The 72089-nt window shown below is 34.5% G+C and overlaps 1 protein-coding gene across 1 annotated transcript; it reads right to left on the minus strand.

Moving 5' to 3' along the window:
* Positions 1 to 30433: 30433 nt before the first annotated feature.
* On the minus strand, positions 30434 to 35351 carry LOC103493271 (AP2-like ethylene-responsive transcription factor AIL6). Its single transcript, XM_008453942.3, has 8 exons — positions 34814 to 35351; positions 34148 to 34724; positions 33765 to 33847; positions 32169 to 32177; positions 31993 to 32081; positions 31782 to 31855; positions 31568 to 31695; positions 30434 to 31495 (listed from the first exon to the last, which is right to left on the minus strand). Exons 1-8 carry the CDS (start codon positions 34950 to 34952, stop codon positions 31056 to 31058), a joined length of 1539 nt encoding a protein of 512 aa, XP_008452164.1. The 5' UTR covers positions 34953 to 35351; the 3' UTR covers positions 30434 to 31055.
* Positions 35352 to 72089: the final 36738 nt, after the last annotated feature.

Genomic DNA, 72089 nt, shown 5'->3' on the forward strand with positions numbered 1-72089 from the left:
ATTCCATTCCTTTCACACTAGTGGAAGGATCTCATTCTTCTACCTAATTCTCAACGTCCGCAAGAAAAGCTAAAGCAACTATAAATCTGAAAGGACTACTTCGACTGAAAGAAGATAAGGCACAACATCTTCCTCAAGATCGGTAACTAAAGCATGAATGAACAAAGGGATCTCAACTATTCCATAATCATCAGATGAAGCTCTATTTCTTTGTTTTGAAGGAAAGGCTTTCTTTTTTAAGTACTTCAGAAAAAAAGTCATCTGAAGTCATGAAACAAGGAGAATTTCTTTGTTGCACCCCTTTGAAGAATAAGGATAAGGACTTTCGCTTTCAAATTCTTTGATAATTCGTTGATCCTCTCCTTCTTAGTCGAGCTGCTTCGCACCTTTCATTTTGAGTCGAGTTATTACCAAATTCTTTGATCCTTTGAAGAATAAGGATAAGGAATCAACTCCTATGGAGCCTAGCCTTTTAGTCGAGCCTCTCCTTCTAGATTCATATGGATTTCTGACTCGTCCTATGTAGCCAAGTAAGTGGAATTTTTGAGCTGCACTCCTTAACATAATAAGGGATAAGGACTTTCACCTTCAACTCCTAACGGAGCCTCTCCTTTCAGATTCATATGGATTTCTGACTCATCTTACAGTTAATATGGAATTTCATGACTCCTCTAGACTTGTGGAATTCTCAAATTCTTTGATTTTGTTGCTTAACCCTTGTTCATTGATTCAGATTTATATGGATTTCTGACTCATCCTACGTAGCTTAATTAGGACAAAAAAATTACTGAAAGAAATATTGACTAACCATTTTCTCAATCTTAGAATAGGCATTCTCCACCTCAAATTAAGTGTGTTTTCCTGCTCCAGGAGCAAATCGACATACTATTCTAATACACAAACCTTCGAATCAACCAACGAGAGTATGAAATGCTTCATCAATACACGAGGCTCTGTAGGAGTTGTTTTCAACCTCTTTTTTTAGCCTTTATTCATTGACTCAGTCGAGACCTCCGAAGGAGTCATGAAATGGAATATGAACCAAAAACAAAGGTCCCCAACAAACAAGGAAACCTGTGACTTTCTTTATTGAAAGCTCATCTCCTACAAAACCTCTTCTGAATTGCTTCCAAGTATTAAGACCGGAGGACTAGTCTCTCTACATCGAAAGACTCTAAATCTGATTGGTCTCGCTTCTTTATATCTCTCATTTTCTAAAATCATTATGCATTGAAACTATTGGAAATGAATTAGATAAATCAGCCTTTCTTTCTATAAAGAGATATTAGCTCATTTCCAATCTCACTACTTCACAAATTCTTTGCTTCTTCTTTTTGTTCAAAAAGGGCTACGTAGGCGACTACTGAAACTGGGTCTCGCACTTATGTACTCTGGAAGGATATCCTCTTGACTTGTTTATCCATATTCACCAACCTTGACTCTTTAGCTTGTGTGTGAAATTCAAGGGTTCAACTCCTCCAAAACTTCCATCAAAGAAAGTAAAGGAGAGGATAGGCTTGGTGAGAAATAGTCAGTCGTAGAGAACCACATTGCTCACTTTTTCTTTCTATACGCATTCACCACATTTTTTTATAAAAAAATAAAAAAGAAATAGAGACAAGAAGAAGAAAAGATTCTTTCTTTTATCAAGCTTTTTTTCTTTCTTAAATAGTTAACACCGAAAAAATTCAATGAAGCTTTTCTATCATACTCACAATCGGGCTAGTAATTCAGGAGAAAATCAAAGGAATGAATAGGCGGTCTAGCCTCTCCTCTCTTTATTCAGAGGGCTTAGACCATATCTCCCGAACAATTTCAGTACATATGGCACAAGATAATTTCACATATCGAGGTCAAAATGGGATCGGGTGTTTTCACGTCTCACGGTAGTGTTCGCTTTGGTAGATGAATAAACAAGAAGGAAGAAGTAAGGTTCAAAGAATCTAAGATGAACAAGGGCTTGACTGAAAGGAGAGGGCTTTGATTCTCTCATTCATGATATAACCAAAATTCACTCGATTTGAAGCAGTGACCAAAAAAGAATTTGAGAAATGTCAGGGAAAATTCTTTCCTCCTCTTCTAGGGGAATCGAGCTCAGTCTATCGATCTGATTCTGAGAAATCGGAACCTACGACAAAAAAATGAATATGGAAGAATACTATGGAATGGGTGCCAACAGCCACAACAAAGACTTCTCCTGGGACAAAAACTTCTAAAAAAGGAAGGGAATTTATCCCATACTTTCTTTTTCTTCTTCCAGGGTCTCACCGAGCTTTCTAACCTTACGTGTTCCCCGAAAACCAATCTTGCAGCATAGGTCTTCGATTGTTTATCCTTCCTTTTCTGTGTTACCGGAACTCAAAATGGAACGAAATTATCTTGTTTTCTTTCTTAATTGAAAAGAAATGTCTTGAGCAATCAGAGAAGCGCTTTGATAAACATATTTGATCTTGACTGACTCAATTAAGGTATTAGTCTTTGTTATATCAGAAAGGAAAGATCGCATTTTTTGCACTTCATTCAAATAAGAGTTGTACCCATAAGGAATTCTTCTGTTTCTTAGTATGATCTCTATCATCATCTTTATTCCCTTTATCAATTATTCTATCCAACCTACGTATATGAATTTCTCTATCAACTCCATTATCGCTTTGTGGGCCTTACCTATGAGGTTCCAAGATTTGATCCTTAATTGACCTAGGAGTTGTTCCTGGGTATCCTAAAAAAAGGATTTTATCCATCCCATCGAAGTACTTGTTTATGGAACTGAAACCTTCATGTTCCTGATCCCACTCTACGGTTCCATCTAATTCCTTGGACTTGTTCATTCCACTAAATGTTATGGTAGCACTAAAGAAAGGAAAGAATGAGATACTTCTTTTTCTTGTTCCCATGAAACGAAGATCATTCCCTTGTCGAATGACATGGGTCAACCACTTTTGGTTTCGGCCAAAGACTTTTTCTTCTTAGTCGAGCTTTCTAGAAAAAAAAATGATGCGAGAACGTATTCTCTTATCTAAGCTTCTTCCCTATGTATTAGCTTTCCCCTGAGTAGATGGTTCAGCCACTCCTCGTGCCATGAAATAATTGAGAACATAGACAGGGTCAAAATGCATTTTGTTCTTTGTATTCAATAAGTATTTCATGACCAAATAATGAAAGGAGGAGAGGGACTGATTTGGGAAAAAGAACTTGAAGAACTTCGTTTTTTAGAAAGATTCATCATTTTCTATCAGGAAGGCTATGTCATTTACAACTCCGACATATTTTGGAAGCTTGAAGGCCCCGTCGCTTATGCAAAGTAATTTAAAAAGAAGAATCTTTCAAGATGGTTATGGTTCATGGTATCCATAGCCTTCCTTTTTTTCGACCAAATCTGTATTGCTTTTTGCTTTTCCCGGGAGACAAAGTTAAAATCAATGATCCTTTGCCCTATACTTTGAAATCCTCTTCCTTGTCGATCCAAAAAGCGAGGCTACTCGTGCTCATGATAGGCTGAGTTTAAAGTCATACGAAGGCATAGAATGAGTCAGAAATCCATATGAACTTGTCTAGAGAACTCATGAAATTCCTTATTAACCTCCGGACAAGTCAGAGATCCATATGAATCTGAAAGGAGAGGTTCAAAGAATTTGAAAGCGAATTCCTTATTCTTCCAATTAGAAAATGCCTTTAGATTAATAACTCGACTCAAAACAATAAGGATCAAAGAATTATCAAAGAATTTGAAATGTGAAATTCCTTCCTCTTCCAATTAAAAGGATCAAAGAATTTGAGAAATAACTCAACTCAAAACGAAAGGAGAGGCACAAAGAATTTGCGGAATCCTTATCAAAAAATTATCAAATTCCTTTTGAATTCCATATTAAAAGGTCTCAAAGCGGCTTAATAGGTATGAAGCTACTCGATTAAGTCAGATACAGACTCCGTAGAAGTTGAGTTGATAAGGACATATGAATTTCTTCTTGTCTTTGAGAAAGCTCGTTCACTCAGGTGGTCTTCCTTTTAGTAGGTTCAGACTTATTTTGCTTTGAGAAAGGAGTACGCACCGACCAACACTCTGAATGAATAAGAAATAGACAGCAAAGGTCAGAAATTCATTTATTCTCATTCCTCCAAGTTGAAGCTAGCAACATGTTGATTACACAACGAAGGTTTGTAAGAAAGAAAATGCCATCTAACCTACCAGCAAAGCAAGAAACAGGTACTTGATCAGGCTAAGGAGGAGCGCTTTGCTTTCGTGCAAAGCCCTCATAGCAAAATGAGGTTGTTTGAATTTGAAAGGAACAGCCCGGCCGGTGCACCAAAAAACAAAAATCAGTGTTCGGACCCCGTGGTTAAGATCAAAAAGGTCTACAATGAAGTCGCCTCAATCTTAAGCTACTTCAGACGTACTCAGTCCTTGTGAATTCCACTTTTTGTAGTAGGCGAAGGACTAGTCTATTTAGAAGAGCAGCTAAAAGGAAGGAAAGAGATACGAAAGACATGTCTTCAGCATTAAGGAAGAATTGCATTTTGATGTCGTAGGAGTCCCATAAACCAAAGGTTAAGAGCTTTTCAAATTCTTTCGACAATTCTTCTCATCCTAAAATTTTTTGAGTTCCATCTTTAACTTAGTGGATCAAAGAGGTCAGGAGGATCTATATACTCCGAAGGACCTATATACTCTGGAGGAGGTAGATTTTAGACATAGAAGGAAAAACAAAGGTCAAAATGTTCATATTCATATGTCCTTATCAATGAGACCACTAAAAGCCTAGGCTTTCCATTTTATGGGACTTGTTTTTTATTCCACTTATTTGATCCACAGGTTCAAAATCGAATCTTTCTTCTCTCAACTCCTATGAAGCCTCCGTAAGGAGTCATGACTCGTTTTCTCTGATTTTCTTAGAGAAATGCACTTCTCAAATTCATCTAGTGGAATTCGAAAAGATTTTGAGAATTCTTTGAGCCTTTGAAGAATAAGGATAAGGACTCAACTCCTACGAAGCCTCGCCTTTCAGTCAAGTCTATCCTTTTAGATCAATATGGATTTCTGACTCGTACGGAGTAGCGCAAGTTAGTGGAATTTCTCAAATTCTTTGAGTCTTTTAAGGATAAGGACTTTCGCTTTCAAATTCATCTTAAATTCTTTGATCTTTGAAAATGAATATGGATTTTTGACTCATCCTATGTAGTCGGGTTAGTAGAATTTCCTTCGCTACACTCCTTTTAAGGATAAGGAGTTTCGCTTCGCTCCTCTCCTTACAGTCGAGTTATTTCATAACCTCTAGACAGGTTCATATGGATTTCAAACTCCTTCGAAGCATCTAAACCCCTTATAATTGCCTTCTTCCTTTCTTTCAAACTATTGCTCTACGGGTGAACAAGGCGCAAAGAATTTGCGAAGAGCAAAAACGACTCGACTGTAAGGAGAGGAGTACAATGAGAAAAATTGAAGTTGGCGGAGCTCTTTTCTTTCACTCTGTCTTCCTTACAATCAATGAAAACCTTGAACTTCTTTTTTTTAGCGGTCTCTTTGATAAAGAAGGAATTCTCAAATCATTTGAGAAATGACAGTCCCTTCGCTTCTCTTTGTTCTTCAATATTCTTTTCACCCTTTATTCACTTTGTTGTGCTCCTTTTCATATTAAGAATAAGGAAAGAGTTTTGCTTTCAAATTCTTTGATCCTTATCCTTTTGAGTCGAGTTATTTCTAATCTTAAAGGTTCCTTTGAATTTGAAGAATAAGGAAGGAATTTTGCTTTCAAATTTTTTGAACCTCTCCTTTCGTTTTGAGACAAGTTATTCCATTAATGCACTCCTTAACTGTCGTTTTGCTTTGCGCCTCAACTCAAATTTTTTCATTGAACTCTCATATTACATTGAGCCTTTTTCATTTACTCAGCTTGAATCTTGGACTCCTTTTAGTCGAGCCTCCTCTCAAATTCTTTAAGTCTTTCTTTTTCTCAAATTCTTTGAGCTTTCTATGGTCTCACTGATAAGGACATATGAATTAATGGTTCTGAATTATCTCCTTTCAGTCAAGCCCTTGTTCAATGATTCAGTCAAGCCTCTGGACCACTCTATTAGAAGACATGAAATTCCATATGAACCTAGAAAGAGGATAGGCGAACCTTTTTCTTTCACCGCTCTGTAGGCCTCTGAGTCTGACTAGTAGGTTTTGGAAGTGTAGTAGGTTTAGTAAAGGAAAGCCTTTGTTCATCCTAAATTATTTTAGCCTTCAAACACGAATTGAATTTTGATTCTTCCTTTCCTTCCTCTCAAATTCATTGAGCCTCTTCCTAGGCTTAATTTATGGATATCCATTTCTTTCTCGTCTTATTTGAGTATGATTCCTTTTCATTTAGTAGGTTCATTCTTAGGATAGGTTTTTTTCATGAAAATGTACAATGTATCTTATTTGAAATATGAGACATAATATCTTTCTCGTTTTGACTGTCCAAATCAAGGGAAAAGAGGTTCTCCCCTTGCCTTTTTTATGAAAACCCCATGTTGAATTCCCTTGCTTCATTTTGAACACGAAAACAAGGGTCTATCTTATGTCTCTTTCATTCTCAGTTCAAAGGAATGAGCTCAAATATTCACTATTAGTCATTCATATTCAATTCAGTAAGTTAAAGACAATAAGGGTCCTAACCATATTTCAGCTCATGATCAATCCATATCTACCAATAGAAAAAAAATAGGAACTGAGAATCAGTACATCTTGTTGACCAACTCCTTATCAATTTCAATTCATTGAAATAGGAATAAAATGGATGAAATGAAATTTGAAGGTCGATTTAGATAGGCTCCTTCCCCACTATCCCACGCATCTCACCTACTCGCGTGGTTCACCAGTTCCACCAAAAACTCTCCTTTGTTAAAGGTGAGCATAGAGCGCTTAAGGCACCGAGTGAGAAAGGTCTCTTCTTTCATTTGGATTTATTCACTGATCTGAAACTTAGCACTTCTTTTCTTATTGATTCTCGGGGCTAGACCTTCTTTCATACAATCGAGACAAACCAAATTACCACTTCTCATATCAGAATAGGCCTCTCCTACTCGGCTTAGGGGCATTGGATGCGCTAGCAATCAACACATAGAGGGGTGCTTGCCTGAGTTTCTCAGCCTGGAATCTTCCACCTCGCGTTCATGTTATCTACATTCAACTATGCCCCAAAGATTAGGGCAAAGCACCCCCAGTGTGCTTCTTTCACGACATGCTCTGGTTCTGGGTGTCTTTCAGTGGTCTTCTAGCCTTAGAAGAAGTCATGTCCATCCACAAAGCCTAAAGATGAAATAAAAGGAAGACGTAGAAGGTAAAAGAGGGAGCGGACTATGAAGGCCTTTTAGTGGAATCATTTCCGAAAAAGAGGTCTGACCTGTCCTAAAAAGGTTTAAATGAGGGCTTGACTTAAAGGAGATAAGCGACTGAAAGTTTTCCTTTTAATAGGCCTAATTAAGCTATGTAGGACAAGTCAAAAATCCATATAAAATATGAAAGGTGCGAAGTAGCTCAACTAAAAAGGAGAGGAGAGGTTCAAAGCTCATTGAACTCAAGTGAGGATCAAAAGGCGGAGTAGGAGATTGATTCTTTGCTCCTTCAAAGGTGTGCAACTAATTTCATGGCCTTTGTTCCTCTCCTTTCAATTGAGCCTCTATCTGAATTTTTGGACCTTTGTTTTTAAACAGATTAATATTGATAGAAACAAGTCCTCCTAACACGTCCGAATTGGAATATGAAAAATCGAATGTTTCTTCTCTCAAATTCTTCTCGAATACTTTGATTCTTCTTCGTCGTGTTGCTTGGCACCTTAAAGGTTCATATGGATTTCTGACATCTTCGCAAATTCTTTGCTCCTTATAATTCGACTCCTTTGGAGGGTCAGAGAATTTGAGCAGAAAGAAGATGAAAGTAACAAAGGCTCAAAGAATGTTCATCTTCCTCTTCCTTTACCTTTCTCATCTTAAAAAGATATTATGTCCTTATAGGAAAAAGGGTGGGTTTGATCACTCCCCATAAATGAGAGGTTAGAAGCCCTTATTCATAGATTGACAACAACATTGATCAGTCATTTCACTTCGTGATGCTCCGTGGGGATCTTTTCACCTTATTATAGAGATGAAAGCCAGAAAATCAATGAAGAAGTCAATGCCCACTATGCAGGGAAGTTAGAAGTTCAAGGAAAAGGTTCGCTTTGTTGGAATTTGTGTCCTAAAACTCATACTTTGTTATTTGATTCAATAAAATTTATTTTGAATGCTATAATCGTAAAACCAATAATCTTTAAGGTTCGAAGGCTATTTACTAGTTTCTCATATATACTTGAACTTTATGTGGAGACATAAACATGGATTAAACTCAAGTTAATTGCCCCAATGGTCTATAGTGTATGAATAAGGTTGGGCACCTTATTCTGGATAAACACTATGGATGCGGCCCGCTCTATAATTAGTACAAACGATGTAATCCTGAATCGTTCATGTAGAGAATGGAAGTGGGAGGATCCTATGTAAATGGTTTGCATAATACTGGAACCACGAAGTAGTCACTTTTAGTTATAACACTGTAAACTATAAACTGGCTATTTCATTTATGATGGCCTACGTAACATGATCTTAATCCTGAGCTAACTATGAATTTCTGTTCATTCGGTAGTATCCTTAGATCTGCATAGGTGAGGGTAGCTCAACATCGCTGGCCCAATAAGCCACCCATTTCAAGGGTAAGACCGAGTGGATAGCTAGGAAAATAGGGTGCAAGATGGAATTCACTCCTACCCACTTCTGGGATAATAGATAGGTTCTTCCCTTAAGGACTGAATCCAAGTCGTGAACAAAGGGCCCCACCTTCTTATTGGTCCGAGAAGGATTCTGGTTTATAGGTTGGACCTTAAACCAATTGTTCAATAGTAGATAAGTGGGTCTTAAGGAGCAAGATGTAATCTTGGGGGTAAAACGGTATTTAATACGGTATTTAATAAGTGGATTATGGTTTTTATATTCAAATATGATTTGAATTCTAGAGAAATTAATACGGATTCATACTTGGGAGTTTAGAATTAGTCAAGACGAGAAAATTAGTAAAAAGTCAAAAAGTTAACTTTTGACTAAGAAAAACTAAAGTTTGATTTTGACTTAAGTTGGTCAAATGACCAAAGTACCCTTTTTGACTAATTACTTTATTAATTAACGTTAATGGGAAATGTGGCAGCCGGTTATGAATTGAAGGCCAATAATTTCATTAAAAGTTAATGATTTGATTAGGTGTTGATAAGATATGAAATAATTTACATGCAATTTGCATGTAAATTTCATATAAAACTTCTCATTACCGAATGAGAAAAAAAAAGAGGTTTTCTCTGGAAAAAACACCTAAACGATTGTCTTCCATCCCTCTAAAAATTTTCTTCGCATAGCCGAGTCCCATAACTCAGTTCTTGGTCCTGACCATAGTAGGTCACCTTGGTAGTTGTCCTTACTCGTGATTTTCAGGAAGAGAAGAAGTTGAGAACTACAAAGGTAAGTTCATCGTTTACCTTCCTCTCTCTTCGTTTAGGTCCACTGCATGGTAGTTGCATATTAACTTCTAAATCGTTTAGATGCATATAGAGTAAAGCATGATCTTTATCTTCCGTTGTTGCATGTCTCTTGCTTTGTTTTTTCCATCACGCTTATCCTCCTACGCCTTTTACCTCCCACGCTTTTGTGCTTTTCTTTCTAGTCAAAAAGGAAGGACCATTTGGTTGTTGGAATTTATGTCCGAAAACACGTAGTTTGTAATCATATTCTATTCAATAAAGTCGTTATTGAGAAATTGAATACTATAATCTTAAATCCAATAAACTAAGATCCCAAGGCTATTTTGAGTAAACTTGAACTTTATGTAGAGATATAAACATGGATTTAGTTCGAGTAAATACCCCAAATAGTCTATAGTATATAAATAAAGGTTGGGTGCCTTATTCAAATATACTATGGATGCGGCCCGCTTTGTAGTTAGTACAAACAAGGTAATCCTAAATTGTTCATGTGGAGACATGAAAGTGGGGGCATCCTATGTAAAGGGTTTACATAAGATAGAACCATGAAATAGTCACTTTTATGTTATAACGTCGTTTACTGTTTAAAACTGACTATCTCGATTATTGATGACCTAGGTAACTTAATCTTAATCCTGAGCTAACTATGAACTCCTGTTCACACGAGATTATCCTTAGATCTGCATAGGTGAAGGCAACTCATTAGCATTGGTCCAATAAGCCTCTCATTTCAAGAGTAAGATCGGGTTTAGAGTTAATAGATAGGTTGTTCCCTTAAGGACTGAATCCAAGTCTTGAACAAAGGGGTCCCACCCTCTCATTGGTCCAAGAGGAATTCGGTTTAAAGGTTAGACCTTAAACCAATTGTTCAATAGTGGATCAATGAGGCCTAAGGAGAAAGATGTAGTCTTAGGGGTAAAACGGTACTTTTTGATCCAGCCCAGCTTACGAACAACCTGTGAAGGATTAACTTACTAATCATGGTTATATCAAATGGACACAGATATATCTATAGTGAGAGAAGTGCAACTACAGGACTTTAGTGGAATGACCCGTTAGTTAACGAATGTTGATTAGCTCAGCATAAAAGAGTTTAGCATGTTAATCTCATATTGTTAGAGCCCATGATCTATAGGTCTATTAGGTTTCCCTACTAGCTCATATGGAATAAACTTCGAATAGTATGATGGAATGAGTCAAATTATTCGATTTTGGACATGAGAGAGAAACCAATAAGTATATGCGATATAACCATCGATTTTTAGATTACTAATAGAGCTTTATGCTTAAATGGGATTTAAATATTAAAGATATGAATGTGTATTCATGCTCGGAAGCTCAAAAAAGATGGAAATAGTCAAAGTTGTAAAAAGTCAAAATGTTGACTTTTGACTTTGAAAAGTCAAACTTTGACCGGCAATATATTCAAATGTAATTTGAATCTTGAGAAAATAAATGTGGATTTATACTCGGAAGGTCAAAACTAGTAAGATGGACAAAATTGTAAAAGGTCAAAATGTTAACTTTTTGGTTTGAAAATTCAAAGTTTGACTTTGACCACATGAAAATTTTACCCTTTGACCAAAGTTAGTGGAAAAATCCAACATTTTGTTGGATAAACCCACTAACTATAGTGGGCTAGGTGTTAGCAAACTATGAAGACATTAAGCCCACTAATGGTTAGTGTGTTATGTGCTGTTGGCCCATGTGTTTGCATGTCTCTATAAATTGGACTCTTGGGGCCTTAAGAAAAAGGCTTGGCAATTTTTCCAAAACAAAATTAGGCTATTATATTCTCTATTTGGTTTTCTAAAATTAAATATTAAAACCCAACCCCTTTTTCTTATATTTTCCATCTTTTTTCTCTCTCCTGGTTTCCTTCATCCAACGGGTTTCACAACCTGGTTCTAAGTTCGGATGATAGTAGGTCAACCCTAATGGTGGTTCAAGCATCAATCGGAGCTTCCAACGTAAGTTTTTCTTAAAAAACCCTATATTTAACCATATTTTGGTTTATGGTTTATTGTTAATTAATTGTAATTAGGGTAGAATTTCGATCTTTCTTCTGCCCTGCTCGTTTAATCTCTATCATCGGTGACTTTTGTGGTCGCCTTCACTGAATCGACTTGAATATAAACTATGATTCTGATCAAGAATTACCGAAATCTTATTTCCTTTTCGTATGATTCTAATCAAGAATTACCGAAATCTTATTTCCTTTTCGTGCCATATGCGCTTAGACTTTCTCCCCTTGTTTTTTCAAGTCCAATCTTTTTTCTTGCTTTCAATCTCCAAAGAAAGTTCACCGATGTCTTAATTAGTCAAAGAAAGCTATATACATTGCTCCTTGGTTCCCCCAAACTCTTGGTAGTAGGGAGTCTTCGATCTACAATATAGGTATTCTATCTTTCTTACTGAACTCGTACTCCACAAAAGAAAATGGAAAACTTTCATAATAGGAAGGACAAGGCCATTTCTCTCTTCCCCTGCACACTTGCTATATCCACTAAGGCTTCGTTATCTGTTGCATGCTATAGAGCTATGTCATCAAGACTCTTTCCTTTTTCTCTCGCCTAAGCCCTGCCCTATTCCATATACTCAAATTTCAAAATCTAGGATCAGCGCAAAGCCCTTTTATTGAAGGATTTGACCCTCTATCTGAATTGGAACTCATAAATAGATAGAGAAAAATGAGAAGTTGCCAACATCTTTTTTGGGCATCACCTTCTCTAAGCAACGTCCATCTCAATGGGAAAAACTTCATATAGCATAAGGAAGAAGAAAGCCTACACTGCAAGCTATTTACCAGGTGACTAACAGAATTAGGGAAATCGACTACGGTGAGGGATTGAAGTATAGAGAAGTTCCCGCGTTGCTCCCACTACGCGGTTGGAAAGGAAAGATTTCGGATTGACTGGCTTCATGAGAGGTTGAAGTTGTACCATCTCTATTTGCAGAAGCTGTAGCCTCATCTCGTTTAGCAAGTTCTGAACATTTATCTACTCTTCATTCAATTAAGGCTAACTGCTTAGATAAAGCTAGGCTCGGATCACTACTGGGGCTATATGAGATATGGTTTTTGTGTTGGTGAAGAGTCTAAAACCACTTCCTTATCCCCCCCCTTGTACATTGAGGTCGTTGCCTTTCTTGCTTTTTTTCTTAAAGTTTGAAAAGTCCTATAAAACTATAAGGAATTTGTCTATAAAGGAAGAAGAAGCAGGGTTTTTCTATGAATATGAAATAGTCTTTGGTTTAGTGAATCTAGTTTAGAGCTGCTGTCCTTTTTCTTTTATCAAGGAATGAATTTAGCTTTCATGCTTAGCTACTAAAGCTAGGGTTGCAAAGGAATCAAAATGCAATTAGTACTTATTTTAGGTTCTGACTTACCGCTACTCTATCTCCTTTCCCATAGAGAATCTAACTATTGATTCATTGGGCAAAAAATGGTATGTTTCAACAAACATTCTTTGAGCCTTGTTCATTGATGGCCTAAATGTTATTTGCCTTCTACTTCCTATAGGATATCCTCCTTCATACTACTTTCAAGAAATCCTCTTCTTGATTGAATTTGGGCACTTTTCTTCTGAGAACAACTTCCGTAACAACCCAATCCTCGATCCCACAATGATTAACACATGCAATTGGAATTGCTCTTTCCTCCTTTCATTTCAGAAAATGACTAGAGTTGCTTTTGATAATAGGTGGACATATCTCACTAATGCGGTTGATGCCATAAATATGGACACACTACAAGCTAGGAGATTGTGGGGTAAGGGCTTTACTATGTCAATAATCGGGCTTCATGCTATAATCCTTGAATTTTGACTATGCATACTTGCTCTTCATACAGTGAAGTTCCTTGCACCAAGAGGTCAATATTCTTTAAACCTTGCTCCTCCAAAAGTTATGGGCAATCAACAAGTACCAACCAGAAATTGAAAGTGGAATGAGACATAAGATAAGAAACTTCAATGAAGGATCATATTCTATTTTTATTCCATTCAGTTCCATTAGAATCATAGGCTTTTATATTATTTTGATGTTTAGAAGGAGAAGAAAAAGTCAATGGAAGTCCTATGGAGCGGGGCGATTTTCACTGAAAAGATCAAAATCAGTCAATGAACAAGACTCAAAGAATTTCAGAAAAGTAAAAAGGTTTGAATCTAAAGCGAACCGTCTGGTAAAAAATAAGTCAATGAACAAGGCGCAAACAAAGAGAAGCTCCTTAACAGGAGTGCAACTAAGGACTCCTAACTATGGCTCCTCTCCTTACAGTTGAGTTGCTTTTGCTCTCATTGATAAGGATAAAAACAAAGGTCCAGGTGACAGGTTCATGTGAATTTCTCAAATTCTTTTATCCTTAACAGTCATTTTTCTTCGCGCCTTCAACCATCTGGACCCTTTGTAAATTGACAAGGGAGAAGAAGAAGATAAGTACTCCGCTACTTTCATCCTATATATTCCCATAAGACTAGTCCGAATGAAAAAGAATATAAACAAGTCCTACAGACGGGTCAAGACGAGCAAAAGCGGCTCGACTTACAAGAGAGGGGCCTCCATTTGGAGCAAAGAATTTGTGAAGGACTTGTTTATATCCATATGAACTTTCTTTTAGTCCTTTCTATCTTTCTCTTTCCCAATTTTCTTTGTCAATACCAACAGGCTTTCTAACCTCTTGACTAAAGCCTTCTTACAGTTCTAGTTCCCAGTGAGTGAGTCAAACTAGTCTTATCCGACGGGCAAGGATATATAGATTATATTTTGTAGAAGTGATTGGAATAGGTCTTTCATTCTTTTCTCTAACTAGCCTAAAATTCTTCTTAGATTTCAGCCTTTGCTAGGTTTTTTTCTGCTCTGGATGAGTAGAAAGAACCTTGATAGTTCTCTCTGTCCTCTCATTCTATTTCAAATGAGGCTTTGCCAGAAAGAAGGAGCCAAATAAGGCTTTGCCCATCCCAAGAAAAAGGACCAATCATCGATCCCTCTAACCAAACCTCACAACTTAGTATTCCGGGTCTATAATCTAAGAGACCCAAGCAAATCATAGCACTTCTACAGGCATTCAAAGCGAAGATCATCCCCTCACTTGAACATAGGTTTGACTGGTCCATCTTTTTCAAGATAGCACCCTAGCACGATACCAATGAACTAGACCAAGCTCTCATCCATGGAACAAGAGACCACTCCAATGGCCTATGCATACCCGTCAAAGAATGATGAAGGAATCGAGCTCTTTATACAAGAACGTAACCAAGAATCCCCCTACTATACAGTATGGATTGAAAGGATCTGCCCCGACTGCTACGTGGGCATCAAGCGACAAAGTTGTCCACATCTCCATTTCCTGGAATAAGAAGTTGTGGAAAAATCAAAAGGTCCAGATTAGCTTATTAAAGAGTCTGAAATTCATATGAACCTAAAAGGTGCGAAGCAGCTCGACTAAGAAGGATAAAAGAAAGCTCCAGAGGATTTAAGATGAATTTGCGAGGTGTTGAAAAATTCTTTGCTCCTTTTTAGAAGTGCAAGTGAAGAGAAACCGAAGTTGAAATCTCTTGAGACCATGGTGGATGGCAAGGATTTGGATGGTAGTCATTCTGTAGATAAGGGAGACAAATAAGAGATCAATCAATTCTCCCCACCCAAAACCAAAGAGCATAGACTCGCACACAATAAGATCAGTTTTAGTCATAATGAAATTTACTCGACCTAAGACAATTATGGTAACCTTTGTTCTAGGTCAGTTGAAATTGATCAAGCCGAAGAAAAGCAAGAGCTTAGACAGCAAAATCGAAACTTTCCCCTCCAATTCCATAGTAATAGCTAGGGCGAAAAATTAAAAGTAAGAAGGCAGTCAATTTTCCACTGAAAACTAGTATCAATTATATATGAGATTTGTCTACCCTCAATTTGAGTCTTGAGACACGAGCATAGACAAGTCTTAGTGCATAGTAGACCATGGACTGACTTGCCTTAATGATTGGTCTGTATTCCTTCAATGCCTTCTTCATCCAATAGAGTAGTAGATCAGTGTCTTGGGAAGGCTAGAGGTGCCAAAGAAAGAGTATCAATAGCAATAGCAATGGAATTAGAGAAAGAGAGTAGCCACTGGCAATCTTGCCAGCCTATCAAGATTATTTAGACTTGGTTAGCGAGTCAATTTACTTTTTCTCTTCATACATAGACAAGTTATTTCCTAACCTAAAATGGAGAAAGGGAAGGGCAAAAGTACTGAGAAAACCCTGCAAAGAATGAAATTGAGCTAGCAAACTTGCCTGCTACTCTCAACAGTATTCTCAATCCTATAAGGTACTTTGAACCATATAGTAGTTTCATACTCTTTCTAAACGATCAGTGAGCTGACCGAAATGAAATACGTGAGACTACAGGTGATAGAGAAAAAGGATAAGCCTTAGCATTTTCTTCTTTCAACCGCAGGAGGGAGTCTAAGATTCAATCAAAGTAGCGAGACCGGTCTAGAGGACTCCCAGAAAGCGACATAAGAAAATTCTGATACATCATTCATTATGAAAGAAGTTAAGTGCTCTTGCTCTCTTCTTCCCTTTTTACGGTGTGTAAAGGAAGGAGGAGGCCGAACATCATGAGAGATAGAACTTCAAAACTGATCATAAGTGCTCTTGAAGTTGATGCTTTCATTCCGTAGAGGTTTCAGAAGAAAGTCTCGAGCCTTTTTTATCTTTTAGAAAAAGTAAGAAAGAAACTTTGAAACAGGAGATGGCTGAAATAGACCCCGATAGCGCTCATCTAGGTTGAAGCTAGAACTAAGAAGGAAGTCTAAACTCAATGGAAAGTGTCCATCCTCATGACTTTTTTGAGTGGAAAATATGCTTCGCAAATTCGTTGCTCCAAACGTCAATAAGAAGCCAAAAGACTCCTTCTATGGAGTCCTCAATGAACCTCAAATTCTTTAAGCCTCTTACGCATCCAAGGCCCTTTTATTGAGGGATTTGTCCCTCTTCTAACACCTACTCAGTGGAATGACAAGTCCGGAGAATGGGTCATTTACAGGTATTTCTATAACTTGTTCTCAGTTGATAGTCTTTATTTAAGTCATGAATTTCCCACGATATGCCCGTAGGTGGTCGCACAAGCTTGCCACGATCCTCTCCTCTTGTAAATCTTCTAAGTTGGAATAAAAGTTGAAGGGCATTACGCATTTTGACCAAGGAGTGTCCTCATTAGTGAAGCTTCCTAGAATCCAGTTTCCCATCAATAGGTACATAAGCCTTTTTTAGAAAAGTTATATCATACTTTCCATCTAGCCTACACTTCTGCCCAGTAGGGTGAGTCTATGGTACTTGGCAGACCATAGACAAAGAGCTACTTTGTCTTTATAGACCTCTCGAAGACAAGGTTTGTGGCTATCGAATCTAGCATTTTTTACTTTTCTTACAAGAGCTCTGCGGTATATTCTTGGGGCTGCCCTTTCCCTAAGAGATAGGCTACTCATAGCTCCATAGGCGATATCTCCTGCATCTTCATGCGCTGTGAGTCTTCCCATCCTCACGATATTGTATTTGGATAAGAGAAGCTTTGCAATCTCTGGATCTTTCCTTAGATGTAGGAAATTGTCGTCACTATTTATTTTTTTGAAGGTATGCTTTATATGCTCTTGCTTGAGCACCATGCTCATGACTGGCATCCTTTTGTGGTTTCTGAAAGCTTCGACTTCCCTTAATATGTCATTTAATGAGAACTTTCCCCAGACGTAGGGGCTCCTATCTTGCTTTGTAACATAGCCACAAAGGGTGCTCCAACCCTTATTCAAGGTCACACAGAATTGTCTGTCGTCCTATTCATGGAAGGCTTCTCTTATTTGGATTCTCGCATTATGCTTGGAAGCATTCTTATTAAGGAGAGTAATATGATGATGTCACTCTCCATTATGGTGCTTTTCTTATTCAACTTATGTACACACTCATAGGGCTTTCAACCTTGCTTCTCAAATATTAATGGATAAACAAGGGATCAGACGACGGGGAAGAATTCCCTTTCTTTTGTCTCTTTCCGATTGGGACACAATGATAAGAATGAACCTTCCTACAGAGCAATGACTCAAAGGTAGGTTCTCAGTGTCTCTAGATTACATCATTTTTCCTCTATATTATAGAGAAACTTCTTGGCTAGCTCAGAACACTAACGCTAAACTTGCAGATGTTGAAGATTTGTTTAACCTTGAAGTAAAGTATCCGACTTCAAGCCTCCGGCAACTCTTTGCTAACCTGAAGCTCCACATAATGGAGCGAAGGCTCAAAGATCATTGAATAAAAAGCGGATTTTCATGGAGGATGAGAGTAAGGAAGTCCCACATAGTCATATGCAAGTCCGATTCTTTCTTAAAGATTGTCCAACTAATATTTGTGACTTTTCTTTGTCGTTTCAAAACAGAGCTCAAATTCCAATGTCAATCCCATTTTCCTAATAAGCAGGAGTGAGGCTCGATGCTTAATACAAAAGGATCTTTATAAGGAAGACCAAAGTGTGTGTCCGTCCAAAGGACTCATTCAATTCCACACTAAAAAGGCGATACCGAGTAGCTTCACCATGGATGAGACACTCTACTGGGCAAAATAATACCTCTAAACTTTGATGTTAATATAGAGGCATCAAAATGCAATTCCTTCTTGAAGTTGATGAAGGATAGGCTTATTAAGTTACGTAGGACCAGGACTATCCACTGAAAGTATCAAAATCAAAGGTATAAGGAAGAAGAAAAAGATTCGGATAAGACTGCTCCGCTACTTGAATCTGTCTGAAGTCCTTCGATCATCTTTTTCAATATTCTTTGAACACTACGTTAGGATCAAAGAGGTCTGGAGGACCTGTGCAAAGGACTCATGAAATTCCTTCCTTATCAATGGGACTCTTTATTCAATGATCGTCTAGTTCCATCTTTGACTTAGTGAATCAAATGGAAAGCTCTCAGACTTTTCTAGTGGAATAAATGAACAAACGAACTCATATTCATTTAGCCTCATCTAGAGCTTTCTTCTCTTACGGAGCCTTGTTCTAAAATATTCTTTAAAGCCTTTATTCACTTTGTCGCACTCCTTTTAAGAAGATAAGGACTTTTGTTTTCAAATTCTTCTCGCAAATTCTTTTTGCCTCTCCTTCTTAGTCGAGCTGCATCGCACCTTTCATTTTTAGTCGAGTTATTAATCTAAGGGCTCCTTCACAGTCGCTTCACTTCACACCTCCTTCGTCCGAAGAACTATCCATATTCAGAACCCTTGTTTTTTTAATTGAGTCCTTCGATCATTCTTTAAGCCGGTAGTTAGAAGTCTAAAGACCCCTTGACTTGTTTTAGTGGTCTCATTGATAAGAAGACCTAGAAACTGAGGAGCGAAAAAGGCTCACATTAAGCTATGGAGGCACAAAGAATTTTCAAATAGAGGAGGCTTCGTAGGAGTTGAGAGAGGAGGCTATGAAATAGCTCGATTGAATCAATGAACAAGGGCTTGACTGAAAAAAGAGGAGTGCAAAAAAGAATCATTAGATTTGAAAGGCACTCGACTAAAAGGAGTCTAAGGTTCAAGTCTCTGCAATCACATTCTCATTACTCAACTTGGTCTTCTCGAAAATACCATGAAATGCCTTAAGCTAATCATTAAGCTACGGAGGATGCTTCTTTCCTCTAGTTCAATATGAAGCTTTCCGTTATTCATAAAGCAAGGGACATCTCATTCAGTAAAAAGAATATGCTTTCTGACTTTCAGAGAGGAGAGACAAGACTTAACCATAGGATGTCTATGCTTTCTATTCAAAACTGAGCCAAGTATGAAGGTATGCAAGTGGATTTCTTGGGAATTTCCTTCCAATGAAAATGATATAAGGATGGTCCTTCCAAGAAAAAGAAAGCAAGACTTTCATTGTGCGTTGCCACGGAACATTCTGGTAAGTCAGTCGGGTGTTGGTGGGCTTCTCCAAGACTATGAAGGAACATAGATCTTTGGGTATACTCGCAAAACCACTTTCTCTACGAGTCTTGAAGCTTAGCTTTGGTTTAGCTTCCAACTAAGGCTTAAGGAGTTCTTTCCTCAGGATTGAGTGAATGATCTCATATCCCTCCACCCATAGCCCATAAAATACGCTTATTTATATCATGTGTATGATACTGCTTTCAAGCTCAAGCTTCTCGAGATAACTTCTCGGGTAGAGTTATTCTAAACATACTCAAAAGTGAAAGGTTTGAAGTTCAAAAAAGAAAGTCTATTAAGCTACGTAGAACCAACCTAAACTTAAGAAGTGAATAAAGAATCCCCATTTTGTCTTAGTGGAATGGACGAGGTCCAACTATCCACTAAAGAAAGTCTAAAAAGATATAAGAGCATAATATTTAAAGGCAAGACTACTCCATTCTGCTTCCGCTCCTTATAAAGAAAGGAGAAAGAATCGATGAACAAAGGTTTCAGGTTGTCTACTACGCTGGACCTATAGAGAAATCAATTTACAAGGTCGTAATTGAGCGATGAAATCTTCTTTGAAGAATCATGAAAGAAAAGATTAAGAAATCTCGTTCTAAATGAAATAGAAGAAGTCAATTAGGAGGTTAGTTATGCGGCAAAGAATCTGATCTTCATTCTTTGCAACCACTACTGCTCCGGAGGAGTATATTCCATAGGTCTTCTTAGAAAGTTGCCCTAGGCCCATTTTCCTTGTACCTGGTACTAGGCACTTCTTTGAATAAGAATGAACCTTGTGCAATCCCTATTATCCTTAGTGTACTAGCTTGGCCCTCTTTTCCTCGTACTAATGAAAGGGAATTCAGTTGATCCCTCGTAATGGGCTTGATCCTCAGAATGGTTTGGTAGCGACTTAAGTTCTGAATCGTCTCACTCTTCTTAAGGATTCCCTCACTCTTCCAGTTGAGGAAGAAAGTCAATGAACAAGGGATAAAGTAGGAGAATGAATTCCATCTCTCACTTTTAGGATAGGTTTTCTCATACGAGGGTATAAAAGCATTAAGAAAGTCATGATTCAACGGGCTTGCGAGGAGAAAGAAGACTAAACTCTTAGCAAGGAGTGGATATGAACTGGGTAATGATAACCCCTATCTTGCTATTTTCCTGTGGAGTTTTAGAGCTTGAGATAAGGCTAGGCATTTCAGTAGATCAATCATCGCAGGTCTCTCTTTCTTAGCTCAAGTATGCTATTGACATACTTTCAGAAAAATGGATCCTTGACTGCGGATCCAAAGGTCAAACTTCTACCCCCGCCCTTGTTTGATCCAAGCAGGGAATCAGCCCAATAAAGAGCATTAGGCTCACTTGGGTCCCCACCCAGTTGAATTAAAGAAGGCATTCCCTGAGTCATCTTTCTCTCTCGTCTATAGCCTTCATTTTTTTTCATGCGCACTAGTAAATGGTGGGTTCCATGTCAATCCTTGGATTCTAATTTCTTTATGTCCCAATCCGTTTAGAGGACTCATTCATTCCACTTATCAAATAAATCAAGACACTAGCAGTATGCGTCATCAGAAGAGGGAGAAGTGGCTCTGGAATTTCAGTCTTAGAAGAGGAGGAGAAGGTCTTGCTTATCTCTGGGAATGAGCTCCTAAGCCGCAGTCTCTTATTTGACTATTTTCTTCTTTTCAACTCATCACAAATTACCATGATTCTAAAATGATTTATAGACCTCACAATTCTTCTTCTCTTTAAGTGGTCCAAAGGCGCGAAGCGAAACGACTGTTAAGGAGTGCAATTTGTTTATTTTACCATATGTCCTTCGTCCTTTCAATATTCTTTTCTCTCGTTTCTTCTCTCCTTTCGGTCAAGCCTTTTTTGATTTTCTTCAAAGTATAAAGATCAGAAGACCTATATACTCCTCTGCTCCTATAGTCCTCCGAACCAAGATTTTTTTTTCCATATTTGAAGTAGCAAAATAGCTAAATCTTCCCCTTCTCTTGTGCCTTTCCTCTACAATGATGACTCTTTCTGTTCGATCTACCTAATTTGCTTTATCCTCCTCGAGTTGAGCTTCATACCTTTGGGATACCTTCTATACAATTACGGGATGATAGAAAGGTTCTGTTTTCTCTAGATCGAAGGATGTTATCTTACCTACCCCTCTATGAAGCCTATTATTTCCTCTTGGTCTCAAATTTTATCCTCTTCTCCAACTACTACGTGGGAAAGAGAAATTAACCGATTCAATACCAAAATCAGACCTCTGCTCTGGGGAGTATATTATAACCGCTACGTAGGCCCATTGTTTCCTATTAAAAGACTTAGAGAGAGGAGCTCTCTCCTAAACTAATCATGAAACCGAGATGGGCCCTCTTCTTGTCGCAAGCAAGCTGTCGATGTTAAGAAATACCTCTTTGAAGTAGGAAAGGAATAAAGATTAGATTAAAGGTCAAATCCCACTCAGCGAGGAAGAAGTTTGACAATCCGAAACGGAATAAAAAGAAGATGAGTGGTCCTATGTAGCTTAATAGCCTTTTACGCAAGGTAAAGATTTAGTACAATTCACATTAGTCCATCAATGAACAAGGCTCGACTGAAAGGCGAGAAGAAGTCATAATCAGAAAGCCTAAAAAAGGTCATAATATCTTATAAAGAAAATTAAGGAAAACGGAGCAGGATAATCAAGAAGAAAGCTCCTAACCTTTGATTTATGGGGAGTAGAGCGGGATAATCAAGAAAACACTAAGCAGAAGACGGAGCAGACAGCAAAATTTGAAGGAGTACTATAAATGAACGAGATTGATGCCTCTAGAAAGCCTAAGGACGAAATGAAGAATTGAATAAAAGAACGAGTACGAGACCTAAATTCAGATAAAGGGTCAAAGAATTTAACATAAAGCAAAGGCCAATTCAATTACTCTGGATGAGTTCTAGAGGTCTCAACTGAAAGGAGAGTGAGGCGCAAATAATTTACGAACACAGTCAAAGAATTCTCGAAGAAGTTTAGGTTTTCATTCCACTCAAAAAAGTCTGGCTAAAAACAAAGGCTCAAAAAATTTGAGATGACTCACGAAGCGGGCACTTCCATATATATTAGCTTTCTTTGAACAATTTAGATGTAGAAAAGATGGAACTTAAAGAATAGGATAAGGGAAAAGAATTTGCAAGTGGACTTTATTCTTCAATATTCTTTGAACTCTTTATTCACTTCGTTGTGCTCCTTCACATTAAAAGGATAAGGACTTTCTCTTTCGTTCCACAAATTCTTTGCACCTCTTCTTTCGTTTTGAGTCAAGCTATTAATCTAAGGGCTCCTTTGACTTAGAAGAATAAGAAATTTCGCTTTCAAATTCTTCTTAAATTCTTTGATCCTAGAAGATGAATATGGATTTCTGACTCATCCTACATAGCTTAATTAGGCACCTCAACTCCTATGGAGCCTTGTTCATAGATTTAGTCTCACTCTCCTTTCAGTCAAGTCTCTGAATAGATGAATATGATCTTTTTCATTGAGGACCCCTTATAATTAAAGCAAAGGTTTAGCTTCATTCATATGACCTACAAAAGAGGCTCAAAGAACTTGAGAAGCGAATACTCGTGCAAGGGCAATCAATGAACAAGGGTAATTCAAGGTCAAAAGTCTATCCTAGGATTTCTATTCCATACTCAGGATAGGTTGGACCATACGCAACATCTTTAACTTAGTGGATCAAATAGGTCCTCCGAACTTCTCAACCCTTGTTCATTGATTCAATCGAGACCTCAGTCGTCATGAAATTCCATATTCACCTAATCCATTCATTCCACTGATTTAATAGAACTTATGAATTCCACTTATTTGATCCACTAAAGAAAAGGTGTAACTCAATTCAACTCCTATGGAGCCTTATACCACCATAACATTCAAGTTCCATTATCAGACTTCGCTCTGCTTCATTTGCAGGGGAGAAGATGGTAATTTAGTCAGTTCATAACATGTAAAGCAAGGTTCAAATAAAAAAGACAACTCATCTGGAGCTTTATTTGATGCTTCCAGCTAAGCACCTTGAGGCAGAGGCGACTAATCACTTATGGCGAAGCTGCGAGTGAATTAGCAAGTGAATGAACAAGTCATGTTCCTAAAAGGACCTCTTTGTTTGATTCTCTTCCCCTATCCTTTCCCATACATTGGGTGCTCCCGCTTAACTAAGACTCTTTATTGAGAAATGCTTTTCCGTTGAGCGAAGCTGCTCACCTATCCTAATCAGGCCTACTTAAATAGCTTATGCTTACTAAGTCTAGTTTACAAAAAGAGGGCTACAACAAGCTCAAATTCTTTGAGCCTTTGTTTGTTATGGGTCGCGCCTCACCGCAGGCACTAAATGAATGAAATGAGTCGAGATCTTCCTTCCCCCTTCTGAATTCCCAAGAAGTTGCCACTAGTTTAGAAGACAATTTTGACCATCCCACCCAGAGCCTATATAAGGGAAGGAACTTTAGTCTACAAAAAACTAGCAGAGCTTTAGCCATTGGACTGCATCCAGATACCTTAATCGTCACCCTTTTTTTGCTTTTTGTTCTTCTCATTTGGCTAGTGGAAACAAATTCCTTTCGGTAAAGATACTTTATTCAACTCAAATTCTTTGAACCTCTCCTCTGAAGTCGACCCTTATAATTGAAGGAAGCAAGTGAACCTATACGAGAGTGAGGAAGATTCACCAACAACTTCCCGCTTTTAATGTCCCACGATTCTTTTCGTTTAGAAGTTGAAGCAAAAACAAAGACACAAAGAATTTGCGAAGGGGACATGAAAAGGCGAGAACTTCTAATTCTCCCCAAGTAAGATTTAAACCCACGACAAGTCAATTAACAGCCGACCACTCTACCACTGAGCTACTGAGGAACAAAGGCCAAAGAATTGGAGAGGAAGCCCACTCTCCTTCTTTGGACCAACTTCTGACTGAAGAAAAAAAGGTGATGGATGAAAGGAAACTGAAGAAAGAGAAAGCCTACCATGATAAGGATGCCTTAGAGAAAAGGTTAGGATAGCAAGCCTCTCCCCCAACCAAAGAGCCTTCAAGACAAGGGGGCGGCCATCCACTCTCTAAATTCATATTGAGAAATTGATCTGTGCATCCTGTCAGTTTGCTAAGTAGATTCACTCTACCGAGAGGCAGCAAAGGTTGGAACTATTCCTTCCAAAAACAAATGACCTACCTCTCATCCTAAAAGTGAGTAGGTATGAAAGAGTCCCTTCTCTATCTCTCCAAGTTTCCACTACTAAGTAGCGCTTTTGCTATTCAATCATAGAATTCGGTCAAGCTAAAAAGCCCTCTTAAAAATTTTTTGTGCCTTCTTTCTTTCTCAAATTCGACCTTTCTTACTTGTTGGTTCAACCTTTTGGGATATTTGAAGAAGTGCAGACAGGTTTGAAACCCTATCCAAGGCCAAGGTGATGGTCTCTTACTCGATCCCGATTTGTCTTATTGTTATGCTATCAAAATTAAAAAAGAGAGAAAGCTAATCTAGTCCAAGAAGAATGGAATTTTAATATCAAAAGGAACCTACGAAAAGAAAAGGAAGAAAGAGGACATTAAGCTTTCCACTAATTGGAAAGACTCTTGACTTGAAAAGGTAAAGACTTCCAAGTCAAAGAAGAAAGATGTGGAATGAGACGGAGGGCTCAAGGTGCAAAGGAGCAACACCAACTAAAGAAAGCTAGTAGAAGAGACAGTTCAATCAGGAATTTGACTTCTTTCATTGATTCATTCACGATATAAGCTTTACTCAAAGAATTACTTGCCTTGATGCATCCTTTCTTAAAAGATGTTTTAACGCTTCATTCCCTTCATCCGACTTTCATGTGAGAAGGATGCCGCCAGTGTGAATCTGATCGAGCCCATTACTTATAGCTTTACCTCTCTATGATTCTCAACTCTAGGTCGTATTATCATCTCCCATATTGGTCGGGTTAGCAAGATAATGAAAGAACAAACGAAAAGACAACTCCTACAAATCCTTGTTCACTGTGATCTCTTTCAGATCTCTGGTTCATGCTTTCTATTTGAAGAATGAAGAAAGGGAAGAGGCTTGAGGTCTAACCTCTGAAGTAGGATTGATAAATTGTGCCCTACTAAACTAAAGAAAGGGTAGCTGCTAAGAATCCTATGATGTAGAAATGGAAGAAGAACTGCGACAAGGAAGACGAAGCGATCAAGCAAGACTATGGAGAGGGATCACATACCTGCACCCTCTTCCCCATAGAGGGGTTGAGCCCTTTCTCCTAGGCGATTCCCCTTTCTTTGATGAGAAGAGCTGACGATTGATCTTTCAATCTGAGCCTCTCTTTCCTTTTACCACCTAAGTCTCTTCTTCTTTAAGTCTGAAGGCACAAAGCGAAGCGACTGGGAAGGAGTGCAAAGATGACCTTTCTTCTGATATCCAAAATTGCTCACACTTTTTTGTAACCTTGTTCATTGACTTTCTTCCTCTTTCTCATTCTAGAATCGAGCTTAGCTCTGATCAAAGAACTTTCTAGTGTAAACTCCTAGAACTTGCCTTCGCACCCCTACGTGGGCCAGCCAAGTTCGAACTATATATATTTTACTCTCTAGCTTTCGAGCTCGTACATCATCAAATTCATGAAAATAGAATGGAAGTTTTTGCGTCTAGAAGATTACACGTCTAATCAAGAAAAGTAGGGTGACTTTCTGAAAAAATCGATGCCAACTCAATTGAATCCAACCTTGGAAAATTGAACAAAGAGCGCTAGGCTGGGATTTTAACTCCTCGCTATCCTTTTTTATCTTTTAGGGGTTTGTGCCATTGCAAGACCTTTTCTTCTTTCCTTTTCTTCTTTCATCCCTCTTCTTTCTTAAAAATGTGTAAGGACAAAAATATTGGAGAGAAATAAGTTTATTTGATGCAGAAGTTGATAGAGTAAGGGGAATTGAGTCGACCAGTCGCTCAAGCTTCCTTTTACTTTTCAAACTTCCACATGAAATGATTGAGGTTCTGATTCTTTCTCAGTATGAAGGCTACCGAGAACGAAAGATGAATCTTAAAAGTGGGAACTCCTCGGTGCCAGGATTGGAGTGAGGTATCTTCGTGAAAAAGAAAGGATTCCCTTTAACCATTTCCCCATCACTCGCTCGATCAAGGGTCTGAGAGGTGCCTTTATAGGGCTTCATTCTCTGAGTAGAACTTTCCATGAGACCTTGATTCAGAGCGCCCATGTAGCAATTTGGGTAAGCCACAATCGGGTGCATGAAAAGTGAACAGGAAAGGATTCTCGAAACCCTTGGTCTTTTAGTCCTTGTTGACTAAGATGTTTCTTTCCCCTATCTCTGTAAGGCCTATTCCAAGGTCGCTAGGATCATGGTTGAGGAAAATAGGAAAGAATAAGCGTCTACCTTATAATTCAGTGAGGAGGTTCAAAGAATATTGGACTAAATTAGAGTTCTCCATTGAAGGTAGCCTAGTGGAAGAAAGCCCTTCTGATCCTAGGGGACTTAGTGAAATAGGGGTCGCTCCTTAACCGAGTATACTTTCAGGGACTCATAACTAAAAGAGGAATCGAATCTGTCAGGGAAGGTATAAAGGGAGGAAGAGCAAAACAAGAGAATCATAGGCACTTCAAAGAAAGGTTATGCAATAAGAATGTTTTAGGGCTATGATCCTTCAACCCTTTTGAAGATGAACTCTTAGATCCTAGGCTTTCTTCCTTCAATTTGACCCGAGGAAACTTTAGTAAAGAAGCAGAGCAGAGTAGCGGAGTGGTGGGTTCGCCCTTTTATCCAGTGGAGCAGCCACTAGACACCTTCCTTTTTCTTTCTATTTTTCAGCATAGCGTAGCGGAACTATTAATCTAAGGGCTACTTTTAAGGATAAGTTCACTTTGTCCCTCTCCTTTCAATCAAGTTATTTCATAACCTTAGGAAGCCTTTGTTTTATCCAGCAAAACGTTTAAACAACCACTTTCTCCCTTATTAGAAGCATAGGTGAAAGCACTTGATCCTGTATTTATCCAGAGCGTAGCGGACAGCCTGAAACTCAAAATCCCAGACCAGGTCTTAACCCATAAATTATGCCAAACCAACAGTGAACCAATAAGGAAAAGAAAAGAATACACTCAAAAAGAAATGAAACCAGAAAATCTATCAACCTAATGGGGAAAAGAAGAGGAATTAAACAAGATAAAAAGGGAAATCATAAGTTGGGAACCTAAAAGGCAACCAGAAGTTGGGAAATTGAAAAAATGGGGTATTTAGGGGTCAAGTTGGTAAATGAAATCAACCAAAAAGTGAACCATAGGTGGGGTTAACCCAGACAATATGTGAACCAATAGGGAAAATCAGAGGAATTCACCCAATACAACAATTAAATATATGAACCCCAAGAATGCATCAAAAAAAAAAAGAATGGGAACGCGAAAAAAATTCTGAATGTGAGGCAAAAGAAGCAATGTCCTAGAATCCCACCTAGCGGTAAGATAAATGAAAAAGGAAAAGACAAGGAAGAAGCAATGCGATGGGGAAATCTAAGGGTTGTGAGAAGAAAGAGAAATGACACCCAACTAATATCTCCTTGTAAAAGCAATAGGTTTGATAGTATAAAAATGATAGGTTTGATCTCCTATATCAGGAGAGGTTTGATCATATGAAGAGAGGATTCAAATCTCCTTTTTTTTTAGGAATTATATATTCGAGCATAGACCTAATCATTTTTTGGCTAATTTTATCTTGTTCAAAAAATTGTTTAGAGGATTGGGAGTAATCTTTGTTCTTTTTTATTTTCAATGGTGGAAATTGTTACCAACATCAGCCGATATATTTGAATAACGTAGTTCTGCTCTGATAGCACAGAAAGTAAAATGCTTTCTCTGAAGGATCTTTCTCTACGAATTCAAAAATTGCTTTGTTTCCTTTCGATTCTCATTTCCAAAGAATGGAAGGAACGTTGCATCCATTACTTGGTAGCCGTTAATACAGCAGGAAGGTACACTTCCGTTAGTCAGATCCAAAACGCCTTTATGGAGTGGGATTCCTGTAATGTGTCTTTTCCAAAGGTTTGGAGTCACCTATGTGGTTTCATTCTCTCTGTGGACAAGAGCCCCTACGTTTTGGGGTAGTTTTCTCTACATCAAATACAGCATGAGGCTAATGTCGTAGCAAAGAAAAAAAACATGGTTAAGCTAGAGAGACTATCTCTCAAAAGATGAAGGAGTTCATACAGTGGTCCGAGGTTCTTCATGATGAGGAGCTAGTAAAGCAACTTTGAGGTTGAAAATACCTATCTATAAAGGAGAAGTGGAATACTCTTCAAAGAGACAAAAAGCTCATAAAGCATATGCTTGCTGAGAACATTATCAGTTATCTTTGGATAAAAGGGTGGCCCCAGGCGTACTATCATGAGGAATTCAATGAATTTGATTTACTCCAATGAAAAATAAGGAAATTACTCCAGTACTCCATTACAACAATGAAAAACAAGAAATTACGCCAGACCAAAACACCTTTCCGAAAAACCTGACCAAATACTTGACAAAAAAAGAAAAGAAAGTGGGGCATTTTACACCTAACTTAGATGAGTAAGACTAGCGCGACAAGAGAACGAGCTTTCTCTTAGTATTACGGAAGGATCAGTTCCAGCAGACGGAGTTTTATCCCTTTTCCGAAAGGATCAATTCCAGCAGAGAGACTCAGTCAAGACCAAAGGAAGTTAGCCCTTCTTCCTCTTCCTATGGCTTCACTTTCTTCTTGCTTTGACTTTTTCTTCATTTGCTTTGGGTTTGGGTTTCTTGGAAATGCCATTAGCCTTCTCAGCCGCATTCTTAGCCTTCTTAGTCGCATTCTTATCCTTCTTAGCCGCCTTCTTAGCCTCAGCCTTGTTATTGTAGAGAATGGGTCCTACATTAAGGGACTGACCCATAGGTTCCTTCCTATTTGTCCTCTCTTTAACTCTCTTTTTCATATTTGATAATCAGATTAGCATCTTCCGATCCTAGATCAATGACATTTATAGGTCGGGTGTCTACCCAGAAACGATTGGAATCAAAGACATTCTCTCTTTTTTGACTTTTAGGTAAAGCTAGTTTGAGATAAGTTCCTTACTCAAAATCTGGAGGTTTTTCCAATCTATTCTGAAATTAGCCTCGAAAGGTATCTCCTTTGTGAGGGATGGATCCTCTAATGTCTTTTCAAACCATTTAGTGTCACTAAGTCCTTAGCTAGACCCTTGTGCTTTACTATCTTTGTATCGTCTTCGATAGTGAAAGTAAAACTTTCAGGTGCTAAGAAGATTCGTTTGTTAACATGGTGTTCAAATTGAAACTTACCTAGTCCAGTGGAGAGATTCAATCTTCCAGTAGAGGACTACCCAACACTATAGAGTCGGTATCTGTATAGTAGCAGTCAGGTCGAGAAATGTAGGGATATATATAGATACGAGCACAAGCTGTTATAGCAGCAGCTATATGAACAGCAGACATCCTAGGTGTTTTCCACTCTAAGTCGTCCACTATGTTACCATTTACTATGTACTTGACAATGTAGTAATAATCGGCGAGCTTTTCCGCTGATATGAAATTATCCTTTTTTAGGAGTACTTTGTATTGCTTACGATTGCATATTTCGTATTGCTTACAATTGCATATTTCGATACTCTCTAGATTGATATTTAATCTTTCGTATAAGGAACTCACTAAAATCTTGTAAGCCCAAGTCATGGGAGCATCTTCTCTTGTACTGACCAAAGCATTTTTTATATTTCTTTTTCTGTTTTCAAAATTGTTTTATACTTTGCAAATATTTTGCTTATTTGTTATATTTAAAAAAACAAAAAAAAATAATCATGGAATATTTGGCCATTGGAGCCGAATACATGTAAAATTGAAGCTTATTGTCCCTTTTTAAGTAAAATATGGTAGATTTAAGCTTTTGATGTTATTGGGTGTATACATAAGCCACATAGGCAGAAACCTCTTTAATCATTGAGGCCAGATCAGACCATTTGATAGTAGGCTTAAATTAAATAAAAGACCAAAACCCACAAAAATACCACTCTTGAACCTCATGTTGCCTATGGAGTATTTCGTAACCTCAAAAGAATTCCGAGGGCATGCTGAATACGACTCCCCATACTGATTGTTTTTCGGCTCCCCACACTCAAAAGTCATCAAGTGGCTAGAGCCACAAACAATAAAAACTTCTAATAAAAAACACCGAAGCAAAAATAAACGATTAAACGAATAAAAGCAGCAAAAATACCCAATGGTATGTTATGTGAAAGATATTTCTAATCTTAGTAGCCTTTTTTTGTTTGTGAAACAAGATGGAGATGCAGCCTTTTCTTTCCACATTCAAACATGTCTATAAAAGTTCTAAAAACCATATTTGAAGAAGAGGTGTATTGAACTTTACAAAATTCAGCTTTTCCTACAAATAACAAGCTACTTTAGTTTCCAAAACCCTGATCTCCCCCTACCTTCTTCTTCCCTTTTTCAAGGGGCTCAAGAGTTTACCTACAGCCATTTCGGGATAAAAATCCGGCTTGCCCCGTTATCAAACTAAGAGTTGGGTCATATTGTTAGCTGCATTTGCATTGATATCAGTAAAAATGCAAAAACCTAATATGATTGGTGAGGCCAAACAAAAAACTCGGTTGCTTGAGGTCCCATGGTCCCTGGTACTGCAATCCCTGGGCTGGTCGACTCCGATGAACCGATGGCATTAGGTTGAAGATGATGGAAGTAGTTATGGTGATACAGCACAGCTGCAGTGTCGTATGGAATACCACAAGGGATCGGCGGGACAGCTTGCATGGCGGTGCCAAAGTTGATATTGTTGCTTCCACTGCTACATTGGATTGCTTGATCGTGATTTGGAATCGGCTTCTGATCGGATTCCAGGCAAAGCTTCAGCCTCTTTGCTGCTCCTCCGATAGGCAGTGCACTCTTGGCAATAGCTTCCACATCGTATCGATTCATCTCAAAGTTCGTCACAGCATTCAAACCTCTAAACTTGATTGCTGCTATATCATAAGCCTCGGCTGCTTCTTCTTCAGTAGCTGCAAGACAAGGGCCAAGTTAGCATTTCAAAACTAACTCTCAATGCATCAACTTGACACAAATAGACCTACCGAACGTCCCAAGATACAAGTCCTTGTTCCCAGCAACACGACCAATTCTCGCCTGCCATCGACCCTGTTGGTGATGCCTTGTTACACCTCTATAAATAGAAGCACCTCGCGAGAAACCACTGCTCTTTCTGAAGTCCAAACAAACACTTTCAGCAAACAAAGAAACACAACACCCGAAACAAGAAACAAAAGAACAAAATACCCCGAGAGTTACCTTCGCAAAGAAGCGATAAATTCTTGCTTGGTGACAAGTTTCATTTCTTCTAATTCCTTGGCATAATTCGAAACCTAAGAAACAAAATCAAAAAATGATAAACAAATACTAAAAAGAAGAACATTGTTGATATACATGCAGAAACAAGAGCACTATGAAGTAGATACCATAATATATAATTTATGGAAAAGAGAGAATATGTAATATTTACAGGAAAATTGGTGGTTGCTGTGGGACCCCAGTACTTCAAAGCTGCCAAATCATAAGCCCTAGCTGCTTTTTCCTCCTTATCATACCCACCTGGACATTTACATACATAAAATATATAAATATAAATTACAAAATCAATAACATAATTTCAAAGAAAAAAGGGAAAATTTTCCATACCTAAGTAAACTGAAGAACAAAGGGTTGGAATGTGAACAGGAACAGAAAAATCAGCACCGCAGATTTTATGCAAAAGAAAATTCAAAAAGCTCAGCTCAGTAAGTCGGCAAACAAACATACTATTGAAGTAAAGGTCAAAGTTTTAGGCTAGTCAAAGAAATCAAATGTCATAAATTATGACTCAAATAGGCAAATTAATTAAATAGTAAATCACGTGATTAGCATGTGAAATCAGTTTAATTAGCCTCATTAGTATATTGTATATACCCCCCCCCCCCCTCCCTCCTCCAATTTCTCTCCCAACATTCTAAATTCTAATTTATTTACTTTCCTTACATAATAGTATTCCCCCAACAGAAACCAAGAGTGTTTAATTTCATTTGCCAAACAAGAGGTCATCACTAATTCCAATTCTCCGAACCATTTCATCATTTTATTGTAAAACCAAAATTAAACAATCACTTCATAATCATTTTTTGTGTTCCTACACTAACATTGAATTAACACCATTGTAATTTGCAACTCCTCCAATTCTACTCGTCATCAACATAGATATTTCCCGAAACAACCAAAAGAAGTTACGCTCGACATCTCAAACCCCTTTATTTAATATTATTCACACACTCACAATTACAACCCGCCTATATCCCTACAACAACATTTTGAAGTCTTGGAGAAAACTCAAATGATATTAATTAAATCTTAAGTGGGTGACTACAATTAATTGAACTCGAAACAACAGAAAAGGATAGAAATAAAAAAGGGGGGAAATGAAATGGGTTGGTGTGGGATAGGTATTGTCAAATCTTGAAAGAAAGAAAGAAAAAAGAAACCAATGAAGGGGAAAATGGTGGTGGCTTGGTCAAACCCTAGTTTGGGGATGAAGAAAGCAAAAGCAAAAGCAAAAGTTGAAGGTTAAAAACTCTTCAGAGAAAACAGATAATATGATCAGAGAGACAGACTAGTGTTTCAGACTCATGGATGGATCCCTCTAATTTAATTAATCTAATAAATTATAATTAAAAAATAAAAATAAAAACAAGCCTCTATTTCTTTCTCTGATAAATAGCTGTGGATGGGAGTCGCATCAAAGTGACTACTAATTAATTCTCTCAATACAGAGAAAAATAAATAAATGAAGAGTTTAGAAAGAGGCAGATATGAAACAAAATGGCGGCACATCTGATCAAATCAATCAACAAATAAAAGAAAAGTAAAAAATTTGGAAAAAAAATAAAAAAAAGAAGGAAGAGTTGGAACTGAAAATGGGAAAGTACACATTACATATACCATCAGTCAATCATCATAATAAAAAGACTGATGATAAATAAGAGCTCAAGTTTTAATTTTTTAAAAAAATTATTTATATCCCTTTTCTTTTATTTTCTTTTCTTTTCTTTTCTTTCAGATCCACCATTAAATGAATCTCTGAAGCTCCCTCATGCATGCAAAAGCCTTTCTTTTTCGATTTTCTTTTTTTTCTTTTTCAGCCTTTCTTTTCTTTTAGAATTTGAAACGAAAATTAAATGAAAAAGAAAAGGAAGTTAATATTATATTATATAATTAAAAAGAGAGGGAGAGAGAGAGAGAGTTAACCTTGACGTCCTTTCCTAGCCTGACCCTCTCTTCTACAGCTGTTATCCCATAGATGCGCTTCGTATCTACCCGTCCATCTGTGCCTGCATCCACACAATCAAACACCAACATGTTTCATCTTCTTCGCTTTCCCCTTTTAACTCAAACTCAGTAGTGACTTTCTTCTCTAATACCCATCGTTAGTACTTTAAAAAAAAAAATCGGCTCTTTAATCACTCGAAAAGTAAACTAAGAAGCTTATGAAATAGGGTGGTATAATAATAATAATAATTAAAAAGAAGAAATAATATCAACACCCATTTCACAAAATCACCATTAAAAATTTTAGAAAAAAAAAAAAAAGCAAGAGAGGGAGAAATAAGAAAGAAGAATGAAGAAGCCACCTAGTGACTCCTCTGTAAATGGAAGTTCTCTGGCCAAAAGTGTCAGCAATTTTCTTAGAAGAATCAGAATCGACAGCAACGACAGGCGCAGGAGCAGTGTCGGAGGATTGAGCGACGGCGAGAGAGAGAGCACCGGTAGAGAAAGAAGGGAAATCATTATTGGTAAGAGAAGAGTCGATAGAATGAGCAGAAGGGATATGGGTTGTAGGAATAGAAGCAGAATCATCAACTTCAGAGCCAGAGTTGGCTGAGAAAGCTTGGAAAGCAGCAATGGTTTTGAGATCTTGTTGGTCATGAGGGAAGTAAGGAGCGGAAGCATGGTCATAAATATGAGTTAAAGAGGAATCTTGGGTGTCGGTTTGACTGTCGGAATATCGCACCATAGGAGAAGAATCGCCAAGGAAATCTTCAAGTTTGGGTTGATGATGATGATGATGATGATGGGCTTGGGTTTGTGGATGAAGAAAAATAGTGGTTTGGTCATCTTTGACAGCAGCAGCAGCTTCTTCTTCTTGATTGTTGAAGAAAAGTTGAGATGATTTAGAGTGAGAATTAGCAGCATTATTGTTACTCCAACCTAAACAAAAAAAACAAAACAAAAAAATTTAATGATATAAAGGTATATGGGTAATGTAATTGAAATGAGTGATATAGAGAGAGTTATACCATGATAGAAATTGTCGAGAAGATAGTGAGGGGAAGGGGAGGAGGAGGAAGAATCAAAAGGGAGGAAGGGGGAGTCAGAAGAGCGAAGCATTTCAATGGGGGAAAGGGAGAAGGAAAGCCAATTAGTGGCAGGAGCCATGTAATAGTAAATATTAGTGATGAGTGTGAGAAATTGATGAAAGAGTGGAAAGAAGGAGATTTAAAATGATAAAAGAGAGAGGAAAGTGGATTAGGGGATTCCCATATCAGGAAAATGATGAAGAAGGAAGAGTAGTATTACGAGAATCACGAAGAAGAAAAAAGATGCATGCAGAAACAAAAAGAGAGATGAAGGGAAGGAAGAAGAAAGGGGGGAGGATGTGGAGATGAGTTATAAGGGGAAGAGGAAAGCGGTTCGAGTTGCTCTCAAAACCCAACCGGCATTCAACACAGATAGAGAGAGAGAGAGAGAGAGAGAGAGATGACTTTTGGCACTGCCGTGAGGAAATTTTGTCTGAAACAAGGTCGCGAAACATCCGGGCTAGTACTGCAAAATGTAGCTACCACTATATCACCCAACCAAATATTTTTTATATCCAATTTTTCAAATTAACTATAATACTTTGTACCTTTCTTTTACATATCCTTCCTTTTATTCAAGATTACTATTAGGATTGTATTTATCAAAATAAAAATTCATTGTGGAACATTTTTAATCATTTAATATTTTTCATAAATTTTATTATATATTAACAAGAGATTTGCAAAAATAACAAAAGTACTTGTGGTAATAAGTTTCGTTACATTTTTTAAATTGTAAATATAGTAAATTTTAAAATAGATAACTCTATGATAGTTATTGGATAGTTGTTTGATAGTCGTTTGATATTATTAATTACTTTTCATATTTGTTATATTCGCCATATGCTAAAAAGGTTGCTATGAGCGGTTTTTTTTTCTAAATTTTGTTGATATCTAATGCAATTTTCCTTTATTGATTGATCTAAAATAGCTTTCAAATTATTTTTAGGTTCATGTTCAAACTTAAACTTTGCTTCTTTTAACTTTTATCAAATCATCTAGGATAGTTGCAATTATAGTTAGTTATTAGATTCAAAATAATTAATATAGCAATATAGTGATATTTTAAAAATATTGTTAATATAGCACAATTTTTAAAATCTATCAAATATGGATTTAAAATATTAATCTATCCCTAACAAATCGAAAATCTAACACTGACCATGTTTACTATATTTGTAATTTTATTAAAATTTTACGATATATATTATTATTATTTTTAAGATTATTATCTTATCATAATCATTCATATTATTGCAACAAAAAAGTTAGTTATTGTAACTAAACCACAACAATTTCCTATTAATTTTATCAAACAACATTAATAGTTCCGTATGCTTTTATTAAACTATTTCATTTTAATTTTTAGGGCTTTGACATTACTTCTTTGGTTAGAAAAATTAATTGAAATTACATGGATTTATATTAGGCACAACTAAGGAAATTCAAAGTACTAAACTTGCAATTAATCTAGTTTTGTTTCAATTTTATGTTATTTAACTCTCATAAATTTTACTTGTGAACTTTCAATTTTTACAAGTTTAAATTCTGTACTTATTTAATAATTTGTTTTAATTTTCTTTAAAAAAGAAAAAAAAAAAAAAAAAAAGCAAAAATAATCCTTGGCGGCCTTAAACGTCCAACGAAGAATAAATAGCAAATATATATTCAAAGTATGCAATATAGACATATTCAAAGTATCCAAGTAGAAATATTTTAAAATAAATGATAATGGGTAAATCATATTTAAAAGGTTTAGAGAATAATTTTATAAAATAAAAAAGAAGTAACTTATTTTTTCTTTTTTGGTAGGAGTAAAATTTAAATTAAAGGATGAAACTCACTTGACCAATGAATTAGAGTGCTAATTTTACCCACCTGTCATGCATGCATATCACCTACTTATGACTTAATTACTTCTCGTGAGTCCGTGTTGTTTATTCTGTTCTGTGGACCTTTTCTTTTTTTTTCTTTTTTTTTTTTTTTTTTTTTTTTTTTAATATTTCATTTATTTTCTATTTCTATTATAATTATTATTTTGTTTAGTGGTGCGTTTAAAGATGAAATCAGGGGAATGGCAGTTAAAAAGAGAAGAAAACCAATGAGAAAGATATCCTTTAGTTGTACTTATTTGTTTTTTTCTCTTTTTGACCTTTTCCTTTTCATGAATTTCACGTCCCATAACTTATCCAATTAATTAATTTTTGATTGTTTTAGCAAAATTTCGCATTCTATCTAGAATATGTTTTGGTTGGTTTATATACATGGTATGATAGTTCAATATTACTTTATTTGTAAAGTATTTTTATGGGATATTCTTAAATATAGTAAGATAAATTAACATATAGCATAATTTTGTTACTTTTTATCAATATAATCGATAGAAGTATACAAGTGTCTATTAATATCTATCATTACTAGAATCTGAAATTTTATTATATCTCGTAAATATTTTGTCAAATTTACCATTTTTTCTAATTTTTCTATATTTTTGTTTTAAATAATTTTTAATTAGATATATATTAAAGGAATAGAATTTGATGCAAAAATTTGAAGATTTGGGTAAAGAGATTAGAGAGACATTGTCAATCCAATTAGTACAATGAAAGCTATTTGAGTAATCTATGTAATCATGCATATATAATAATGTTAAATAGACTTTAATTAAATGCACATTATTCCAAGATAAATTAAAAGGAAATCTAAATTAAATTAAAATTTGAGAATAATTTATAGATATTATTTTGATCGAAAAGTCATAGTCGAAAACAAAAAATAGTAATGATTAACTAACTACGTGATTGTTATTGGTTAAAAAAAGAATTATAAATAGATGAAACCAAAAACAGATCATCTACCATGATAGTACAAAAGTAACTCTCGTACAATTCGAATCAATTTCCGATGCTTCGTTCCAAAAGGAGTATGTTGGCACATTTGTTAAGCAAAAGATTCGCGTTTGACAAAATAGATCTTGGAAGAATATTCTTGTCCAATGAAAAAACAATCTCAAATTGTGACCGTTTCTGTTCACTTTATTATTTCTTTTCGGCATGTTTCTTGAGAGGAATCATTTTTTCCAATTTTATAGAGAGTGAAGTCTCGCAAAACATTATGAGATATCAATTGTCGAAAACAAAACTCTAAATTATCTTTGATGTTTTTTTTATTATTTTGTAAAATAAAATTTACCTTGACAATAAACTACTTACAAGATCCAACAGTATAATTATCCTCTCGTCCTATGAGTGGTATACAGAGATCATCCATATTCAAATAGCCAAATTTTAAAATTATGCTTGAAAATTTTTGGCTTGATTATAAACAGGAGTAGGGTCGGAAACTCTTTTCGACCCTTCCGAGTTTGTCATTGTTTGTCATGGAGAAGACGAATTTTGAGGCAGAGGGAATGAAGGAGTCGAAGAAAATCAAAAGTGAAATGTGTTAGTGAGAGAAATTTTGCACTTATAGTCTTGTATGCTGTTGTTTATTTTGAATTTATATATTGATTTTCACTTATCGATTTATAATCCTGGAATTTGCTATAATATTTTGTCACTAAATGATGAATATCTCTTAATTAAAAATAACGTATAATTTAAATTAAAAAATACATATCATTTAACGACGTAGGAAAAGGAAAAAACGGTAAATACACCGTACTTAAAATTTGCCACCACCGACCACCACATGAAAACTTGAGTATCAAAAATATTTTAAAATTTTGGAAAAACGGAAGTTTTTATTTTATGCGGGGAAAAGAAACGTAAGAATTAGCTTTGGAAAGAAAAAACAAAATTGAAGTTTTTTGAAAACGTCAGCAGAAAACGGGAATCCTAGAAAAAGAAAGAGACAAGCTTTTTTTTGTTTGGTAAATTCTAGTAGTTTAATTTCATAATTTTGGATGGCAAAGGCCAAAAAGGCATACAGAAATTGAAAAAAAAAAATAATAAATTCAATTTCATATTCATCGTTCAAATTATTTTATTGTTTTAATTAATTGATTTCAGAGTACCAAACTGGGTTTGAAAATGGAATATTGGGGAGGCAGATATTGCAGAAACCACAAGCTCTCAAATGCTCTCTATTTTAATATGCATGTGCTCATTAAACTACTACCATAATAACAATAACAATACTATATAATATCAAAACTATTTCTCACACTATTCATTCATTTTTAAAATAAAATTACACTTTTTTTTCCTTTTCTCACATCCCATTGACATTATTACGATAAATTGCCCAATCCTTACACAAACTCTTTTCACATTATTGTTTCATTTTTATATCTTCTAATTTCTATATATGTTTTGTACTATTTTAATATTCAACATTTGATTGTAAAATGAAAACATCCTTTATGTATTTTTAAGCACATTATTATATACTATTTTATAGAGACCTATGAGAAGTAGAATTTGAAAGCAACCTATACAGATAGCTTTTATCAACCGTATTGAGTTGGTCAAAAATAACTCTCTAATAATCGAATCAAAATGTTACAAAGAATGAAAGCACATGTAACTTGAGAAAGTTGGGTGATCTAAATTGTGATTTGATATATAGCTAAGAGGCTCGTATTAAAGTTGCTATCTAACTCTTCTTTTAAATTATACTTTTAGTTATATTGATATTTTTACTTATATATCGATTGAAATTCATCTTAAATTTTCCATTGAATGGAAGAAAAAAATTATAAACGACAAAATTATTGACCACAATCACACAAACATAAAAGTATAAGAACAATAAAAAGACATGATATGGTAAAACAAAACTATATAAATAATAAAAAAAAATCAAACGTTTTATCAACATTATAATTAATCAAATAAATATAAGAGGATTACAAATTTGACCCGAGATTTAACAAACATTTTATATTTAACAAAATTTAGATTTAACACTTGAAGATGGTGTTTTAATGTACCATTACCTACCACAATTATATAATAAATATTTTTATATATAAATTTAAAAAATATTTTTAAAATATAACAAAATAAACTAAAATATGTACAAAATGTTTTTTATATAATTTGAAGGGACATATTATGAATTAAATACATTTAAAAAAATAACAAAATTTTATAATTGACAGAGTATTATCAATATATTATAATTACCAATAACTATAATTTATAGGCATAATTAGCATAATTTGTCCAACCCTAATTGGGGTGGGATAATAGGCAATTTTTATCAATAAAGAAAAAGTTGATAGAGAAGCTTGAATAAAACTAGTATATATATATTATATTATTTTATATTGGGGGAAGAGAATCATATTAGATTACATTATTTTGATAGAGAGAGTTATAAGATAATTAATTAATGATTTAAATTAGTAAACTTAGGCAGTAATTTTGGGAGTGCTCTATTCTATAGTTATAGATTTAACCGTGTTTGAGGGAACCTTTTCTTTCTTTCTTTTTTTTTTTGTCTTGTTCGAGCGGTCAAAGGGTACCCTACTTCCTCTGATGTATATTTTATTATGTATATTAAAATTCTTCAACTTACATCACTATTTCAAGCTTTTTCCTCTTTATTTTTATACATTATTTCATCTTCTATGTTTATTGTAAGGGAAATTCTTATATATATAAAGATAAAATAAATTCATCTTTAAAATTTCGAAGGGAAACTGAAAATGAAAAAAATGAAGTACACTTTTGTTTTTATTTTTAATCTGTAACCAAACATATATGTTTTTTTTTTCTTTTTGCTTTTAATAAATAAAAAATTAAAACCAAAAAAAAAACTTGAAATGGTTGCCAATTTAATTTTTTATTTTCTAAAAACAAGTCTATTTCTTTTTTATTATTGTTTTGCAATAATTTACATTTTTTAAAGGAGATAGAATTCAACTTTTACTCATTTCCACGTGTGTGATCACTTTTTTTAAGAATAATAAAAAAGTATAAGTTGCGAAAAAGGCCACTTAATGAAAAAACTAATTATATATGTTTTTGTCATAAAATATAAATACCATTTTCTATTTAAATTCTTCTATAAATATAAATTTTTAAAATATTGGTAAAAACTAAATAACAAACTAATAAATTTTAGGGATGGAAGTGGAGTTTACGATATTTTTTTAAATCTAAAACAAAAAAGAAAAAAGAAATCCTATTCTGTAATCGTATTTTTTAAAAAAATTAAATTTATAAACACTGCTGTCACCTTTATTTTTTTTTTGTTATCAATGTTTTAATTAAAAATGATGAATATTTTTAAAAATAGTAAAATAAACTAAAATATTTACAACATATAACAACATTTTAAATTCTATTAATGATAGATACTGATAGACTTTGTTTATCAATACGACTGATAAAAGCATATTAGTGACTATCATTATTCATAAAATCTAAAATTTTATTATATTTTGTAAATATTTTGAAATTTTTGTAAGTTTTTAACAATTTTACTTAAAAAATAAAAGAAAATTGAAAAGTAAGAAAAGAAAAAGGTTTATGTAAAAGTTCAAACCATGATATTATTTGGAAGATGGAAAATAGGGTAAAAGATGAGGAGGAAATATATTTAATTTGTAGAAAGTAAAAAAATAGAAGGAAACATAATAGTGTGGTAAGAAAGATGGGAAAAAATTAGGGAGGAAAAAAACGGTATATATCATATATGTATGGAGTAAAAAAGGGGTTGTAGACCATAGAGCGAAAAAGAGGGAAAGAAGAAAGAATTATTAGTTAGGGATTGGCACTGTGAAAACCCCAAGTTAAGTTTGTAGAAAGCAGTGCCCAATGTTTGTTTTAAACTATGTGTCTTCCACCACACCTTCCCATCTCCACCACTCCCCTCCCCCCCCCCCCCCCCCCCCCCCCCCCCCCCCCCCCCCCCCCCCCCCCAATTCCCTCCCTCTCTATTATTATCTAACATCCTGTTAAAAGATGAGCAACAACTCCCCAATGTTAGCCACAAAAAGGGTTTATAATATATATTTTCAAATTTACAACTCAACAACGCTACTTCTAATTTGAACCATAGTCTTCAACTTAGCTTGTAGTTGGTAGGAGGCTTTTGATAATTATTTCGTTTTAAAAACCAATCTTATTTAATTATTTCTATTTTTGTTAGCCTATAAAATTTAAATGGAAATTATAATTTTGATCATAGTTTTAAAATTTTATATCCACATTCCATTTTGAAGATTTTTCTTTAGTACATAATTATAAAATAATAAACTAAAAAAGATGAAATGTTATAAAATCGACACTAAATCATAAAATATAAGTCTAATAATGTCACGGAAAACTGGAAGTGCAATTTGATTGAGTTCGTAGGGCACATTTAAATAAGACTCATAATATAATTAAGATTAAATAAAAACACATAGGACAAACTTTATATTGCACATTTTTGGTTTAAAGCAAGGGATTTGTTCTGTAAATTGAACTTCCATTATTAATAATAATAATAATAATAATAATAATAATAATAATTACTATTTCCATTAAGCTTGGATTTGGATTTGAATTATTTTGAAATAGCTTTTTGTGTTATTATTATTTTTATTATTATGAGAGAGAGAGGGAGAGACAAAGTTGGGTGGAGCTGTTGGGAAATAGACCTACACAAAGCTTTGTGTATTAATTATAATCATTATCAATAATGCAACCCTTTCATTTATATAATTTCCTATTAGTGCTAATTGATTATATTTTATCAAACAAAACCAATATCTGTTTCTAAACTTGTCTATCATGTTTGGGAGTAGTTAACGTATGCAATTTTTTATGGGGTGTAATATCACTTTTTTGTCTTCAGATTTTGTATTAATTTTTATTTACTCCCGACTCCATGATGTTACCTGGTTTAAATTTTAATTTGAATTTGGTTTTGATTTAGTTTCAATTTTATATTTTTAAGTTTGATTTTTCGTTAATATTCATTTTCAATTTAATATTTTTAACTTTGGACTGCAAAGCACGTTATTATAATTTGTGGGTTACAATAAGTTGTGTGTTATCATAATCTGGGTATGAGACCAGAAAATTACAGTTTTGGAATTACATAGAAAATGTTTTGCAAGAATTTACTTTTATTTCAACACTTTTGATAAAAAAAATTCTTAAAATTAAAACACAAATGTGTTTTAAAACTTTTTCTTTAAAAAGTATTCGTACACATACAAGTTTTTTGGTTTGCCATATATACTAAAAATGTGTTTTTATTAAAACTTTTCAAAGTTGATCAGTGACGACTGGAGTTGGTTGATAGCAATTGTTAGCATTTGTTGTCGGAAGTTTGTCGATGGAGTTATCGAAGGTGGTGGCCAGAGTTTGGTTAGTGACAATCACCAGTGTCTGAAAGTGTTGGTCGATAAGCTTTCCAACACTTGAAACAAATATCTCTTGAAGTTGAAAAATAGTAAAAGCATGTGAATTATTTTAAATGCTAATTCTAATTTTCATCCCAAACTAAACATTGCTTCAAACAAGAATTGAATTATAATAGTCCACTCTCATACTCTAGGGGCAAAGATATAAATGTTTAATGCTTAAAAACCAACCAAAATTTAGACCATTTAAGAATAAAAAAGAGATTTCCTTTTAATATGCCCTGTTCTAACCTTTTGTTTTATGTAAGGGTGTATGGTATTCTTTATTTTTTTTTTTTTTGACTAATTATTTCTACAAAATTATGGAAAATATTTTCAAACATAATAAAATTATCCTGCTAAATAATAGTAATTAATATGAGATATAATTGGTATTTTATTACTTTTACAAATGAGTTGATTTATTTTACTCTAATTTACCCCAATTCTTAATTTTACTAGGCAAAGCACTAATTTCCCAACTTGAATTGGTTAAATTTAATAAACACTTAAAATACATACATATATTTAATTTCATTAAGTTGTATTAATAGTGTGTTAAATTTTCATCGAAGAGTCCAGTATTTTTATCAATATTTTCATATTTTTATGGATCCAAAATGTCAACATGAACAATAAATTTATCCAGTCTGAGAAAAGATTAAAACCAAAACAAATAACTAACAAAATCTCCGAAATGTGAATAAGTATATCTAATGTGATTTAATTTTTTAAAATATTGGATTAAATATTGAATTTTTTCAAAAACAGTCAAATTAACAAAATATTTATCTTTTATAGAAAATTGAGTGTGTACTTTTTGTCTTTTAGTAATTTTTTTCCATGGTAGCCAAATAGCTTTTTTTTTTTTTTTAATTTTTTTAGGAATCTTTAAATACTTATTTATAAATTTTAGTTTTCCAAGTGAGAAATTATAAAAAATAGGATCTTTGAAAAGTATTTACAAATTTTTTATCTTTTAATGATTTTGTTCAGTAAGTAATTTATCAATTTTTTCTATTTTTAAAAAACTTTTTTTTTTATTCTTTGTTTTTATAACTTATTTTAAAAATATTCTTCAACTATAATTATTTTCATAAAATCGAGAGCTAAAATTTTCGTACACATGTGACGTATCTTAAATATTGTGATTTCAAAGGAAAACAACTAACGTTGGAACACGTATTTGCTAAAATTTTGCAAGCTTTGGCAAATTATTGATTTGTGCAACGTTTAAGTTAATTAGTTTTGTGTATATTATCAAAATTAGTGAGTTTAACAAAGATTATATTTACACTTTTTATTACTTATTTTTTAACAAATGGATTAAAAATTGTGAACAAATGGATTGGAATTTTCCCTAGTTTATTTGGAGAATTACACATGTGGAATCTCAAATAAATAAATAAAACATAGCAAAAGAAGAAAAAGATAATAATAATTAGGAAAAGAAAAAAAACCAAAACAAAAACTTGTTCCTCCCGACCACCGGAAATTAATTGTTTAAGTGTACTCCACGCCGGAAATTAATCCATTGTTGTTTCTCATTGATTTTGACCTATTTCTATTTTTAATTCCCACCTTCCCTTGGTGGTCCATATCCTATTATTTTATTAACTTAGCTTACCCCTTTAATTTATACTCTTTAATTACCAATTCTTCAAAGTTACTTAAATTCCCTCATACCCAAATAACATCACAAACCTCTCTATATACCATTTCAAGTGCCTTTCTTAATATGTTACAAATCATCTATACAAAAAAAAAGAAAAAAAAGAAAAAAAAAGAACGAAGTTGATAAAGTTTTGAATACTATATGAATTGTCTTAATTGCTCCAATGTCACGCATTGTAATATTATATCATATAACTATCACTTGTTAGACGAATCACCATGCACTTATATGCAAATTGAGTTTTACGTCAATATGTTTGAAATGGTAATTGACATTGTCTTTTTTCTTAAACGTTCGAGGTAATAGTCGTACGCTAAAAAATATTGATAAATAGTTGATATAAAAAACTAAAAATACTTCAAACACAAATATGGTTGATCGTAAATGTCAAATTAATTGTCATGTAAGATGATATATAAATATTAACTGAATAAAGCAATTGCTATGAATACCAAAAAAAGTTGAAACTATTTACACGTACAATAAAAAAACACTTAATTGAATTATAAAAAATTTGATATATTTTATAAATAGTTTCAATTTTTTTATATTTAAAAACATTTCTATTTGTTCAATAATTAAACAATATTAGTAGTAATAGACTGATCTGAGTCATTTCACTTTTCTTATATATTGTATATGGACTATTCATCACGTTGTTAATTAGTTAGGAGATAGAACATGATATCATTTAATATATAACCCTTTATTTATTTACTTGGGTTGGTCTAATTATATTTATGGGAAACTTTCGTAAATGTAACAAAGTACCCAACTGTTTACGGTTCGTGTAACAAAAACCATAAAGTTAAGTCATTTTTTAAATATTCAAGTTTTGCCTTTTCATCTCTCTTCTCTTCCTCGCGATGAAATCGTCTTCTTCCTGCAATTTCTTTCATTTTCTTCCTGCGATTTCTTTCATTTTCTTCCTACGATTTTTTTCATATTCTTCCTGCGATCTCTTTCCTCGTCTTTCTTCTTTTATTATTTTTTTATGCAATTTCTTTTCATCATCTTTTTTATTTTTCAATTCTTTATTTATGTCGTTTAATCTGTCTTCCTTATTTTCCTCTTCTTTTTTCGATTTCTTTCCATTATCTTTCTACTTTTCATAATTTTTTTTTCGCTGTGATTTCTTTCCATTTGGTTAACCAAATCTAAATGACTGCGTATAAAAAAATAGCGAAATCTAAAAGATTGTGTATAAAGAATCTTGAAAAAAAATCATTTAGATTGGAGTAGCCAAATGTAAACTATTGTGTAAAAAAGTAGACAATCGTATAAAAAAAAATAAAAGATCGTGTATAAAGAATCTTGAAAAAAATTATTTAGATTGAAGTAGCCAAATGTAAATGATCGTATAAAAAAAATTGTGTATAAAGAATCTTGAAAAAAAAAATCATTTGAATTGGAGTAACCAAATGTAAACGATCGTGTAAAAAAAAGTAAACTAAAAAATAAATTTTCTTTAAATGATCGTGTACTAAAAGAATTAAAAATATCGTGTAACCAAATTTAAACGTAACTAAATTAAACGATTGTATAACAAAATTAAATGATGGAATTGAAAAGATAAATTGTAGTTATATCTAAACGATCACTTACCAAACAATAACCAAATGTAAACGATCGCAAATATATTAGATGCGCATTGTTGATGGCGTGGTTGACAAGAAATTTTTGATATTTTACACGGTAGACTTTTGAGCTTTTTTTTGTTTTATAAAATATTCAATAAATCGTAATGTTTTATAGTTTTTTTATATTTTTGAAAAGAACTGTTTTATGTTTGATGACGGTTATGTTTGTATGTTGGGTATGTCTTTTAAAATCCACCATATTTTTAATTAATTAATTATATTTTACTTTGATTGTAAAAGGGTATATGGTTGAATTGGGAAGGAAAAACGGAATTTGCATGGAAGAAGGAATTGAATAGATTGGAAAGTTTGAAGAGGCAAAACCGCCCTAAAGATTTCAATTGCATTTATGACAATTTGACAATTAATACAAAAAGAAAAAAGAGAAAAAGAAGAAAGTCCAATCCACCTGTGACGTGTGGATACGAGAGATGAGTATACAAACAATAGGTAGGGCAAAGTTTTGATAAGCAAAGGAGAGTTTTTTGGTAGACGTGTTTTGGGTGTGTGCTTAGTAAGCAGAAACATAAACAACAGTTGGAGTCGCGTGATTTGAGGATACTACGGCTCTACGTTTCTTACTTATTTTGACGTAATTTAGTTTCCCTATCTTCATCATACTTCATAGGGTGGTCTAATAATAATACTAATAATAATGGCGCAAATTATTTATACGAACATATTCGTTCTTCAAACATAGTCTACTTTCTCTGTATGGGACGTGTCTGCCCTTTCCCTCCCATTTTCTTTGGCCTTTCACTCATTGCCCTCCACATCTCCTTTGAGCCATTTTCTTCCCTTTCTACTCTCAACAAATCTCATCTTAATACTAACATTTTATTTTCTTTTTTGTCTTTATATACAAAGACATGTTTTTTTCGCATTTACAAATGTGTTATACAAAAGTAATATCGTCATAAAATTCAAAACAGAGTTATATATTAAAGAGTGTAAACTACAAGATAGAACAAAACTACCTTTATTTCTTATGACTGTCTTTCGAAATAGAACAAATACATCACTTAGAAAGTATCACCTATATCACAAAATCTCTACTTTGAAGAATAAACCGAACTTCTACGACTTTGTAAAAAAGAGATAAGCTTTTCGAGAAGGAAAGTACTTATGAAAAAATTAAGTTTCGATATAGAGGAGATGCATTTTTATTAACTTATTTGTGTTTTTTTGAATAGTTGTGTATTTTATTCAAGTTGGTTAAAAATGGGAAGATGTAACCATTCATAAAAGAGTGCAACTCAGAGAATTGAAGGGATCAACATTTTAATAAATAGCTACATGCCATACATTTCAATAGCAAAGGGTCACATCATACAAAGATTGAGATTGGTGCAAATGTATCAAATTAGTAGATGCTTATTTATGGTTTCTTAAGTTCACACTCGTGATCACTCTATGATTATGATCGTATAACGATATAGATTGTGATCTAATTTGTTGTTTATGTGTTTTAGGTATAGATTAAAACCAACATCTAGTTATGAGCTTGAGTACAAAGGTTAAAGATAGAGTTTGTAGCATTAAACATCTCGTCGTTCTAGTTCCTATTGTGGCATTTATAACATTATTCAATATAATCATGCACTAACACACTTTTATTTGGGTATTGTAACTTTGAAATTACATGAGACATATCTATATGGAATGTTTTTGGTGATTTTTATCCTATATTGATTTATATTTCCTTTTTGTCATTATTATTTTGAAACAATCCTTTTTTTTTTTTTTCATATTCTTTAGTATTTCTTTTATTAACAAGATGTTAATAAACATCTTTCTTATCTCCTTTACATTTTATTTTTACTATGTTAAAATGAGTTACAAGGATGAATTTTATCATTTCTAACTCTACCTTTAAAATCTCTTATAATATCTATTATATGCTTAAAATTACGATTTTCAGTGTTTTATATATCTCTTTTTTATTTTTGAATTTTCTATTTAATGTTATATTCGCCTTTTATTGTCATTATATTTTAAAAACAATTTTTGTTAATTTTGTCCACATAGCTTTCTTTGTTGTTTTCATTAATAAGATGTGTTATGTTATTACAATGTTTCCTTTCTTTTGCATTCTTTCACATTTTATCTTCATTAAAGTATCATCAATTTCTTGTTGCATTTTACTCGAAAACGTTTAGAATTAGAAAAAAAAAGGGGAGGAAATATTACTTCATTTTATCTCTTTTATTACTTCTATGTTCAATACTACCATTTAAAATAACAAAAATTATATTTGTTCAATAAAATTGCGTTTAAAAAACTTTCAACCGCATTATTTCTTCTATATCTTGTAAGAAAATAAAACATAAATATAGTTTACCCATTATTTCTTTAGTACTTTTAAATTTGATATGTATATAAATTAACTAAAAAAACGTGTTAACACTTATTAATTGTCCTATTAATAAAATAGAAAACGAGATGTGATAAAGGTGTTCATACAATTCTATCGATTTAGTTGAAATATTATAATATATCTATTAGAATTCATATTGACTTATTTTTATTAAAAATTTCACTCACCTTACCTATATGTCAACAACCATATGTATCATCATATGCAATTTATATTTAAGCATATTAAAACTTATTAAATGTGAATAGCCAACATTTCTATTTAATTTCCAATAATATATATCCTAAATCCGTACAGAGTGGCATTAAAGTCACTTGCTTTAATAAAACTCACAATAAACAAAATCACTTGAACTCGATCAACACTTGACATCTTTCTAATTTCATATTTGCTTTATGGAACTTTATTATTATTACTATTTCTTTTAGCAAAGGCCAGAAGTATATGTATTCGTCTATACATATATTATATACTATTCCAAATAATCCAATATGAACAATCTTGGTCTTAAAGTAAACCTTATGGTGCTCACAATCACTTTAGGTGCTAACCGTTGAATATAATTTAATTTCTTTGTTCTTTTTTCTTTTAAAAAAAGAGAGGAAATTAAAGAAATGATGAATGTAGGCATGAAAGAATCCAAGTTGGTGCATGTGAAATTTCGTATAACACGTGGTGTAAGCAGACAAAAGGAATGTGAAAACCCCCCTTTGTAAGTAATCTTTATACACATAATATTAATAATAATAATATCAAATATATAATAATACTTTCCATTTAATTAGATATCATATTAATATATTTAAATATCTATACCCTTTCCTAAACTCCATCCACGTCTTTCTTTCTCTCTCTCATTGAATCAATTCACCACACCAAACCAAATTCCTCAATCTTCAATTCAATCCTACAGTGTTATATATACCTGCCACGTGGATCACACGTGGTCATATACTTTTCAAAGTAACATGCACCCATCATCTACCCCCTCCCCCTCTTTCTCTCTCATCTCTCTCTATAAATGAAAATTCCATCCCATGTGCCGACGTGTACGTTCATCCTCTTACTCTCTTGTGAATTTATATTCATATTTCATATTCTATTTTTAGTATATTTGGCTAAAATAATGTTGCCATAAAGTATAACATGTATATTATAAAGTGCTATTTGCTGCTTATATTTAAATTTTATATACACACAAACCTCGTCATTTTCCTATTTTCAAACCAAACAATGGGGACACAATACACATCTTTTTATTTTTCTTGTTTTTTCTTTTCGGCTATATATATATATATATATGTATATAAAAATGGGCATTGTGTTTGATATCAAAGTGATGATTGAAATTATTAGAAGTGTATTTATTATTGGATAAAGACAATCTAAGAAAAGATATATCTACATGTCAAAATTGGACACCACCTATCATAATAATATAAATAAAATTTATGATTGAAATTTGCAAATTAAATGAATAGTGGTGTCAAAAGTGGATTCAATTCCGTAATTATTTGATCTGTGTAGTTAAAAGTGTTGTTTAATTGATTTAAACTTATAGATAAATATTAGGTGATAGTCCTAAATTAACTGCCTCCTATGAATTTGTTGTCCTTCCTTTTACAAAATTTTTCTCAAACAAATTAAAAACCCCTTATTTAAATTTGCATATAAATTACTTATTACTACTTTTAAAAACTTTATAAAATATATAAAGTTTATTTCTCTACCTTGTTCAAACCCTAATTAAATAAAGAGGTTGATAAAGCAGGGCTAGGGATGATGTTTGACTGTTAATAATTACCAAATTTTTTCGTAAATTAGACTATTTTGGATTTAGCCTCGTGTGTCTTACTATTATTGTTATCATTTTCCAGACTTGTTTACTTAATTATATATGGTTTTTTTCTATGAAAAATTAGACGTTTATGGGAAAGAGTTCATCATTGCAAACATACTGTTTAATTTGTATGTTAAATTATTATTTTTTAAAAAATAAATAATAATAAAAATAAAATATATCATTCTTGAAAAACTCACAAATATGAAAGGTATTTATGATAATAGCACTTTTGTTGGTTCAATTATTTGATTTAGTGGTAAATATTTGTACCCTTTTTCTTGAAACTAGATATATAGTATTTTGACATAGAAATAAAAAATAATTTTGTTCAAGAAATGTACCTAAATATACTTCTATAGTTTTTTGTCCATAAAATTTGGCCCAATCTTATCTTTAATTTTTTTTCTTCTTCTTATAGTTGTGCTTGTTTAGACTTGTTTTTACATACACCTCATTTAGGCATGCTGGCTATCCTAGATTTTTAACCTATTATTTTTCCAATTATTTTATCTACTCTAATTACCACTTGGCCACTAGATATTTTTATCATCATTTGAAATTAAAGTGATATCTTCATTTATAAAATTTTAATAAATCAATAAGAGAGAATGAGTTGAAAGATAACAAAAATTCATGTAACATCTTTCTCTCGTAACAAGAGAAGGGAATTGCTTAAAATACTGAAGAAAAAAACCATTAGGTATTAAAATCTTGTTCTCATGCTAATTAACAAAGAAGGATTATGAATTAAGAGTTTTTGGTATTATGTTTGATAAGTTTGTACTAGAATAATTGTGAAGAAGAAGAAAGATAGGGAGTGTAGTGAAAAAAGAAAAAGGGTGAAAGAAAGGGGATAGGTTCCAAGTCATCCTTCTTATCTTAAGGGGGGGGGCGGGGGGATTAGGGTTAAGTTAGGGTGTGTGATTAGGGGCATATGGACGCGTGCGACAAGAACAATAAAATAAATAAATAAATAAATAAGGCACTTTTGACCTTTGACTGAAGGCACGTGCGTTGCATCTTTAAAATTTGAAAATTATCTCGAAGGATTCGGTGACGCACGTGCAATTCTTCCCATTTCCGCCCCCCTCCCTCTGACACAAAACAATTTTAATAATTGTCTTAAAATCTTAAAAACTTTGCCTTTCCCTCTCCACTCTCTCCGTCCTTTTCTCCCTTTTCTTTGCTTTTCTTTTTTCTTTCTTCTCCTTTCTATATAAATATATATATATATATATATATATATATATTATTTTTACACATAAACAAATGCATTTTAAATATTGTTTCTCAATTGAGATATTTTTCCAAATTCTCATGATCTTACTAATAATTCATTAATAACAACATAAAATATATGAATATTCCAGACTCCACATTGATATGGAGTATTTGTTAGCAGTTGGAAGATCTATGATTCAATTTCTCTATTTTTATCTTCATTATATTAAGAAAAATCTACTTTATTCGCAAACTATTTTATTTAACATAAAAACTAAATTAACGTTTTCATTATATGATTAGCAAAAAGAAAAAAGAAAAAAGAAAAAAAAAAAAAAAAGACAGAGAAGACATTAAGCCTCGTACATAGTCAATATATTATATTTGTTATAACTGTCTATAATTTTTCAAAATATATATGCACTGTTGACATTTTTTTATCAAATTTTCTATTTTTTTAACTAATCAATATATATATAGTCTTGCACTTATTGATATATACTATGATTTATACTTTTTCAAATTTAGCTTGATTTTTAAACCGTGATAGAATTTATATCATAAACAAACAAAAAGTTAGATTTTGATTTCCTAAATATAATGGATATGAAAGTTTAAAATGATTAAATAACAATAATGTTACGCCCTCAAATAAGTTAAGATGCTTATAATTTACTCAATATTCAAACTAGTGATATTTTATGGTGATATCAAACTAATAAACGTAGAAAAATGGAGGGAAATATCATATTGGTAGTGAACATTTTAATGCTTCAATCCATGTTTATTTATGTATGTTAGGTCATCTTTATTAAATCTCTTAAACAACACATTTATTAGTGCGTTAGTATAAACACTCTAAAATATAATTTGACATTGACAACGTTTTCTATGTCAAATATCTTATTGTTTTTATTGTTATTATTATTATCTTTTTGAAAAATTGTTAAAACTCAAATTGACATCTTAGCTTAGTCACACTTCCACCAAACTTGACTGCCAAAACTGAGACAAAATATTTTGTCCGTGTGCTATTTCATTTTTGTCGAACTTATATAAAATTATACAAACATTTGTAATGAATAAATGTAATGCATAAATTTTATTATTGATGCTCGTTATTACTTTATTAGGCATATTAGTTGGGCAGAATGAAAGTGTTTTGTATACTTGGAGTTGTTCAAGGAGTAAGAGAGTAACCCTGAAGGCTGAGCATAGACCTTTTCTTTTGCCAATCAAGACTCGAGCTTAAATTGGATCTAAAGGTTCTAGATTGGTGGGCTTTAAGCCCATTGTTCTTCAGTCTATAGTGGCCCAAAAGATCAATAATAATTATGGATAACTTTTTGTGACGACAAAATAGAAGGATGTTCCTTTGGATAAATGATAAATTTATTTTAAATTCATAAAATGGTAAAACAGAAAAATTTAAAAAAAATTGTAGGAGCAATGTCTTAAATCGCCCTATCTAAGTGATAAACTTGAATCTTAAATACAATTGTAAAACACCAAATACTCTATAATTAAATAAAACTCTTAACACAAAATTAGCACCGATCACTATCAAAGCTCTACATAATTTATGCAGTTGTTTCATATCTTTTTCAAATTGTGTTCGTTCAGATTCAAACGTTCAGGCAGAAACAATTGAAGCTAACTTCCAGCTTTGTTCCCTTCAAACCCTTCAGAGTCTTCATACATTTGGCACAAATCAAGGGATTTTCTTTTTGTCAGCTCCTTCGATCGAAGACTCACGTGTTAAACAACCCACTTCAAACCTCAAGAAGAACCATGACTAAAAAACAGAATACCCACGATGAAACTCACCGTGAAACCCGTCGCAAACTCACGACCAAAGTTGTTGGACGCCGTCAAACATTGCTCGAAAAAGCCTGTTGTCGCTTACCTTGAAACTCTGACATCTTCCTCTCCGTCGGTCGCACTTTTCTCCTCTCTTGTTTGCAAGAAAAACTTTCTACCTCTGATGTTTGTCTCTTGCGTTGGCTTCCCCCTCTCTCCCAATTTCCTTCTTTTCTTTTCTCAAATAAAATCTAAAAGAAGAAGATTCAAAAATTGCAAAAATTCCATTGAGGCATAATTACAATTCAAAATGTAAATTCAAATTGTTATTAAAAATATATATTATGTATTATTTAATAAATTGTTCAAAATATAAAAAAAAACTGAAAAATCTTGTATTTATATTTGACATTATTTTAAGGGAGGATCTAGAATTTAAATTCAATTTTTTTATTAAAAATATTTATTATATATTATTTAATAAATTGTTTAAAATATAAAAAAACTGAAAATCTTGTATATATATTTGCCATTACTATAGGGAGGTTGTTGCAATCTTATCGAGCAACAAAATAACAGATTTAGTTAAGATTTACCAAATTTGAATGTTGCTTGTAAAATATACTGTCTTCGTGTTATTTCCAGTATCTTGTCTCATTTTTTGAGTTATTCAAATATACTGTATTTTGTATATATGAATTATCCTATACTCAGGGGAACGATACTATATCTTGATGACCAAATATTTTACCTTTTTGCATGTGTCCCAAATCTATTGTTTATAACATTATTCATACTCGACATTTACCATGTTTGAGAAATCTAAATTCTATTGGTTATTATAAAGTTCGTTTAGTTAAACAACCGTTATTATGATTCAATAACACTATTTAGAAAATCATTCTTATTCTTGGTTTTATAACAAATGTAACGCCCCAAAATTTAGGAATTTAATTTTATTATCTTAAGTGTAATTATTGAAATTTTGGGTGTTTTGAATTAATTGATTTATAAAGATATGATTTTTATTAGATATTAAGAAAATATCTAATGGTGGTAGTGTTTGGGAGTTGAGTCTTAATTGGTTGTATTTGAGGAAACTTGGTTAATTATTTTTGGTTGTGTAATTAATTAAGTTTTGAGGATAATATAATTATTTTATTTGGATAATAAAATTGGTAGAGATATTTGTTTGAAGATAAAGATGATTGGGTTGAGTAGAGAGAAAATTGATTTATTTGGTTAAAGATAATAATGATATTTTATTTGGGCAAAAGATTGATGTGATTGGTTGATTTTGAATTTAAAGTGGAGATTTGATGGGTTTAAATGAAGAAAGAGATTAAGTGGTTTTATTTGAAGTAAATTAGGGAACAGGTAAAAGAAAAATAATTATAACTATATTATTAATTTTTTCTTTAAAAGGCCATTGAGATCCGTGCACCATTAAACCATCACCTTCTTCACAAAAGTAAAGAAAGGAGAAACCTTAATTGGTTAAGCAACCCGCCGCCGCCTAACTCGTGAGTTCCGTGCGCCGCCTCCATCCTTCGTCCTCCAGCCGCCCATCCACCACGCCACCGTTGATCTCATCTGCAACCCGAGCCAACCCTCGTCATGGCAGTCGTTCGCCCGAGCGTTTCGTCAGCTACCGTCGCAAGCTCAGCCGCGTCGTTCAACCGCTCGCACAGCCACGTCGTTGTATGTCCGGTACCGTCTGTGAAAGTTTGTGAAGCCAAGTTGCGCCCTTCTCTGCAACCCGAGCTGCACGCGCTTTTGACCCAGACAGCCGAACCCGACCCGCGTCTCTTCTCCACAACCCGAGCCGCACGCGCTTTCGACCCGGACAGCTGAACCCGACCCGCGTCTCTTCTTCGCAAACCAAAACTGCACCCGTGCCTACAACGGAGCCTGCTCCAGTCGCTCGCGTGAGCCGCGCGTGCCTTAGTCGAGCCGCATGCCTGTGCCAGCCGCCTTACCCGAGCCGCTTCACAGCCTTAGCCGAGCCACCCCTGTTTTTCTAGCCGTTTGAGCCACTTAAATTATTTTGGTAAGTTTCGTTTGGATTTTGGTTGTCTCCCGTCAAATAACGAATTTTAGACCTTAAATAATTTAACTATGAAGTTAATGGAATTATTTTCGTAATAGGTCAATTGGGGGATTGAACCGAAGACTTTCCCAAACCAAGGCTAAATTTGAAATATTCTTCAACTTTGGGTAAGTTGAGATAAGTGGAATTGGACCCTAGGCAATTAATAATTAATTTATTAACTTTAGTCATTGGGTTCATTTGTGCTTAGGACTTGACTGTTGAGGAGTTTGATCGTGACTTTTAGGAAAATTCTTCTGTGAGCTAATCTCTAGGTAAGAGATTCTACTACTAGATCTGCGAGTGAAATTAAGAGATCGCATGTATTTTTAGTTATGCATATTGATGACTAGATTGCATAACGGCATGACAATTAATGATGATATGGTATGACTTGATGATGTGATGATGATTTGTTACGTGCATGTTATGGTTAGGGTGTATGTTAGCTTTTCCTATTAGAGTCGTACCTGCATGGATGTCCTTCGGGATCACCACCTTTTAGGACTGCGCAGTTCGACGAGACCGCCAATCTGGTATTGGCATAGACATGATTCGAGTGATTCGACGGGATCGGTCGCAGCCCGATTGTCTTAGTGTTTCCTTCGGGTACACTACATACCAGTTTGTCCTAGGTGTTCCTTTGGGATCACCGAAGACCAGTTATGTTCCTCCGGGATCACATGTTGCACGTGTTTGGGAACGTGCCAGTTCTTGAGTACCATTTTTAGGACTCTAATAGAAAGTTAACAGGCACCTAACGAGACTAGTAGTGGGTCCCTTACTGAGTATACCTTTATACTCACCCTTTCTATTTCTATTTTCAAGCAGAGGCAGAGGTAAGAGCAAAGGCAAGCTGGCGAGCGACCAGAAGTGACTGTGGCGAGCCATAGGGATCTTTGCTTCCGCTTTATGTCATAGTTTAGATTTTAATGTTTACATTCTATTTTATTATTTATTTGTTATTTTATTTCTTTAAAATTAGATAGGGCCCGAGTTAGGATTTTATTTTTATACTTATCTCTAATCACATTTGTTTATGCTTTTAAATGAAAATTTTGAGGTTTCGTTTTTTTTTATCTAAATTTTATTTATCTTTTAAATTAGTAATGGTTTCGACTTAGTATAAGAAGTTGGGTCGTTACAACAAATCCATCTTAATGTTAAGTTTTTTTTTTAGATTTGAAAAGCATATGATTATATTAGTAAATAAATATTAATAGAATATGTGATTATGATAAAACGAATAGTTTATCACATTATTTAAAAGTATAAATTACAATGCAATTGTGTCAACAACATATGCTGTACATTCTGTCAAATACTGTGGATCTAATATGGAAAGAATAATATTGTCATATAGTATATACAAATACCCTGTAACTCTATAGAAAATCAACACAATTAAACCTGGCTGATTTAACCAATAAATCAATTTTGTTAAATTTAGAAAAAAAAATAAACAATAAAACAAATTGAACAAATTAAGTATATTCAAATTTATAATTCCCTTATATTTTCAAACCAAATATTTTCAGGTAGGTTAATGAAATATATTGGATTGTATCGAATTTATTAAATTTTTGTTAATAAATAAATAAATTTAGAGATTATCAAAACAAATTAAAACTAATAAATTTGAATTGTTAATTTTAGCATTTGAATAATACAATCAAATCGTTATTGTATTATCATTTTATGAATAAATATATAAAGTTTGAATTCAAAATAACAATTATATATTATGTATTATATATGAAATTATTGTTAAATCAGTAGAATTTGGGGGATGAAGATGATGTAAATGAAGTTTGTTATCTTTAGTAGTATTTTAGGGATGATAATCTAACTCAAATTTAAGTTTGGTATTCTACATAATTTTAAGGATTCAAACTAACGATTTAAAATTAAGGTGTAAAATTTTGATTTATAATTAAAGTATAAAATTTGAATTAAAACTAACGATTTTAGTGTGAGATATATATTTCTAAACTCAAAATGTTAATAAATATGAAATATGAATTATGTATTATTTATGTCTATTTGTTGATAAACAGTTTGAAGAATAAAAAATGCGAAATAGTATTTATCTTTGACATTATTTTAGGGATATGAGGTAAAATTTGAATTCAAATCGACAGTTTTAGGAGATGATATAAAATATAGATTCAAATTGTTATTAAAAATATGTAATATGTATTATTTAATAAAGTTGTGAAAAATAATATGAAATATAAAAAATTTGTGAATTAATTGATTTAAATCCTAATAATTAGCAAATTTAGTTGAAACTAAAGCCATATTTTTAGAGGATGTTGGTGCAATATTCTGCAACAAGAGAATATTTTTTTTGATTTAGTTAAGCTTTACTAAAAGCGAATGTGTTTACAAATATACTGAGCGAATGTGTTTACAAATACACTGTATTCGTGCTCTGTGGTATTTTGCCTGATTTTTTTGCTGATACAAATTCTCTGTATCTGTATGTGAGGAATTGTCCTTTGTAAAGGGGTATACTCAAGCAAAAAATATTAAAAAAAATTATCCAACATGCAATTTTACTATAAATCAAATTATTTTTTGAATTTGCTATCCAAATATTTGGTTATTTTGACGGTTTTATCTGACTTTGCTTAATATAGAAAAGAGAAAGGGAAGGACTCAATTTGTTGTACTTACTTTTTTAGAAAAGTTGAAGGTTTGGTTTCGAACAATGTTAAAAAAAATAAAATTTATTTAGATTTATGACAAAGGAGATTATTTGCACGTGATTTTAATTTTTTATAATCTTAAAATGGCCTTTAGAGGATGACATCCATAATCACCTTCAACAGATCATTTTGTTATCATTTGTTGTGTGTTGTTTCAGAGCAACTTAAATATTTATCGGTTTATTAAAGGAATGGAGTAGAAACCAACCTTAAGTCTTTGTGTTTGACATCAGAACTTATTGAGATAAAAATCCTTTTAAGTTTATACTTGGTCTTACTAAGAGAAAACTTGTGATTTTCATCCATTCAATTCGCATTTATATCATCTAACAGATCATAAACTAAAGAGAAATTGCAAGGAGTGACAATTTTGAAATGGAATTTTGCAAGCCTGTCTTTTATATTTGAGATTTTGGAAATGTGACAAAATTTTGATTTCTAAAACTTTGTTGACTCGTTATTCCAAATTTGCCTGGTAACAAAATCAACATTTTTTTGCTACCTCATGACCTGTCCCATTAATTGAATAATGAATTAAACCGCTGTTTGATTTTTAAATAAAAAATAAAAAAAACTACACCAACATCGAAGCCTTCTCTGCGCAAATATGCCATCTATTGTCATTTAATCCTCTCCTTCAATTATGTTTTTCTTGTTCTTGTTTTCCATGGAACAAACAAATATTGTAACTTAATTGCCCTGCTTCTCAATCAAAGAAGAAATCATTGATTCTTTTGTATTTGAGAAAATAGTAGGTGGATCTAACAGATGACAGAATGTCAAGTATGGTGTCACAATAACAATATATGAACAACATCACATGTTTTACAACCATATACCAAGAACTTTGAAAAGTGATGGACCGGTATGGCAACCCTAGAGGGGGGATTTTTTAATTAGGGATAGTTGCAAATGTAGTAATTATATTCAAAATAATTAAGTATATAGCAACATTTAAAAAAAATTACAAATATAGCAAAATCTGTCAAAATCTATCAATGATAGGAGTCTATCACTGATAGACCATGTAGCAAATGTTGGTTATCACTGATAAATTTATCATTGATAGATTTTGCTATATTCACAATGTTTTAAAAATATTGCTACATATTTAATAATTATTATAAAAATTGCTACCTGTTCACACGAGATTTTCGGAGAAATTTGATTCGTGGAGTTGAAGTTGTGTTGATGTTGTATTTACGTTGATTTGATGCGATGTGGTTCGATCTCTATAATTTGATCCTTTGATTCTCTCTTGGCTGGATGCTTATGCTTGATTTGAGGAAGCAAAACACGTGATGTTCTTGGAGTTGGAGTCTTGGAAGAAAGCTTGGATCTTCAAAGGAGCTTCAATCTTTGAGGGTGTTCTTGGAGTTGGAGTCTTCGAAGAAAGCTTATATCTTCAAAGGAGCTTTAATCTTCGAGAGTGTTCTTGAAGTTGGAGACTTGGAAGAAAGCTTGTATCTTCAGAGGAGCTTCAATCTTCAAGGGTGTTCGACCTTAGGAGTTGATGAGTCTTCTATGTCTGGGGAGAATTCTCTCTAGACCTTCTGAAGTAAAAAATTTACCTCCTTAGAACTCCTCTATTATAGAGTTTCTTGGTGAGCTTTTATAGACTTGAGCCTGGTCTGGTCCATGGACCATACCCATGGACTCAATCATAAGGATTTGAGTCATATTTTATTTTAGGCTAAATTAAGTTTATTTTTGGACTCAATTGAATTTTAGTCTAAGTAAATAATATTTAATTGAACCAAAATAATTAATTTGATGCAATTGCCAAAATAAAGACACATGACATCATTAGAATTGTCCAATTTGTCTTTAAATTTAATTTGGGACACATGCCAATTTTTAGTTAATCCCAAACACAATTATTTTAGTAAATGATGTGGCAATTTGTGATTGGTTCCAAAATTTCTTATTCAACAAATGCCCCCTTTCGAGATTTATGCACGTGTATGGGTGGATGAATCTCGAAAAGATAAATTTAAAGTCCAAATACGAGTATTTTTTTTTGCTCAATTTGACATATCCAATTAATCAAACTATGAATTTAGTACTTGAGTTTGATTTAAATTTGAAATAAGGGTTGGGATATGGCCAATCCTTAATTTGAGAAAAGTTTAAGGGTTTATTCCTAACTTAGTTTTGTTTCGAGGATAAAAATTTGATGATTTTTTTATAAAATTTGGAACCATATTTTAATTTGAGACAAATATGAGATTTCTAGCATACCCTAATTTGACCTTAGATGCTGACCAATTTTAATATTGGGATAAAATGACCAAATTTAGTTTTGAGATAAATATGAAATTCAATCTTGGGATAAAGTTGGATTTATGGCTCCAATTTAAATTTGAGATAAAACAAATGAAGATAAAATCTAAATTTAAATTTTAATTTGGGGGTAAAATCTAAACTTTGAAATATTCAAATATGCTTAATTATCTCAAAAAGTGGAACTCGAGATTTTATTCCAAGAATAACATAAGATAATTGAATTTTAATTTTATTTTTTTTAAAAATAAAGTCATTAAAATATGTTTAAATATCTCAAAAGTGAAATTCGAGATTTTATTCCAAAATAAAATAACATAAGATAATTCACTTTTAATTTTATTTTATTATTTAATAATTCCAAATTCTCTTAGGAATTTGACTTGTTAGCCTTATAAATAGACCCATACCTTGATCGTTCTTTACTCATCAAGCAGAACAAAGGTATGAGAGAAACAACATCTTTTTCCCTTTCTTTTCTTCTTCTTCTTCTTCTTCTTGTTTTTTTTTCAAACTTTTGAAGGTCCCATGCAAGTATATATGAGGTTCCAGTCTCCTCGACGTTCTACTTCTTTGACTTTCAACTTCTTGGGTTTGTTCATGATAGACATGCATCTCTATCATGACGGCCTTCTGCTTCTTAGGGTTTGTTCATGATAGACACACAACTCTATCATGACGCCCTCTTGCTTCATAGGGTTTGTTCATGATAGACTTGTAACTCTATCATGACGCCCTCTTGCTTCTTAGGGTTTGTTCATGATAGACATGCAACTCTATCGTGACGCCCTCCTACTTCTTAGGGTTTGTTCATGATAGCCAATAAGTCTCTATCATGACGCTCTTCTCCGTTCACTTTTACTTTCATATATCCTTTGTTCCAAGACCACGTTATTAGCACACTAACTTGCTTCTGGTGATCTTATTTTGCAGAACGATGGTTTACTTCACAGAACGATTCTTGTCTGGAGTCCGACACCTTCTAGTTTCTTTTTATAGAAATCAGCCAAGAGAAGATAAACTTAACTTCCTTGTGGAGAAGCCATGGACTGGCTCTTTTGCAGATCGTTGGCCACGTTTAGACAACAACTTAATTCTTCCCAGATTGTCTGTGGAGATACCTTTATTCATGGGAAAAACTGCATGGATCCTACAGTCTTCTATCTATAACGAGGCTCCTAATTCTGATAGAGCTCTTACCCTCGGACAACATTTAATTGAAGGCCAAACACATTGGGGTACTATGACCAAGGTCCTTGGAGAGTTCTGCTTTACTGACTACTATTGGGAGTGGCTAGAGCTTGTAGTTGGTCGAAACGTACGATTTCTTTACAGTGCTCGTTTATATGGTGCCGTAACAGCCTTTTTGTACACTTATGATCGTAATGGTGATGTTGTTCGAGAATTTTGTGAAGCATGGTGTTCTTCGACTAATACTTTTCATACTATGGCGGGCGAATTATCCATTTCTTTATGGGACCTGTGGTCCTTTGGGGGTCTTCCCATTAAGGGAGATCTTTACGAGGAAAGGATCCCTTGTTTTAAAGAATTGACCTACTCGCGCGATCTTCCGACATCCTGTCAATATCTTTTCCAAGCGTATTATTCAATAGTTTATACGCAGAGGAAGGATCACATGACATCCTCTAAGAACGACTCTCAAGTGACTATTAACTCCTGGATTTTGTTTTGGTACCTTGGGTCCAGAAGCTATGATAAGCCAACCACACGGAAACAAAATAAGGTGTCACGCTCCAAATCTACCCAGAACCCTGATGGTTTGAAGATCCAGGCTCATGACTGGTCCTCTAAAGAGAACCTGTTATTTGTAGAACTCAGAATCAGGAACGATTTGAAGGATGAAACATATTTAGTTGCCTTCTTATCTTGCTGGTTATGCCTTTTCGTATTTCCACAGAAAGGATCATTTCTTCGTTCTAGAGTATTTATGGCTACAAGCTTAATGGCCACTGGCGCTATTTATAGTCTTGCAGTTCCAGTTTTAGCGAACATATATCATGGGCTAAGTTTGATAACCAAAGCCTCCAATCTGATAGGACGCATGAACTTTCACTTTCCTATGCATTACGTCCATGGCTGGTTAGCCCATTATTTTGGCACGCATTATCCACTTCCCACAGAAATACAGGCCCCAAAATGACTAACTTTTCCGACGAAGGCGGATATATTTATTTTGACAAATATGAGGCATGAGAACTGATCCATAATGGTGCAAGAATTTAGTGGCACGCTAACCTCCCAAGAATAAACACGAACGCATGGTTGATACCCATGATTCATCATTTCTGTAGACTTCTTATTTTGTGAGCATGCGTTCCTGCTATTTGTCCTCTCGCTGTAGAAATACTTGGATCATAACATCATATAGTCCGTATCGATTTGGACGACAATTTGGCTTTTACCAGGATATCCCTAATGATATAGGGGCCATGCCACATGCGATCACACTAGATAATATGTTACACCACTGAAGAATATGTCGAGGCGTAATACTTTATCTGAGTTATACTTGTCCACCCGTTCATTAGAGCCTTGCAAGCATGTGACACAACGATTCACAGACTGGTGGGCCATGAGGCACGGTACCTATTTTGAGGATAACATACATCATTTGGTGAGTAGTGCCATTCCTCCCTTTTCACAACCTAAACTACCCAAGAACCGAGGAAGCAACCTGGGTTGTAAAGAAACGCCTGGTTGAGGCGATGGCTGCTACTCTCGAAGAGGAGATAAATGAGCATAAAGATGAGAGGATAGCAGCAAAAGTGATCAAGTGATGATCCCAATGGAAGGGGTTCAAGTGCTTTGGGAGTCTCTAATGTTCCACCACTGGTTTGCACATTTTCCTTTCTTAATTTTTTTTTGTTCATCTTCTTCACAAATGACATATTAATTGTTTACTTCTGCAGTCGCCTTTGAACGCTCATGTTGAAGGCCTCGTAGAACTAGACAACGGTGAATCTTTGACGGGATCTCATGTAGTTGATTCAGCCATTGAGGGAATTGGTACCTCGAAGACTCCCGTCTCTAAACCAGCCAAACAATCCTTACGTCCATATGCTCTTCTCGAGGAGATTCATCGAAGCAATATGACAGTGGGAGGAAAAAGCATTGGGAGTCCTCCATCCAAAGGAGATGCCTATCCTAAAGAACCTTTACAGAAGGTCAGCTCGACACATGCTACCCTTAAGTATTCTGAATCGCCTTTAGATGCTTCTAATAGACATATTACGAGAAGCCCTGAACCTTCTCAGTGGGTTGGGGAAAATGTGGTTTCAAACTTCTTCAAGAAAACAACCTTATGTATGTGGGAGGATATACAAGATAAGATCATGCAAACTCCTTTTGAATATATCCTAAGACTTAGACCAGAAATAGCAACAGTTCTCTCGGGGATTGAGAAGATCCATACAGATGGCTTGACTCCTCTTGAAGAGTATCTAAATAGTTATCTTAAGAGGGTAGACAATTTCAACGATGTGCAATCTTCATATTTTGCTCAGTTGTTGTCAACAGATAAAGCTCGTCAATTAGATGAGAAGACCTCTGCCATTGAGGAAGCTTTAACTTTGATGGAAAAACTACAAGTGGATGCCAACTTATTCAAGAAAGAGCCACACAGTTATCTTTAGAAAAGAAGGAATTGGAGAGGAGACTTCAGAGCTTAAATGCTGAATCTGAACAACTGTCAATCTTATCTTGCAAGAAAACAGAGGCCATAGATCAACAAGAACTAGAAGTTGGCAAGCTCCAGGATGAAGTTAACACCCTTGAAGGCACCCCTGCTATTACTGAAGAAGCGATTGAGGCCCTGGCTATGGTTCGCAGGAGCATGGAAGCTACACGAGAAGAATTTAAGAACTTCAAATGGAAGCTTTGATTTATGCCCCCCTTTGCCTCCTTTTCTTTTGTTGCAATCCTTGTAAATAAAAATTGTTGAATGATAATGCAAAAGAATTTTTTTTTTATTATAGTGTGGCTACATTTACATGACAATGAAACATGATTTTTTTTTACGTGTGACTGAAACTTAAAGTTTCCTCTTAAGCTGCCTACGTACCCTCTATAATATAGGGATCAAGTCATAACGTAGTTCAATTTTTTTTACTGGATAATGATGTTAAGCATAAAATTTCTTAAGAAACTTGCCGTTGATTGGACCAATTTTTAATCCATCTTGATCAACAATCTTGTATGCGCCGTTTGTACACTTCTTTGACAATGTAGGGTCCATTCTATTTAGGTGTGAACTTATTTCCTTATGTCTTGTTGTGATGATTAGTCTTCTTATAACCAGTACTAGCTCACCAACCTAAAAGAAGTGAGGTTTGACATGTTTATCAAAAGCTTTAGACATTCTCGCTTGGTAACATTCCAATGCTTATTGAGCTTCTAATCGCTTTTCATCAAGTGCTTCTAAATCTTGAAGACGTAACTTGACATTGTCTTCAGTAGTCAACCCCTCTTGCACTGCCATTCTTAATGATGAGATTTCTCTTTCGAGAGGAAGGACAGCCTCTGCACTGTAAACGAGTGTATATGGTGTAACCCTTGTAGGAGTACGATGAGTGGTTTGATAAGCCCACAATGGTTCATCGATTCTTTCTTGTCAATTCCTCTTAGACTCGGAGACAATTTTCTTCAGAAGATTGCATAACGTTTTATTGAATGCTTCGGCTAGGCCATTCACAGCTGCATTATACATAAATGACTTGTATTGTTTGAACTTGAATTTTTTACATAATTTATCTATCATGCTATTGGAGAATTGCCTTCCATTATCTGTCACGATCCGGTGAGGAATACCATATCGATAGATAATATGAGTACAAATGAAGTTCGCCACGTTCTCTTTCTTCGCCTCTCTCAAAGGAATGGCCTCAGCCCACTTTGAGAAATAATCTGTTGCCATAATGATATAAGAATGTCCTGCTGATGATTTCAGTGTAATAGGGTCAACCAGACCAAGTCCCCAAGCCTCAAACGGCCAAGAAGCCACGGTTGGATGTAGAGGCTCTAAAGGTTGATGTATGAAGTTTGCATGGTATTGACAAGCTTCACACTTCTTTGCATAGTCTATGGAATCTTGAACCATCTTAGGCCAATAATAGCCAATTCTTCTCAACTGAAATTGAAGCTTCGGTCCCGATTGATGTGCTCCACAAACACCTACATATGCTTCATTTAGGGCTTTTATCGATTCTTCCTTTCTGAGACATCAAAGAAAGAGTCCTTCAAGAGAATGACGATATAAGGCTCATTTGTAATAAACAAAGCGTGCGACCTTTCTTTGTACCTCAGTTTTATGACGGGAATCCTTTGGAAGCTTTCCATGCTCAAGATACTCTATGATAGGTTGACGCCAATATTCTTCATCAATCAAATGGGATGTCATTATGTTCGCTTCCTGACAGTCAGGAAAAATTGGAGGCATAATCCATCGTTGACAAAGTGGTATATTTAGAGCTGCGTTATCTGGCTTCATCAAGTCAGTGGCCAAATTTGCCAATGCGTCTGCTCTCTTGTTTTCTGTTCTAGGGACATGCTCCAGCATCACACTGTCAAACCTTTCCATTAATTGTCGAGCATAAGCGAAGTATGGCTTCAAGTCTTTATGTTTCACATCATATTGAAGCGATAGCTGATTGATTATCAACTTTGAATCACCGTAAATTTCTACGAGTGATACTCCGATCTCTAATGCCATTTGAAGGCCAATTATCAAGGCCTGATACTCAGCCACATTTTTTGAGCATAGTTCAGCGAGCGCAAAACTATAAGGCAACATATATTTCTCAGGAGAAATGAGAACGATGCCTGCCCCCGCACCACTTCTTCGCGTCGCCCATCAAAATACATAGTTTAAGGTTCCATAACTTTTTTGAAGAAAACTTCATCATCTGGCAAGTCTTCACATAACTTCCAATCTGGAATTGGGTGGTCCATCGAAAAATCTGCCAACGCTTGTCCTTTTATCGCCTTTTGGGAAATATAGACAATGTCGTATTGTTGGAGTAGAACTGCCCATTTGGCTAAGCGTCTAGAGATAATCGGCCTAGATAGAACGTACTTTATAGGGTCCGCCTTTGCTACTAGATGAGCTGTAAAGGCCTGCATATAATGCCTCAACTTATCGATGACAAAGAAAAGTGTAAGGCACATTTTCTCAATGGGAGAATAGTTAACTTCGGCCCAACTAAAGTTCTGCTTAGATAGTAGAGAGCACGTTCCTTTCCTTTCTCCTTCTCTTGCGCCAACAATGCGCTTAGAGACCTTTCTTGTGCAGTAATGTACAATATTAATGGCTTGCCAGGTATTGGAGCTCCTAATACTGGGGGATTGAGCAAGTATTTCTTTATGCTATCAAAAGCATTCTGACAAGCCTCATCCCACACAAAATTTTCTCATTTTCTCATCTACTTTTGAAAAGGTTGGCACCGACCAGCCAGGTTGGAGATGAACCTTCGAATGTAAGCCAATCGTCCCTAGAGACTTCTTAGGTTATGCAAACTCTTTGGCCTTGGCATCTTCTAAATGCAAACTCTTTCACCTTCAAGGAACCTTGATTTGTATTAAGAGTAACAAAAGTTTTTCTTTTCATTCAGGAAGGAACATTGCTACGAATTTCTCTCTCTCCCTTTACCTCGCAAGGAAACTCCTTACCATGGCAACTCTCGACGTTTGTATGCTTAATTCGACGCCAAACCGACGCGTGAGATGTTGATTCCTTCTTCTTTCTGTCTAGCTAGAACCAGTCTGGACATGTGGGCCTCCATCCCCAAGACGATTAAAAATTAGAGGGCGAAGTGTTTGTACATTTTTCTTTTTAGCCATGTTTAGCCTTTCAAAGGCCGATGGTTTTGTAGTCATCGAGGCCTAACATATACCTTTCTCTTTTTTAAAGGTCATAGTTAGCCTTTGAAAGGTCGATCATCAATCAAGGTTAGATGTTGACTGATGATCTTTTCTTTCTGCCTTTGTCATGCTTAGTCTTTCAAATACTGGGGAGCGTGCAACATGTGGACTAATTCGGCCAAATGTTGAGGTTCTTTGACTGTCACCTTCTTTTTCTTCCATATTATCGACCTCCTTTACAGTTATATTATTGCTGTCAACCACTTTTTCTTTTCCCTTTCTAGTTATACGGATTCGCTCTGGCGATTTGTATCTGAGCCCTTTTCTTGACATGGGTATAGCATGTCCTTCCCGTAACAGCTTCTTTTGGGTTGAGGAAAGCTTAGGTTGTTTGTGAATTTTCAAACTTTTAAACTCGGTGTGAGTTATGAAGTCATAACCCGTTTTCGCCATCAATTTGTAAGCCTTAGGGTCGAACCCGTCTTTCGTCCGTTTTTGTCGCATGCTTGCCTCTGTCAGGTCTATCTTTATTTCTTGCTTAGTTATTTTGGTAAGTGGTGTAGTGAAGCTTTCTTTTAGGACTTCAATGTCACCAACTTTCAAGCCTTATGGGGACTCTACAAATGGTGATTCGCCTTTCTTGCGCTTCGACAGGGGGACATAACACAAAATCGGTAGGTTTGAAGTATTTTCATCCATAAAGATCATACTTTTTGTGGTGCTTGTGGATGCCTCGCTCTTTCCAGAATGAAAGGTTTATGTACTTTTATGTGGTTCCCTGCTTGCAAGTGATTTCAGCTGTAAATTATCTTCTCTGTTTATAAGAGGAACTTCTACAGACACAGCTTCTGGGCTACTGTCATTCTTCAAATAAAACTTTGTATTTGCAAAGTGAGACTCAGCCTCTGAGAATGGGTTGGAGTCAACTTTAACCTTCTTTACGCCATCTAAATAAAATTTAAAGCACTGATGCAGAGTCGATGTTACTACTCCATTCCATGAATTCAAGGACGATCGAGTAACAACTTATAAGTGGTCCTCGAATCTATGACATGAAACAATGCACTAGCCTTTAGGTCACCAATTATAAGTTCTAAGCGTATCATACCTATTACTCTTTGGCTGCCTGGTTGAAACCTTGAATTACCAGTTTACTATTTGAGAGTTCATCCATTAAGATGTCTAATTGCCTCATAGTAAATTTCGGCATTATGTTGACAGCTGATCCATTATCGATGAGAATTCGGTCGACTCTCTGTTCTCGAACATATCCAGAAACATACAAGGGTCTATTATGAAGTTTAGATCCCAATTGTAAATCCTCATATGAGAAGTCTATAGACATGCAGTAAGGAGTACTCTCGTATGTCGCAGTTGGAGCACTCAAACTTAATGCTGCTGAATTCAACAATGCATTAATGAGGATGGTTTTGGTTTCTTGAGGAAGTGATAACAAATCATCCATATTGAACCTCGATAGGTCTTTTGACACTCCTTCCTCCTCAATGATCTTAGTGGGATGCTTTCTTCCTCCGTTGCATTAATAGCATGACATGCAACAACTCCTGGGTTTTCATCCTGATGATCACAAAGGAAACTTGTTGGAAAGAAGTCTGCCAAGGTTACTAAGCACTGAGGTCGAGGAAAATCCTTATCTTCCTCGTGCACGAGCTTAAGCTTTCGAGTCTTCTATTTTTTTCTTATTCTTTTGAGCCTTATTCCCTTTTCTATAATTTTTGTCGAAGCGAGACTCTTTTTGGATCGGAGTTGACTTTCTTTTCTTTCTGCGGGTGACAACGATCCACCCTTCATCGTCTTCTTCAATCGATCTTTCTTTTTCTCGAGAATCCTCAGGTGTAACTTCCTGATGGAATTGGACCTCTGCAGGCTTGAAGGTTTCGAACTGGACCAAGCTTTCCCTCTGTTTAAAAATCAATCTCGGCGAAAAAGCCTCTTACATTATCGTTACTGCAACATGGTTTATTTGAGCTACCTCCTCCAGGTCTAGCTCGATCTTTTTTTCTCGAGCTAACCTTAGAATTAGCTCTTTCAACACGAAACATTTCTCTACTGGGTGACTGATGACTTGATGATACTTGCAGTAGTTGGGATCGTCCACCTTTTCTGCTTGCTCAGGTCGCTTACATTCCGGCAGTTGGATCAACTGCTTCTCCAATAGTTGCTCTAGCATGTCAACAATATCTAAATCAGGAAATGGGTAAACTTTTTCCTATCTTTCTTTTAAAGTCAGACACATCTCTCACTTCCATCATCCTTCTTTTTAGCTTTCCCTTCTTTTCTTTTAGAGAACTTCAGTGGGGTAGTGTTTACGACCATAGATGCTTTCACAGTGCTCTTCACTACCTTTTCGGCACTCTTCACCTCCTTCTTATCTTTTCTTACTTCAGGAACAGGAAAATCCTTAGTTCCTCTGCTGGCGATGCTCAATTCCATATCATGAGTGCGAGTTGCTAACTCTTCAAATGTGCTTGGCTTTATTCCTTGTAAATTGTATAGGAGTCCCCAATGCATGCCTTGGGTGCACATTTCTACAGCTGACAGTTCGATGAGTCGATCTTTGTAGTCAAGACTTAGAGCTCTCCATCGGTTTATGTAATCGATGACTGGCTCTCCCTTCCGCTGTTTGGTGTTTGTAAGCTCCATCATGCTTATGGTACGTCTGGTGCTATAGAAACGGTTGAGGAACTCCTTTTCTAACTATTCCCAGCTGTCAATGACTTCTGGCTCCAGATCAGTGTACCACTCGAAGGCATTTCCTTTCAAGCTTTGAATGAATTATCTGACAAGCTGGTCTCCTCTTGATCCTTCATTCTCACATGTTTCGATGAAGTGGGCGATATGCTGCTTTGGGTTGCTCTTTCCATCGAATTGCTGGAATTTTGGCGGTTGGTACCCAAGTGGCATTCTCAAGTTATCGATTCTCTTGGTGTACGGCTTAGAGTACATGAAAGTAGTTTGCGGCGGTCCACCATACTGAGCTCTAATGGAATTCGCAATCATATCTTGTAGCTGCTGAACTAAAAGAGAAGAAACAGTGACTGATTGTTGTTGTGGTTGGTTTTCCTGCACCACATTCTTCCCTTTATCAGTAGCTTTGACAACAGGAGTTTGACTTGACTCAGCAGTTTCACGAGTCCGCATTTGCTCTCTCAAAGTTGTGATTTCATGATCTTGTTCCTCCACAACCTTTATCAGGAAGTTAACTTTCCTCTCCATCTCTGCCATGGCAGCCTCGACCATTATATCTCCCATCATGACAGACATCACGTCAGAGTGTGCTTCTTTCTTTGAGTTGCTAGAGGAAAAATCAGAATTATCATACAAAGGGTTTTCTTTGAGGACAATCCCAGCTTTAGGAGACTCCATCAATTGCTTGGGAATACTCTAAGCGACGTGAGAACCTAGATCCTGCTCTTGAGTGATTCCCTTAGAACGACTGCGGATGATGGCTCCTGTGTAAGCGTTGCTTGCAACAAAAGAGTTAGATGCAGCATTCTTTGATGCCATTGATTTTCTTGTTAGATTTGAATGATGAGAGAGAGATGAGAGGTAGAGAGGTCCCACTGGGCGTGCCAATTTATTCACACGAGATTTTCGGAGAAATTTGATTCGTGGAGTTGAACTTATGTTGATGTTGTATTTACGTTGATTTGATGCGATGTGGTTCGATCTCTAGAATTTGATCTCTGATTCTCTCTCGGCTGGATGCTTATGCTTGATTTGAGAAAGCAATGCACGTGATGTTCTTGGAGTTGGAGTCTTGGAAGAAAGCTTGGATCTTCAAAGGAGCTTCAATCTTTGAGGGGTGTTCTTGAAGTTGGAGTCTTCGAAGAAAGCTTGTATCTTCAATGGAGCTTTAATCTTCGAGGGTGTTCTTGAAGTTGGAGACTTGGAAGAAAGCTTGTATCTTCAAAAGAGCTTCAATCTTCGAGGGTGTTCTTGGTCTTCAAAGGAGCTTGTATCTAGCTGTTAGTCACAAAGATAAATAATAATATTAAATTCATTTTATTTTTAAAAGCCAATCCAAAAAGGAAACAAAACAAAAACAAAGGCCACATGTATTACTCCTTTATTGCTCTAAGTGATTTTCTCTAATTGGTTCACAATTGGATTATTTGGCTGCCACATCATCATCTTGGGTATTTTTCCGTTAAGCTTCTTTTAACAATATTTGCTTTCTTTGAACTCTGATTTTGCTGATTCAAGAGGCTTCAAAATCATTGTTTGAGCTCTACGTTATGTACTATTCAAAACAATAAAATTGTCAATAAAAAATTCAGATGGGTTATCATCAAAACATTAATTAATTAATTAATTAATTAATTGGAGATGTAGG

This window comes from Cucumis melo, chromosome 6 (genome assembly GCF_025177605.1).
Source record: "Cucumis melo cultivar AY chromosome 6, USDA_Cmelo_AY_1.0, whole genome shotgun sequence".
Classification (NCBI taxonomy): domain Eukaryota; kingdom Viridiplantae; phylum Streptophyta; class Magnoliopsida; order Cucurbitales; family Cucurbitaceae; genus Cucumis; species Cucumis melo.

What these genes read in the sequence shown, in the direction of transcription:
- LOC103493271 (XM_008453942.3), bottom strand. Translation starts at nt 34,952, where the DNA reads ATGGCTCCTGCCACTAATTGGCTTTCCTTCTCCCTTTCCCCCATTGAA. An exon ending in ATTTACAGAGGAGTCACTAG is followed by an intron (nt 33,848 to 34,147) that starts GTGGCTTCTTCA and finishes GTGTGGATGCAG; the next exon opens with GCACAGATGGACGGGTAGAT. An exon ending in CTTGTATCTTGGGACGTTCG is followed by an intron (nt 31,496 to 31,567) that starts GTAGGTCTATTT and finishes CTTGTCTTGCAG; the next exon opens with CTACTGAAGAAGAAGCAGCC.